The 70845-nt window shown below is 53.0% G+C and overlaps 1 protein-coding gene across 1 annotated transcript; it reads left to right on the forward strand.

Annotated features, from left to right (window-relative positions):
* Positions 1-7323: 7323 nt before the first annotated feature.
* LOC147091119 (sodium/potassium-transporting ATPase subunit beta-2-like) lies at positions 7324-59475 on the forward strand. Its single transcript, XM_085977586.1, has 8 exons — positions 7324-7617; positions 15925-16044; positions 41221-41349; positions 44615-44719; positions 44877-45082; positions 51666-51722; positions 55642-55737; positions 59243-59475. The coding sequence occupies exons 1-8, from the start codon at positions 7599-7601 to the stop codon at positions 59420-59422; spliced, it is 912 nt and encodes a 303-aa protein (XP_085833712.1). The 5' UTR covers positions 7324-7598; the 3' UTR covers positions 59423-59475.
* The last annotated feature ends 11370 nt before the right edge of the window (positions 59476-70845 follow it).

The following is a 70845-nucleotide window of genomic DNA, read 5'->3' on the forward strand; positions in this document are numbered from 1 at the left end:
TGAGGGAGCGCCGCACTGTCGCAGGGGCAGTACTGAGGGAGCGCCGCACTGTCGCAGGGGCAGTACTGAGGGTGTGCCGCACTGTCGGAGGGGCAGTGCTGAGGGAGCGCCGCACTGTCGGAGGGGCAGTACTGAGGGAGCGCCGCACTGTCGCAGGGGCAGTACTGAGGGAGTGCCGCACTGTCGGAGGGGCAGTACTGAGGGAGCGCTGCACTGTCGGAGGGGCAGTACTGAGGGTGTGCCGCACTGTCGGAGGGGCAGTACTGAGGGAGCGCCACACTGTCGGAGGGGCAGTACTGAGGGAGCGCTGCACTGTCGGAGGAGCAGTACTGAGGGAGCGCTGCACTGTCGGAGGAGCAGTACTGAGGGAGCGCCGCACTGTCGGAGGGGCAGTGCTGAGGGAGCGGCGCACTGTCGGAGGGGCAGTACTGAGGGAGCGATGCACTGTCGGAGGGGCAGTACTGAGGGAGCGCCGCACTGTCGGAGGAGCAGTACTGAGGGAGCGCCGCACTGTCGGAGGGGCAGTACTGAGGGAGCGGCGCACTGTCAGAGGGGCAGTACTGAGGGAGCGCTGCACTGTCGGAGGGGCAGTACTGAGGGAGCGGCGCACTGTCGGAGGGGCAGTACTGAGGGAGCGGCGCACTGTCGGAGGGGCAGTACTGAGGGAGCAATGCACTGTAGGAGGTGCCGTTTTCAGATGAGACATTAAACCAAAGCCCCGTCTGGTCTCTCAGGTGAATGTTAAAGATCCCACGACCATGATTGCGAAGAAGACCAGGGGAGTTCTTCCCCGTGTCCTGGTCGTATATTAACCCGTCAACCAACATCACTAAAACAGATTATCTGGTTATTTTCACATGGCTGTTTGTGGGATCTTGCTGTGCTCAAATTAGCAGCAGCATTTCCTACATTACAACAGTAACTACACTTCTGAGGAGGTGAAAGGCGCTGGAGAAATGCAAGACTTTCCTTTATTTTTCTATAAAACAAATACGATCTTTATCATCAACATTGGCCCATTTGTTTAAACAGCAACACTGCCCTCTGGAGAAAGATAGGAAGATAGATCGTGACAAAGCAACATTCTGGAACATTCTGTCAGCTATGAATCAGTGGTAGCACAGGTTAAACACAGGGTAAAGCTCCCTCTACACTGTCCCATCAAACACTCCCAGGGCAGGTACAGGACGGGTTAGATACAGAGTAAAGCTCCCTCTACACTGTCCCATCAAACACTCCCAGGGCAGGTACAGCACGGGTTAGATACAGATTAAAGCTCCCTCTACACTGTCCCATCATACACTCCCAGGGCAGGTACAGCACGGGTTAAATACAGAGTAAAGCTCCCTCTACACTGTCCCATCAAACACTCCCAGGGCAGGTACAGCACGGTTTAGATACAGAGTAAAGCTCCCTCTACACTGTCCCATCAAACACTCCCAGGGCAGGTACAGCACGGGTTAGATACAGAATAAAGCTCCCTCTACACTGTCCCATCAAACACTCCCAGGGCAGGTACAGCACGGGTTAAATACAGAGTAAAGCTCCCTCTACACTGTCCCATCAAACACTCCCAGGGCAGGTACAGCACGGGTTAGATACAGAGTAAAGCTCCCTCTACACTGTCCCGTCAAACATTCCCAGGGCAGGTACAGCACGGGCTAGATACAGAGTAAAGCTCCCTCTACACTGTCCCATCAAACACTCCCAGGGCAGGTACAGCACGGGTTAGATACAGAGTAAAGCTCCCTCTACACTGTCCCATCAAACACTCCCAGGGCAGGTACAGCACGGGTTAGGTACAGATTATAGCTCCCTCTACACTGTCCCATCAAACACTCCCAGGGCAGGTACAGCACGGGTTAGATACAGAGTAAAGCTCCCTCTACACTGTCCCATCAAACACTCCGGGGGCAGGTACAGCACGGGTTAGATACAGAGTAAAGCTCCCTGTACACTGTCCCATCAAACACTCCCAGGGCAGGTACAGCACGGGTTAGATACAGAGTAAAGCTCCCTCTACACTGTCCAGTCAAACATTCCCTTCCCTCTTTTACGCTGCATAAAATGCAACTTTTCCAGATTGTGTTCTCACTCACACTCCATAACCCCATCCTTGCCAAACTCCCTGGCCCCGATTTTCCCCCAGCCGTCAGGCGGGGTTTCAGGCGTGTGGAGGGCGAAAATCCTGTATTTGGGGGTCCCGACACCATCCCGCCCAAAACCCCGCCTCACGTAAGTTTCAGGGGCGGTGGGTACCCGCCCCACACTGGGACCCGCCGAAACCAGGCGGGAAGGGATTAGCGCCAATTAACTGCCTGTGAACAGGTAGCTAACAGGCAGTTTTTAGCCTATTCCCTATTTTGAGGGGTTTCGTGTGGGAATCCCGACGGCTCCAAACCACGCCAGGTAGAGCAGGCGGGCCGTCGGGTTGAAGGACTTGGAGGGGTCGCGATGTTGGCGCTCAGGTGAGTGATGGGTGCATGAGTGCAAAGGTAAGTGTGTTTGGTGTGTCTAAAGTGTGTAAAGAACTTTTACTTACCTGCACTTACCTTCACAGCCTTTCTTCCTGTAGCCGTCGGGAGCGCATCACTCAGCCGGAACTTAAAGCTGTGAACGGCTGCGATCTGTCAAAAGTGACAGCCTTCAGCTTTGAGTGCCGGTAAAAGTTCTAACTGAGTCTGTGCAGAATGACTCATGATAGAACTCAGACTGTCAGTGTTTCACAGCTTCAAACAGCTGTGAAACTCTGATATTTCATCTGTCAAAAACTCTTGACAGATGAAATTGCAGCCTGTGACGTCACCTGTTGCCGGGTGGCCCTTAATTGGCCTGCTGAGCCCGCTGGGCGGGCTCAACAAGGTCAATCAAGGGAAAATCGCGTGGATTGGCTGGATGTCGAAGTAGGCGGGTCAAAAACCCAAAAGGGGAAGTCCCGCCTTCTTCCCGACAGGTTCGGCAAAATCTACCCCCCCTGTTTCCACAAACGAATGAGAAAGAATGAAAGAAAGAAAGAAGGACTTGCATTTGTCCAGCGCCTTTCCCCACCTCAGGACAGCCAATGAAGTACTTTTTTTGAAGTGTGGTCACTGTTGTAATGTAGGAAACGTGGCAGCCAATTTGCGCACAGCAAGCTCCCACAAACAGCAATGTGATAATGACCAGATCATCTGCTTTTCGTGATGTTGGTTGAGGAATAAATATTGGCCCCAGGACACCGGGGTGAACTCCCCCCCCTGCTCTTCTTCAAAATAGAGGCCCTGGGATATTTTACGTCCACCCGAGAGGGCAGAGTTGGGCCTCGGTTTAACGTCTTGTCCGAAAGGCGGAGATGAGGATGAGGATTTTAAACTCAACGTGTTGGGGAATGCAGAAGCAACCTGGGTCAGCGAGGGTCTGGGCAAGCTGAGTTTTGGACAGGTTGGAATCGATGGAAGCAGGAGGTTGGGAGAAAGCGAGCCGCGAAGGTGAGGGCGGAAGATTCGGCAGCGATGGGTGTGAGGCATTGGGCGGAGGTGGGGGACGGTAGTGCAGGTGAAAGTTGAAAGCTAAGTGTGAGCCAAGTCTTACTTCCACTTAACCAGCGACCCCTGACCCTTCCTTAACTGAGGTCACCTCCGTTCATTGAGGTCATGACCAGACACAACTCATACTTGGTCTGAAAGGCGGAGGCCAGCGACACGATGAACCGGCTGTGAACCTTGGCGAGAAGTCGCTTCTCAATGATGGCCGCCTAGAGAGTGAGGAATGGAAATGGGAGTGGGACACGGAGGAATCGGTGAGGGGTGCAACAACAACAACTTGCATTTATACAGCGCCTTTAATGTAGTAAAACGTCCCAAGGCGCTTCACAGGAGCGATTATCAGACAAAATTTGACACCAAGCCACATAAGGAGACATTCGGACAGGTGACGAAAAGCTTGGTCAAAGAGGGAGGATTTTAAGGAGGGTCTTTCCACGCGGGTACACAAAATGAGGGCAGCTTCAGTGTGGCTATGAGTTAGTTTGGAAAAGCGCCCAGGAAAATGCTCAGGAGCGGACAGGAAAGTCGGCCTGGTGTTGAAAGGGGGATGACTGCTGATCCAGGCATGGCAGAGACTGGGGAACGAGGTGGCCAGCACAGCTCAGCTGTGACCCCTGCTGGTCCCCAAAATAATTACCAGACCTTGCTCTACAAGGACTTGCATTTCTCCAGCGCCTTTCACCGCCTCAGGACGTCCCAAAGCGCTTTACAGCCAATGAAGTACTTTTTGAAGTGTGGTCACTGTTGTAATGTGGGAAACGCAGCAGCCCATTTGCGCACAGCAAGCTCCCACAAACTGCAATGTGACAAATGACCAGATAACGTGTTTTTTTAGTGCTGTTGGTTGCGGGATAAATATTGGCCCCAGGACACCGGGGAGAACACCCCCCTGCTCTTCTTCGAAATAGGGGCCGTGGGATCATTTACGTCCACCTGAGGGGGCAGATGGGGCCTCGGTTTAACGTCTCATCCGAAAAACAGCATCTCCGACAGTGCGGTGCTCCCTCAGTGCTGCCCCTCCGACAGTGCGGCGCTTCCTCAGTACTACCCCTCCGACAGCGCGGTGCTCCTTCAGTACTGCCCCTCCGACAGCGCGGTGCTCCTTCAGTACTGTCCCTCCAACAGTGCGGTGCTCCCTCAGTACTGACCCTCCGACAGTGCAGCGCACCCTCAGTACTGACCCTCCGACAGTGCGGTGCTCCCTCAGTACTGACCCTCCGACAGTGCGGCGCACCCTCAGTACTGACCCTCCGACAGTTCGGTGCTCCCTCAGTACTGCCCCTCTGACAGTGCAGCGCTCCCTCAGTATTGCCCCTCCGACAGTGCGGCACTCCCTCAATACTGCCCCTCCGACAGTGCGGCGCTCCCTCATTACTGCCCCTCCAACAGTGCGGCGCTCCCTCAGTACTGCCCCTCCGACAGTGCGGCGCTCCCTCAGTACTGCCCCTCCGACAGTGCGGCGCTCCCTCAGTACTGCCCCTCCGACAGTGTGGCGTACCCTCAGAACGGCGCTCCCTCAGAGGTGAGAGTGCTGCCCACTGAGCCACGGCTGACATGAAGATAAAAATTGAGAGATGACTTTATTCTCAGAATGACGCCTGTCAAAGGAGTTAACCCAAAAAATGATTGGGTGTCATTCCTCGAACTGTGGGACTTGAGATGATTGTGAAAATATAAGGGAGATATTGGGACTGGAGTACCACAATGACATTGCTTGAAACAACAACAACCTGCATTTATATAGCACCTTTAACGTAGTAAAACATCCCAAGGCACTTCACAGGAGCGTAAATCAGACAAAATTTGACACCGAGCCACATAAGGCGATATTAGGAAAGCTGACCAAAAGCTCGGTCAAAGAGGTCGGTTTTAAGGAGCGTCTTAAAGGAGGAGAGAGAGGCGGAGAGGTTTAGGGAGGGAATTCCAGAGCTCGGGGCCCAGGCAGCTGAAGGCACGGCCGCCAATGGTGGAGCGATGGAAATCGGGGGGGTGGACAAGAGGGCAGAATTGGAGGAGCGCAGAGATCTCGGAGGGGTTGTAGGACTGGAGGAGGTTACAGAGATAGGGAGGGGCGAGGCCATGGAGGGATTTGAAAACAAGGCTGAGAATTTTAAAATCGAGGCGGTGCCGGACCGGGAGCCAATGTAGGTCAGCGAGCACGGGGGGTGATGGGTGAACGGGACTCGGGGCGAGTTAGGACACGGGCAGCTGAGTTTTGGATGACCTCTAGTTTACGTAGGGTGGAATGTGGGAGGCCAGCCAGGAGTGCATTGGAATAGTCAAGTCTAGAGGTAACAAAGGCCCGGATGAGGGTTTCAGCAGCGGATGAGCTGAGGTGGGGCAGAGACGGGTGATGTTACGGAGGTGGAAATAGGCGATCTTAGTTATGCTGCGGATATGTGGTCGGAAGCTCACTTCAGGGTCAAATATGACACCCAGGTTGCGAACAGTGAGGTTCAGCCTCAGACAGATGTTAGGGAGTGGGATGGAGTCGGTGGCTAGGGAACGGAGTTTGTGGTGGGGACCAAAAACAATGGCTTCGGTCTTCCCAATATTTAATTGGAGAAAATTTCTGCTCATCCAGAACTGGATGTCGGACAAGCAGTCTGACAATTTAGGCACTGGTAGTTCACAGGCAGTTTTTAGCCCAATCCCTATTTTTATCCCTGAAGTGTGGATTCCCGACGGCTCCAAACCACGCCAAGTTAGCGAGGCGGACCGTCGGGCTGAAGTGCTTGGAGGGGTCGAGATGTCCGGTGTTCAGGTGAGTGATGGGTGCATGAGTGCAGAGGTAAGTGTGTTTGGTGTGTGTAAAGTGTTTAAAGAAGTTTTACTTACCTTTACTTACCTTTACAGCCTTCCTTCCTTCAGGTCTCGGGAGTCCCTCATCTCACCGGCACAGAAAGCAGAATGGCCGCCAGCTGTCAAAAGCTGCAGCATTCAGCTTTCTGTTCTGGAGAGATCTCTAACTGGGTCTGTGGAGAAGGACTCAAGTTAGAAGTCAGATTGTCAGTGTCAGATTGAGAGGGGATCTCATTGAAACTTATAAAATTCTGACAGGACTGGACAGACTAGATGCAGGAAGGATGTTCCCGATGGCGGGGGAGTCCAGAACCAGGGGTCACAGTCTAAGGATAAGGGGTAAGCCATTTAGGACAGAGATGAGGAGGAATTTCTTCACCCAGAGAGTGGTGAACCTGTGGAATTCTCTACCACAGAAGGCAGTAGAGGCCAATTCATTAAATATATTCAAGAAGGAGTTAGATATATTTCTTAAGGCTAAAGGGATCAAGGGATATGGGGAGAAGGCAGGGACAGGATACTGAATTTGGATGATCAGCCATGATCTCATTGAATGGCGGAGCAGGCTCGAGGGGCCGAATGGCCGACTCCTGCTCCTAGTTTCTATGTTTCTATGTTTGACAGCTTCACAGATGAAATGTCAATCCCTGTTGCCGGGTGGCCCTTAATTGGCCTGCTGAGCCCGCTGGGTGGGCTCAACAAGGTCAATCAATGGAAAACCACGTGGGTTGGCCACAATTCGATGGAGGCGGGACGACAGCCCCAAAAAAGTGGGAGTCCCGCCTCCACCACGTCCCCATTGGCAAAATCCAGCCCAAGGGCCTTGGAGAGGAAGGGGAGGTTTCAGATGGGCCGGTAGTTTGCAAGCTCCTGTGCCCCTGGACAACATCACAATGATCACCGCACCATCAGTGGTTGCATCAGTCAAGCATCAGAGGCCAGTTGCCATGGCAGCTTTTATACTCCTACCCCACACCCCAACTTCCAAAGAGTACAGTATTTTTTATTCAACCTGAGATGTATATTGCTTTCTCCCCCTGTAGGTCTAGTAATAACTTAATATTAATAGTTTTATTCCGGTCTCCGACTGCCAAAGGGATAAACATCCTGCCCAGCAGTAGGCAGGAATAGCGCCAACAGAGAGTTTGACAAAGTTTGGATAAGAATACGGACAGGCCTGAATTTAGTGCCTGTCACGAACTCACCCTTGCAAATAAATTCACAGGCCATTCGATGTGGAACCTGGGTATAGGCTGAAATCTTCCCAAAAAAATGACATACCTTAAAAAAGGTAAGCTGGATTTAGATATTTTTTAGCTGCCAGTAGGTCTCCTAAGGCCTAGTGAGGAAAGGCTGTGGGAAAAGGAAAGCTAGGCTCGCATTTCTCCAGCGCCTTTCACCACCTCAGGACGTCCCAAAGCGCTTTACTGCCAATGAAGTACTTCTTTTGAAGTGTAGTCACTGTTGTAATGTGGGAAACAAGGCAGCCAATTAGCGCACAGCAAGCTCCCACAAACAGCAATGTGATAATGACCAGAGCATCTGTTTTGGTGATGTTGGTTGAGGGATTAATATTGGCCACAGGAGGGATAAATGTCTCCAATGCCCTTCTTCGACTAGTGCCCATGGGATCTGTTATGTCCACTTCAGTGAGCAGACGGGGCCTCGGTTTAACGTCTCATCCAAAAGACAGCACCTCAGACAGTGCGGCGCTCCCTCAGTACTGCCCCTCCGACAGTGCGGTGCTCCCTCAGTACTGCCCCTCCCACAGTGCGGTGCTCCCTCAGTACTGCCCCTCCGACAGTGCGGTGCTCCCTCAGTACTGCCCCTCCCACAGTGCGGCGCTCCCTCAGTACTGCCCCTCCGACAGTGCGGCGCTCCCTCAGTACTGCCCCTCCGACAGTGCGGCGCTCCCTCAGTACTGCCCCTCCGACAGTGCGGCGCTCCCTCAGTACTGCCCCTCCCACAGTGCGGCGCTCCCTCAGTACTGCCCCTCCGACAGTGCGGCGCTCCCTCAGTACTGCCCCTCCGACAGTGCGGTGCTCCCTCAGTACTGCCCCTCCGACAGTGCGGCACTCCCTCAGTACTGCCCCTCCGACAGTGCGGCGCTCCCTCAGTAATGCCGCTCTGACAGTGCGGCTCTCCCTCAGTACTGCCCCTCCGACAGTGCAGCGCTCCCTCAGCACTGCCCCTCCGACAGTGCGGTGCTCCCTCAGTACTGCCCCTCCGACAGTGCGGTGCTCCCTCAGTACTGCCCCTCCGGCAGTGCAGTGCTCCCTCAGCACTGCCCCTCCGACAGTGCCGGGCTCCCTCAGTACTGCCGCTCTGACAGTGCGGCGCTCCCTCAGTACTGCCCCTCCGACAGTGCGGCGCTCCCTCAGCACTGCCCCTCCGACAGTGCGGCGCTCCCTCAGTACTGCCCCTCCGACAGTGCGGCGCTCCCTCAGTACTGCCCCTCCGACAGTGCGGCGCTCCCTCAGTACTGCCCCTCCGACAGTGCGGCGCTCCCTCAGTACTGCCCCTCCGACACTGTCGGAGTTGCTGTCTGTCGGGTAAGACATTAAACTGTCTGCCCTCCCGGGTGGACGTAAAAGATCCCAGGGCCACTATTTCGAAGAAGAGCAGGGGGGGGAGTTCTCCCCGGTGTCCTGGGGCCAATATTTATCCCTCAACCAACATCACTAAATCAGATGATCTGGTCATTATCACATTGCTGTTCGTGGGAGCTTGCTGTGCGCAAATTGTCTGCTGCGTTTCCTACATTACAACAGTGACTACACTTCAAAAAAATTACTTCATTGGCTGTGAAGCGCTTTGGGACGCTCTGAGGTGGTGAAAGGCGCTGGAGAAATGTGGGACTTTCTTTTAAATTTGACTTGTATTCCCTCGAGTTTAGAAGATTAAGGGGTGATCTAATCAAGGTGTTGAAGATGATTAAAGGAGTTGATCGGGTGGAGAGAGAGAAACGATTTCCTCCGGTGGGGGGTGTCCAGAACAAGGGGGCAGAACCTTAAAATTAGAGCCAGGCCGTTCAGGGGTGATGTCAGGAAGCACTTCTTCACACAAAGGCTGGTGTAAATCCAGAACTCTCACCCCCAAAAAGCTGTCGAGGCTGGGGGTCAATTGGAAATTTCAAAACTGAGATTGATAGATTTTTGTTGGCTAAGGGTACTCAGGGTACCGGACCAAGGCGGGTGGATGGAGTTAAGATACAGATCAGCCCTGATCTCATTGAATGGCGGAACAGGCTCAAGGGGCTGAATGGCCTCCTCCTGTTCCTGTGCAACAGGCTCGAGGGGCTGAATGGCCTCCTCCTGTTCCTGTGTAACAGGCTCGAGGGGGCTGAATGGCCTCCTCCTGTTCCTGTGTAACAGGCTCAAGGGGCTGAATGGGCCTCCTCCTGTTCCTGTTTAACGGGCTCGAGGGGCTGAACGGCCTCTCCTGTTCCTGTGTAACAGGCTCGAGGGGCTGAATGGCCACCTCCTGGTCCTGTATTGAGGCTAGAGGGGCTGAATGGGCCTCCTCCTGTTCCTGTGTAACAGGCTCGAGGGGGCTGAATGGCCTCCTCCAGTTCCCGTGTAACAGGCTCGAGGGGCTGAATGGCCTCCTCCTGTTCCTGTGCAACAGGCTCGAGGGGCTGAATGGCCTCCTCCTGTTCCTGTGTAACAGGCTCGAGGGGGCTGAATGGCCTCCTCCAGTTCCCGTGTAACAGGCTCGAGGGGCTGAATGGCCTCCTCCAGTTCCTGTTTAACGGGCTCGAGGGGCTGAACAGCCTCTCCTGTTCTTGTGTAACAGGCTCGAGGGTCTGAATGGCCTCCTCCTGTTCCTGTGTAACAGGCTCGAGGGGCTGAATGGCCACCTCCTGTTCCTGTGTAAGAGGCTCGAGGGGTTGAATGGGCCTCCTCCTGTCCCTGTGTAACAGGCTCGAGGGGCTGAATGGCCTCCTCCTGTTCCTGTGCAACAGGCTCGAGGGGCTGAATGGCCTCCTCCTGTTCCTGTGTAACAGGCTCGAGTGGGCTGAATGGCCTCCTCCTGTTCCCGTGTAACAGGCTCGAGGGGCTGAATGGCCTCCTCCTGTTCCTGTTTAATGGGCTCGAGGGGCTGAACGGCCTCTCCTGTTCCTGTGTAACAGGCTCGAGGGGGCTGAATGGCCTCCTCCTGTTCCCGTGTAACAGGCTCGAGCGGCTGAATGGGCCTTCTCCTGTTCCTGTTTAACGGGCTCGAGGGGCTGAACAGCCTCTCCTGTTCCTGTGCAACAGGCTCGAGGGACAGAATGGCCTCCTCCTGTTCCTGTGTAACAGGCTCGAGGGGCTGAATGGCCGCCTCCTGTTCTTGTATTGAGGCTCGAGGCGCTGAACGGGCCTCCTCCTGTTCCTGTGTAACAGGCTCGAGGGTCTGAATGGCCTCCTCCTGTTCCTGTGTAACAGGCTCGAGGGGCTGAATGGCCACCTCCTGTTCCTGTGTAAGAGGCTCGAGGGGCTGAATGGGCCTCCTCCTGTCCCTGTGTAACAGGCTCGAGGGGCTGAATGGCCTCCTCCTGTTCCAGTGTAACAGGCTTGAGGGGCTGAATGGCCTTCTCCTGTTCCTGTGTAAGAGGCTCGAGGGGCTGAATGGGCCTCCAGCTGTCACTGTGTAACAGGCTCGAGGGGCTGAATGGCCTCCTCCTGTTCCTGTGTAACAGGCTCGAGAGGCTGAATGGACTCCTCCTGTTCCTGTGTAAGAGGCTCGAGGGGCTGAATGGGCCTCCTCCTGTTCCTGTGTAAGAGGCTCGAGGGGCTGAATGGGCCTCCTCCTGTTCCTGTGTAACAGGCTCGAGGGGCTGAATGGCCTCCTCCTGTTCCTGTGTAACAGGCTCGAGGGGCTGAATGGACCGCCTCCTGTTCCTGCGTAACAGGCTCGAGGGGCTGAATGGCCTCCTCCTGTTCCTGTGTAACAGGCTCGAGGGGCTGAATGGCCTCCTCCTGTTCCTGTGTAACAGGCTCGAGGGGCTGAATGGCCTCCTCCTGTTCCTGTGTAACAGGCTTGAGGGGCTGAATGGCCTCCTCCTGTTCCTGTGTAACAGGCTCGAGGGGCTGAATGGCCTCCTCCTGTTCCGAGTGCTTCCTACGCGTCCGCTGGACAGGTGCACCGGTGTAAGGGCGGCAAGTGAGGACAGGATTGACGCTCGGCCTCTTGAAGCCGTTTAGCCTGCCCACTGGGCACTGATGAAGACTGACCAGGTGCCGAGGTGTAGGAGGTGCTGGTAGACGTCTACCTACCCACCTAGAAAGAAAGACTTGCATTTCCACCACCGAACGTCCCAAAGCGCTTTACAGCCAATGAAGTACTTTTTGAAGTGTAGTCACTGTTGTAATGTGGGAAACGCGGCAGCCAACGTTCGCACAGCAAGCTCCCACAAACAGCGATGTGATAATGACCAGATCATCTGTTTTAGCGATGTAGATTGAGGGAAAAATATTGAGCCAAGACCCCTGCTCGAAATAGTGGCCGTGGGATCTTTTACGCCCACCTTAGAGGGCAGACGAGGCCTTGGTTTAATGTATCATTCTGAAAGACAGCGCCTCCGACAGTACAGCACTCCCTCAGTACTGCCCCTCCGACAGTGCGGCGTTCACTCAGTACTGCGCCTCCGACAATGCAGCGCTCCCTCAATACTGCCCCTCTGATTGTGCAGCGCTCCCTCGGTACTGCCCCTCCGACAGTACGGCGCTCCCTCAGTACTGCCCCTCCGACAGTGCAGCGCTCCCTCAGTACGGCCCCTCCGACCGTGCAGCGCTCCCTCAGTACTGCCCCTCTGACAGGGCGGCGCTCACTCAGTACTGCCCCTCCGACAGTGCGGCGCTCCCTCAGTACTGCACCTCCGACAGTGCGGCGCTCCCTCAGTACTGCACCTCCGACAGTGCGGCGCTCCCTCAGTACTGCCCCTCCGACAGTGCAGCGCTCCCTCAATACTGACCCTCCGACAGTGCAATGCTCCCTCAGTACTGCCCCTCCGACAGTGCGGCGCTCCCTCAGTACTGCCCCTCCGACAGTGCGGCGCTCCCTCAGTACTGCTCCTCCGACAGTGTGGCGCTCACTCAGTACTGCCCCTCCGACTGTGCAGCGCTCCCTCAGTAGTGCCCCTCCGACAGTGTGGCGCTCGCTCCGTACTGCCCCTCCGACAGTGCAGCGCTCCCTCAGTACTGCCCCTCCGACAGTGCGGCGCTCCCTCAGCACTGCCCCTCCGACAGTGCAGTGCTCTCTCAGCACTGCCCCTCCGACAGTGCAGCGCTCCCTCAGTACTGCCCCTCCGACAGTGCGGCGCTCCCTCAGTACTGCCCCTCCGACAGTGCGGCGCTCCCTCAGTACTGCCCCTCCGACAGTGCAGCGCTCCCTCAGCACTGCCCCTCCGACAGTGCAGTGCTCCCTCAGTACTGCCCCTCCGACAGTGCGGCGCTCCCTCAGTACTGCCCCTCCGACAGTGCGGCGCTCCCTCAGCACTGCCCCTCCGACAATGCAGTGCTCCCTCAGTACTGCCTCTCCGACAGTGCAGTGCTCCCTCAGTACTGCCCCTCCGACAGTGCAGCGCTCCCTCAGTACTGACCCTCCGACAGTGCAATGCTCCCTCAGTACTGCCCCTCCGACAGGGCGGCGCTCCCTCAGTACTGCCCCTCCGACAGTGCGGCGCTCCCTCAGTACTGCCCCTCCGACAGTGCGGCGCTCCCTCAGTACTGCTCCTCCGACAGTGCGGCGCTCACTCAGTACTGCCCCTCCGACAGTGCGGCGCTCCCTCAGTACTGCCCCTCCGACAGTGCGGCGCTCCCTCAGTACTGCCCCTCCGACAGTGCTGTGTTCCCTCAGTACTGCCCCTCCGACAATGCAGCGCTCCCTCAGCACTGCCCCTCCGACAGTGCAGTGCTCCCTCAGTACTGCCCCTCCGACAGTGCGGCGCTCCCTCAGTACTGCCCCTCCGACAGTGCGGCGCTCCCTCAGTACTGCCTCTCCGACAGTGCAGTGCTCCCTCAGTACTGCCCCTCCAACAGTGCAGCGCTCCCTCAGTACTGACCCTCCGACAGTGCAATGCTCCCTCAGTACTGCCCCTCCGACAGGGCGGCGCTCCCTCAGTACTGCCCCTCCGACAGTGCGGCGCTCCCTCAGTACTGCCCCTCCGACAGTGCGGCGCTCCCTCAGTACTGCTCCTCCGACAGTGCGGCGCTCACTCAGTACTGCCCCTCCGACAGTGTGGCGCTCCCTCAGTACTGCCCCTCCGACAGTGCGGCGCTCCCTCAGTACTGCTCCTCCGACAGTGCGGCGCTCACTCAGTACTGCCCCTCCGACAGTGCGGCGCTCCCTCAGCACTGCCCCTCCGACAGTGCAGTGCTCCCTCAGTACTGCCCCTCCGACAGTGCAGTGCTCCCTCAGTACTGCCCCTCCGACAGTGCTGCGTTCCCTCAGTACTGTCCCTGCGACAGTGCTGCGTTCCCTCAGTACTGCCCCTCCGACAGTGCAGTGCTCCCTCAGTACTGCCCCTCCGACAGTGCAGTGCTCCCTCAGTACTGCCCCTCCGACAGTGCGGCGCTCCCTCAGTACTGCTCCTCCGACAGTGCAGTGCTCCCTCAGTACTGCCCCTCCGACAGTGCGGTGCTCCCTCAGTACTGCCCCTCCGACAGTGCGGCGCTCCCTCAGCACTGCCCCTCCGACAGTGCAGTGCTCCCTCAGTACTGCCCCTCTGACAGTGCAGTGCTCCCTCAGTACTGCCCCTCCGACAGTGCTGCGTTCCCTCAGTACTGTCCCTGCGACAGTGCTGCGTTCCCTCAGTACTGCCCCTCCGACAATGCGACGCTCCCTCAGTACTGTCCCTGCGACAGTGCGGCGCTCCCTCAGTACTGCCACTCCGACAGTGCTGCGTTCCCTCAGTACTGTCCCTGCGACAGTGCTGCGTTCCCTCAGTACTGCCCCTCCGACAGTGCAGTGCTCCCTCAGTACTGCCCCTCCGACAGTGCAGTGCTCCCTCAGTACTGTCCCTGCGACAGTGCGGCGCTCCCTCAGTACTGTCCCTGCGACAGTGCGGCGCTCCCTCAGTACTGCCACTCCGACAGTGCTGCGTTCCCTCAGTACTGTCCCTGCGACAGTGCTGCGTTCCCTCAGTACTGCCCCTCCGACAGTGCAGTGCTCCCTCAGTACTGCCCCTCCGACAGTGCAGTGCTCCCTCAGTACTGCCCCTCCGACAGTGCAGTGCTCCCTCAGTACTGCCCCTCCGACAGTGCAGTGCTCCCTCAGTACTGTCCCTGCGACAGTGCAGTGCTCCCTCAGTACTGCCCCTCCGACAGTGCAGTGCTCCCTCAGTACTGCCCCTCCGACAGTGCTGCGTTCCCTCAGTACTGCCCCTCCGACAGTGCTGCGTTCCCTCAGTACTGCCCCTCCGACAGTGCTGCGTTCCCTCAGTACTGTCCCTGCGACAGTGCAGTGCTCCCTCAGTACTGCCCCTCCGACAGTGCAGTGCTCCCTCAGCACTGCCCCTCTGACAGTGCGGCGCTCCCTCAGTACTGCCCCTCCGACAGTGCAGCGCTCCCTCAGTACTACCCCTCTGACAGTGCAGCGCTCCCTCAGTACTGCCCCTCCGACAGTGCAGTGCTCCCTCAGTACTGCCCCTCCGACAGTGCAGTGCTCCCTCAGTACTGCCCCTCCGACAGTGCTGCGTTCCCTCAGTACTGCCCCTCCGACAGTGCAGCGCTCCCTCAGTACTGCCCCTCCGACAGTGCGGCGCTCCCTCAGTACTGCCACTCCGACAGTGCGGTGCTCCCTCAGTACTGCCACTCCGACAGTGCTGCGTTCCCTCAGTACTGCCCCTCCGACAGTGCAGTGCTCCCTCAGCACTGCCCCTCCGACAGTGCAGTGCTCCCTCAGCACTGCCCCTCCGACAGTGCTGCGTTCCCTCAGTACTGCCACTCCGACAGTGCAGTGCTCCCTCAGTACTGCCCCTCCGACAGTGCTGCGTTCCCTCAGTACTGCCCCTCCGACAGTGCAGTGCTCCCTCAGCACTGCCCCTCCGACAGTGCAGTGCTCCCTCAGCACTGCCCCTCCGACAGTGCTGCGTTCCCTCAGTACTGCCACTCCGACAGTGCAGTGCTCCCTCAGTACTGCCCCTCCGACAGTGCTGCGTTCCCTCAGTACTGCCCCTCCGACAGTGCAGTGCTCCCTCAGTACTGCGCTGGGAGTGTCGGTCTAGCTTTTGTGCTCACGTCTCTGGAGGTGGGACCTGAACCCGCGAGCTTCTGTCTCAGAGGCGAGGGAGCGCGATCCACAGCTGACACTGGGGCACCTGTAATGGGGAATTGGAAGCAGGGGGAGTAAGGAAGTGCCTTTGAACGCAATGGGAATACATCCTGCATTAATATTAATGAGGGGGCGGGGGGAAGGTGTGGATTTGCAGGCATGAATATTAAGCAGGAGGAGGATTATAAAGCTCCTGGACTTTGAGAGCAAGCCAATGCATCTTTGCGAGCACTGGACTGGCTGCAGGGCAGAGACTGTCTGGCAGTGCCTGAATCTGCCTTTGTAAAGGGGGAAGAGAGGGAGCCCCTTACTGACTCGCAACTTTCTTTCGCCCCCCATCCAGTTGTGGTGACGATGGCCCCCAAGGACAAGCGGTCTTGCGGGCAGATGATGGACGAGTGGCGGGAGTTTCTGTGGAACCCGAGGACCCAGGAGTTCATGGGCAGGACGGGCACCAGCTGGGGTGAGTCGTGGGGAGCGGAGCGCTTGTCGCAAAGCAACAGAAAAAAAACACACTGGGCATTCTTAGCCTCTCTGCAACAATAGCAACAGAAGGGATTGAGCTGTCTCACCGGGGCTGGGTCTTTGCATGCAATGGGGACTCACCGGTTGAGGATCCTGTTGCTGCTCTTCCAGACTCCCGTCCCTGATCCAAAGGGATCTTGAGAATTTCGAAGGGGCTAGCTTTGCAAGGGGTGGTGTATTACCTGTTCAGGACTGCCACTGACTGCTGGAGGGTGTGAAATGTCTGCAGGAAAGAAGGGTTGTTGCGGTGGGGTGTGTGTGGCGGGGAGAGAGAGGGGCTGGATTTCCCCGGCTGGGGACATATTGGCAACACTCCCTGATAGTCCCACAGTCCCTTCGCTTCCAAGTTAGCTGCAACGGGAGAGCTCCCCGGTGTTTGATGTTTGTAGGGAGCGTTTGGTGAGCGGCATCAGAACTAAGGGGTGTGACCCTCAATAAAGGGGCTAAGATCCCCCAAAACATCTTCTTCTTAGGCAGTCCCTCGGAACCGAGGATGACTTGCTTCCACACTAAGAATGAGTTCTCAGGTGACTGATGAGTCCAATGCGGGACCGACAGTCTCTGTCACAGGTGGGGCAGACGGTGGTTGAAGGGGCGGGTGGGTGGGGTGCTTGGGTTGACGTGCGCTCCTCGCGCTGCCTGCGCTTGGCTTCCGCTTGCTCCCGGCGAAGAGACTCGAGGTGTTCGGCGCCTTCCCGGATGCTTCTCCTCCACTTTGTGCGGTCTTGGGCCAGGGATTCCCAGGTGTCGGTGGGGGGATGTTACACTTTTTCAAGGAGGCTTTGAGGGGACAATACAGGGGGGCTAGACCCTCCCCTCCTCCCGAATACAGGGGGCTAGACTCCCAATACGAAAACACATGGAGAATTTCCAAGGGCAGTCCTGGGCACACCTGGGCACAGGTAGGCAGAAATCCGATGACCCTGGGAATTTGCCCCTCGCCCCCCCCCTCCCACCTAAGCTTGGGTCTGGGGGTCCTCCCACCCGTTTGAGACGGAATGGGAATGGGACGTCTGCGGTGTTCCGGGTTGGGTTCCTGGTGGGAGCATCGAGGCAAGGCGGCTCGGAACTTCAGGAAACGTGCTGAAAAATGTACACTCTGATACCCGTCCAAGGGCACTGCGGCGGGGGGGGGGGGAAGGGCAGTTTTTATTTCTGTTCTCAGTTGCTTTCGTGGCTCCCAATGTCACCTGTTCACGGACTGTGCCCGAAAACCGGTTCTGCGGCTTTGTGTGTGTGTGTGTGTGTGTGTGTGTAATAATCCGGCTCTCGCTGAATGGCCCACAGACTCTCTGGTTTTTAATATTAATACTTCTGGGCAGCTGCCTCTGCCCCCTCTCGGCGATGTTTTGGAGGTGGGGTCGACAGGCTGGAGATCGTCCCGGGGAGGAGACGGGGGGGGAGGGTGAAGGAGACTGACTTGTCCCTCTTCCATGCTCCGACCTCCAGCATTCACAAGTGGGGAGAGAGAGAGAGAGAGAGAGGGGGGAAATAACGACAAAAAACGCTGGAAAAACTCAGCAGGCAACGTCCGTGGAGAGAGAAACAAGAGTTAACGTTTCAGGTGGAAACCCTTCGTCAGAACTGAGAACAAAAGGCAGGAAATGAAACCGATTAAAAGGCCAGTTTGGGGGCTGGGCAATGGGGGAGGGGATGAAAGAAGAGACATTAAGAGATATTCAAGGTGAGACGAGATGGTAATTGGACCGGTAAAGAGACAAAGGATGGCTCTAGATGAAGTGTGAAATGCGCTGGCAGAGTGAAAGACAGCTGCCGTGTGGGAGAGAGAAAGGGAAAAGGCACAAACCAAAAGGGGTGGATAAAAAATATATAGAAATGTAATAGGGGCCGAGGTTATGATCTGATATTGTTGAACTCGATATTGAGTCCGGAAGGCTGTAAAGTGCCTAATCGGAAGATGAGGTGGAGAGAGAGAGAGAGAGAGAGGGGTGGGGGTGGGGAATGAGATTTTACTCCAATCTAATAGGATCTGGAACTGTCGCTCTGTAACCCAGGCAGCTGCTGTTGGATTGCACCCACCAGATGGGTTTTAATCCTGCACAGACCTAAATCTTTTTTGTGTCTCTTATAGAAAGCCCCCGAAATAAAATAATTACAAAATTGAGCGGTGCCCCTCCGACAGTGCCGCGTTCCCTCAGTACTGCCCCCCCGACAGTGCGCCACTCCCTCAGTACTGCCCCTCTGACAGTGCGTCTCTCACTCAGTACTGCCCCTCCGACAGTGCAGCGCTCCCTCAGTACTGCCCCTCCGACAGTGCGGCGCTCCCTCAGTACTGCCCCTCTGACAGTGCGGCGCTCCCTCAGTACTGCCCCTCTGACAGTGCGGCGCTCCCTCAGTACTGCCCCTCCAACAGTGCGGCGCTCCCTCAGTGCTGCCCCTCCGACAGTGCAGAGCTCCCTCAGTACTGCCCCTCCGACAGTGCGGCGCTCCCTCAGTACTGCCCCTCCGACAGTGCGGCGCTCCCTCAGTACTGCCCCTCCGACAGTGCGGCGCTCCCTCAGTACTGCCCCTCCGACAGTGCGGCGCTCCCTCAGTGCTGCCCCTCCGACAGTGCGGCGCTCCCTCAGTACTGCCCCTCCGACAGTGCGGCGCTCCCTCAGTACTGCCCCTCCGACAGTGCGGCGCTCCCTCAGTACTGCCCCTCCGACAGTGCAACGCTCCCTCAGTACTGCCCCTCCGACAGTGCGGCACTCCCTCAGTACTGCTCCCCCGACAGTGCGGCGCTCCCTCAGTACTGCCCCTCTGACAGTGCGGCGCTCCCTCAGTACTGCCCCTCTGACAGTGCGGCGCTCCCTCAGTACTGCCCCTCCGACAGTGCGGCGCTCCCTCAGTACTGCCCCTCTGACAGTGCAGCGCTCCCTCAGTACTGCCCCACCGACAGTGTGGCGCTCACTCAGTACTGCCCCTCGAGCCCCTCCTCACTTCACTCAGAAACACCCAGAGGGTGGTGGGGGGTCTGGAACTCACTGCCTGAGAGGGTGGTAGAGGCAGAAACCCTCATCGCATTTTAAAAAGTGCTTGGATCTGCAATCGAAGTGCAGTAACCTGCGGGGCTACGGACCGAGAGCTGGAAAGTGGGATTAGGCTGGGCGGCTCTCTGTTGGCCGGCACAGACTCGATGGGCCGAATGGTGGTCTCCTCCTGTGCCATGAGTTTCTGTGATCCCGTGAACATCGCCATGAGTGCTTCGCGCCCGAGGCCTGGTCCGTCAGCAGATATGGTAGCGCTGCTGTCGGTAATGAAGTCGGAGAAATATCGCCCAAAGTGTCCCCGTGGCTACAGACACGGCGTGGCGTGATCGGGCAACCTCTCGGCCTCCGAGCCCCGTAACTGTTCTCAACATCCTGGGGTAAGTGAGGTTATCCACTTTGGTGGCAAAAACAGGAAGGCAGATTATTATCTGAACGGCACTAGATTGGGAGAAGGGGAAGTGCAACGAGACCTGGGTGTCCTTGTGTACCAGTCGCTGAAGGTAAGCATGCAGGTGCAGCAGGCGGTTAAGAAGGCAAATGGTATGTTGGCCTTCGTAGCGAGAGGGTTTGAGTACAGGAGCAAGGATGTCATGCTGCAGTTGTACAGGACCTTGGTGAGACCACACCTTGAGTATTGTGTGCAGTTTTGGTCACCTTATCTGAGGAAGGATGTTCTTGCCATGGAGGGAGTGCAGCGAAGATTCACCAGGCTGATACCTGGGATGGCAGGAATGACGTATGAGGAGAGTTTGGGTCGATTGGGCTTATACTCGCTGGAGTTTAGAAGAATGAGAGGGGATCTCATTGAAACTTATAAAATTCTGACAGGACTAGACAGACTAGATGCAGGAAGGATGTTCCCGATGGCGGGGGAGTCCAGAACCAGGGGTCACAGTCTAAAGATAAGGGGTAAGCCATTTAGGACTGAGATGAGGAGGAATTTCTTCATCCAGAGAGTGGTGAACCTGTGGAATTCTCTACCACAGAAGGCAGTTGAGGCCAATTCATTAAATATATTCAAGAAGGAGTTAGATATATTTCTTAAGGCTAAAGGGATCAAGGGATATGGGGAGAAGGCAGGGACAGGGTACTGAATTTGGATGATCAGCCATGATCTCATTGAATGGCGGAGCAGGCTCGAGGGGCCGAATGGCCGACTCCTGCTCCTATCTTCTATGTTTCTGTGTAAGAATGGTGGGAGGGGGTTTGCGGAGGGTGGTGTTAATCAGATTCAGTGTCTTGCTCGTGACTGATGACCCCCGCACCACCCTCCCCTCACCCCTCCCCTGCATTGGCAAACGTCCTGCCAACACTTGGTGTCGGTGTGAAGATTGTCTGCTTGGCGAGGGACAGTGTACCCGAGCAAGAGCTCTGGGCTTGAGTTCCCTCGAGTATAGAGGATTAAGGGGTGATCTAATTGAGGTGTTTACAATGATTAAAGGATTTGATAGGGGAGATGGAATGGAATCACCGAATGGTTACAGCATGGAAGAAGGCCATTCGGCCCGTTGAGCCCGTGCCGGCTCTCTGCAAGAGCACTTCAGCTAGTCCCGCTCCCCCGCCCTTTCCCTGTAGCCCTGCAAAATTTTTTCCTTCAGAGGTCCTTATCCAATTCCCTTTTGAAAGCCACGATTGAATCTGCCTCCACCACCCTCTCAGGCAGCGCGTTCCAGATCCTAAATCCACGTTGCGTAAACAAAGTTTTTCCTCATGCCGCTTTTGGTTCTTCTGTCAATCACCTTAAATCTGTGTCCTCTGGTTCTCGACCCTTCCGCCAATGGGAACAGTTTCTCTCTATCTCTACTCGGTCCAGACCTCTCATGCTAGACCTCTACCGTCTAGAAGGACAAGGGCAGCAGGCGCCTGGGAACACCACCACCTCCAGGTTCCACCTCCAAGTCACACACCATCCTGACTTGGAAATATATCGACCGTTCCTTCATCGTCGCTGGGTCCAAATCCTGGAACTCCCTCCCTCACAGCACTGTGGGAGTACCTTCACCACACGGACTGCAGCGGTTCAAGAAGGCGGCTCACCACCACCTTCTCGAGGGTAACTAGGGATGGGCAATAAATGCTGGGCCTTGTCAGCGACGCCCACATCCCATGAACGAATTTTTAAAAAAAGTAACTATTTCCTCTGGTGGGGGGAGTCGAGAACAAGGGGGCAGTACCTTAAAATTAGAGCCAGGCCGTTCAGGGGTGATGTCAGGAAGCACTTCTTCACACAAAGGGTGGTGGAAATCTGGAACTCTCTCCCCCAAAAAGCTGTCGAGGCCGGGGGTCAATTGGAAATTTCAAAACTGAGATCGGTAGATTTTTGTTGGGTAAGGGTATTAAGGGTTACGGAACCAAGGCGGGTAGATGGAGTTAAGATACAGATCAGCCCTGAGCTCAATGAATGGCGGGACAGGCTCGAGGGGCCGAGCGGCCCCCTCCTGTTCCTATGAGTCAGGCCCCTTCAGGAGAAACATAGAAACATAGAAGATAGGAGCAGGAGTCGGCCATTCGGCCCCTCGAGCCTGCTCCGCCATTCAATAAGATCATGGCTGATCATCCAAATTCAGTACCCGGTCCCTGCCTGATAAACTACATCCTAGGGTACTTAAGGAGGTGGCCCTGGAGATAGCAGATGCTCTAAGGATCATCTTCCGGAACTCCATTGACTCGGGAACAGTACCCGTGGATTGGAGGGTAGCTAATGTTACCCCAATATTTAAAAAGGGGGGTAGAGAGAAAGCAGGGAATTATAGACCAGTAAGCCTTACATCGGTTGTGGGCAAAATGCTAGAGTCCATTATTAAGGATAAAATAGCGGAGCACTTGACAAATGGGGAAAGGATCGGACAGAGTCAACATGGATTTACAAAGGGTAAATCGTGTTTGACTAATCTGCTGGAATTTTTTGAGGAAGTAACTGGTAAAATAGATGGGGGAGAGCCAGTGGATGTGGTGTACCTTGACTTCCAGAAAGCCTTCGATAAGGTTCCACACAAAAGATTATCATGCAAAATTAAGGCTCATGGGATTGGGGGCAAAGTATTAACGTGGATAGAGAACTGGCTGGCGGATAGAAAACAGAGAGTTGGAATAAACGGCTCGTTTTCGGAGTGGCAGGCAGTGACCAGCGGGGTGCCGCAAGGATCTGTCCTGGGACCCCAGCTGTTCACAATATATATAAATGATCTGGATCAGGGAATTGGATGCAATATTTCCAAATTCGCTGACGACACTAAACTAGGAGGAGGGGTGGGCTCTGATGAGGATGTCAGGAGGCTACAGTGCGATTTGGACAGGTTGGGGGAATGGGCGGATACGTGGCAGATGCACTATAATGTGGATAAATGCGAGGTTATCCACTTTGGGGGTAAAAACAGGAGGGTAGATTATTATCTAAATGGCAATAGATTGGGAGATGGGGAAGTGCAGAGGGACCTGGGTGTTCTTGTGCACCAGTCACTGAAGGAGAGCATGCAGGTGCAACAGGCGATTAAGAAGGCAAATGGTATGTTGGCCTTCATATCAAGGGGGTTCGAGTATAGGAATAGGGATACCTTACTACAGCTGTACAAGGTGCTGGTGAGACCGCATCTGGAGTATTGTGTACAGTTTTGGTCGCCCCATCTGCGGAAGGATGTTCTTGCCATGGAAAGAGTGCAGCGGCGATTCACCAGGCTGATACCTGGAATGGCGGGAATGACCTACGAGGAGAGATTGAATAGTTTGGGCTTGTACTCACTGGAGTTTAGAAGATTGAGAGGGGATCTCATCGAAACATATAAAATTATGGCAGGCCTGGACAGGCTGAATTCAGAGAGAATGTTTCCAATGGCAGGGGAGCACAGAACCAGGGGCCACAGTCTAAAAATAGCGGGCAAATCATTTAAAACAGAGATGAGGAAGAATTTCTTCACTCAAAGAGTGGTGAGCCTGTGGAATTCCCTGCCACAGAGGGCTGTGAAGGCTAATTCAATAAATATTTTCAAGAGAGAATTGGATATATTTCTGAAGGCTAAGGGGATTAAGGGTTACGGAGAAAAGGCGGGGACGGGGTACTGAACTGGTAAGATCAGCTAAGATCTCAGATGAAGATCAGCCATGATCTCATTGAATGGCGGAGCAGGCTCGAAGGGCCGAATGGCCTACTCCTGTTCCTATCTCTATGTTTCTATGTTCCCCATATCCCTTGATCCCTTTAGCCTTAAGAAATATATCTAACTCCTTCTTGAATATTTTTAATGAATTGGCCTCAACTGCCTTCTGTGGTAGAGAATTCCACAGGTTCACCACTCCCTGGGTGAAGAAATTCCTCCTCATCTCTGTCCTAAATGGCTTACCCCTTATCCTTAGACTGTGACCCCTGGTTCTGGACTCCCCCGCCATCGGGAACATCCTTCCTGCATCTAGTCTGTCTAGTCCTGTTAGAATTTTATAAGTTTCAATGAGATCCCCTCTCATTCTTCTAAACTCCAGCGAGTACAAGCCCAATCGACCCAATCTCTCCTCATACGTCATTCCTGCCATCCCAGGTATCAGCCTGGTGAATCTTCGCTGCACTCCCTCCATGGCAAGAACATCCTTCCTCAGATAAGGCGACCAACGGAGGAAATTCAAGTGTAACCCAAGGGTTAAACGTCAGCTCGCCCGGGTTGGATCACTGCCACCCCAGTCTGCTCAGCGAGCATTAAAGCGTATGAAGTCATTGTTCATTAGCGTATTAATCTGTGTGTGGGAGCTATACTGAGGTACAAAGCATTGCATTATATGAATCATCAAAGCAAAAGCAATGCTTGGCAGGAGCTACGCTGTAATCTGGACACGATTGGCCCCCTCCTGCTCTCTCCCCGCCTCCCCCCTGACATCGGCACTAATGCTGCTCCTTGGAGGGCGGGGGGTGCTTCATGAGCTTGTGGTGGGACTGCACAGGGCACGTAGTCCTACTTCCCATTCACCGCCGTGTTATCCGCAATGGCTCTGTTCGGACGAGCGTGTAAATGAGAAATACAGACCGGGTTTGCTCGCTAGCCTTTTCTTTAAAAATTAATTCTCGAGATGTGGGCGTCGCCGAGCATTTATTGCCCATCCCTAATTGCCCCTCGAAGGTGGTGGTGAGCCGCCTTCTTGAACCGCTGCAGTCCGTGTGGTGAAGGTGCTCCCACTGTGCTGTTAGGGAGGGAGTTCCGGGATTTTGACCCAGCGACGATGATATATTTCCAAGTCGGGACGGTGTGTGACTTGGAGGTGGAACTTGGAGGTGGTGGTGTTCCCGTGCGCCTGCTGCCCTTGTCCTTCTAGGCGGTAGAGGTCGCGGGTTTGGGATGTGCTGCCGAAGAAGCCTTGGCGAGTTGCTGCAGTGCATCTTGTAGATGGTACACACTGCAGCCACGGTGCGCCGGTGGTGGAGGGAGTGACTGTTTAAGGTGGTGGATGGGGTGCCGATCAAGCGGGCTGCTTTGTCCTGGATGGTGTCGAGCTTCTTGAGTGTTGTTGGAGCTGCACTCATCCAGGCAAGTGGAGAGTATTCCATCACACTCCTGACTTGTGCCTTGTAGATGGTGGAGAGGCTTCGGGGGAGTCCAAGTACATAGATCATTAAAATCTGTAGAGAAAATAATCAAAAAGTCTAATGGGATGCTGGCCTTCATATCTCAAGGACTAGAATACAAGGGGTTAGATGTGCGTCCTGTAGATGGTACACACTGAGTTAAGATTATGCAGCTCATGGGCAACTGCAATTGGTCTCAGATCCAGGAGACTGGGAGGGGGGAAAATCAGCCCAAGTTTCCCACTCACCACGAGGCCCCACAGTTTGACTCTCGCTCTCTCGTCCCACTTCGCTCAGGACGTTGGTGAACCAGATGGGTTTTTACGACAATCCAGTCGTTTCATGGTCACCATCGCTGATGCTAGCTTTTTATTTCAGATTTATTTAACTAATTGAATTTAAATTCCCCAGCTGCCCTGGTGGGATTTGAACCCCCATAAGAACATAAGAAGAACATAAAAGGTAGGAGCAGGAGTAGGCCATACGGCCCCTCGGGCCTGCTCCGCCATTCAATAGGATCATGGCTGATCCGAACCTAGACTCACGTCCACTTCCCTGCCCTCTCCCCGTAACCCCTAATTCCCTTATCTGCTAGGAAACTGTCTATCTCCATTTTAAATTTATTTAATGTCGCAGCTTCCACAGCTCTCTGGGGTAGCAAATTCCATAGATTTACTACCCTCTGAGTGAAGAAGTTTCTCCTCATCTCAGTTTTGAAAGGGCAGCCCCTTATTCTAAGATTATGCCCCCTAGTTCTAGTCTCACCCATCAGTGGAAACATCCTCACCGCATCTACTGGATCATTAGTCCCAGGCCTACGGGATTACTATCCCAGTAACGGAACCCCTGTGCTGGCTGTACACCGGAGCTATCTTCACCAATCCCATTCTCCTGCACATTCCCCTGGATCCTTTTTAAAATTTACCCTCTTCAAATATGTATCTGATTATCCCCGCAAAATGCGATTGACTTTAGCCACTTGGAGCACTCTATATCGTGACCCTTTGTGTGGGGAAATTGCTCCTAAATCTCGCCTCCCGTACTGATCCCAGCTTCCTGGAAAATGGAGCGGAGGGGAAATGTAAATAGAAACATAGAAGATAGGAGCAGGAGTAGGCCATTCGGCCCCTCGAGCCTGCTCTGCCATTCAATGAGATCATGGCTGATCATCCAAATTCAGTACCCTGTCCCTGCCTTCTCCCCATATCCCTTGATCCCTTTAGCCTTAAGAAATATATCTTAACTCCTTCTTGAATATATTTAATGAATTGGCCTCAACTGCCTTCTGTGGTAGAGAATTCCACAGGTTCACCACTCTCTGGGTGAAGAAATTCCTCCTCACCTCTGTCCTAAATGGCTTACCCCTTATCTTTAGACTGTGACCCCTGGTTCTGGACTCCCCCGCCATCGGGAACATCCTTCCTGCATCTAGTCTGTCTAGTCCTGTTAGAATTTTATAAGTTTCAATGAGATCCCCTCTCATTCTTCTAAACTCCAGCGAGTATAAGCCCAATCGACCCAATCTCTCCTCATACGTCATTCCTGCCATCCCAGGTATCAGTCTGGTGAATCTTCGCTGCACTCCCTCCATGGCAAGAACATCCTTCCTCAGATAAGGCGACCAAAACTGCACACAATACTCCAGGTGCGGTCTCACCAAGGCCCTGTACAACTGCAGCAAGACATCCTTGTTCCTGTACTCGAACCCTCTCACTACGAAGGCCAACATACCATTTGCCTTCTTAACCGCCTGCTGCACCTGCATGCTTACCTTCAAGGGAGACTTTGGACAGTGACTGGCCCTCCCCTCCCCCGCCCGGCCCCTGTAGCCCTTCTGCCCCGTTTAAGATTCCTCTCCAACCAGGGGTAGTGTCCCAAGGCGCTTCACAGGAGCGATTATCAGACATAAATGTGACACCGAGCCACATAAGGAGATATTAGGGCAGGTGACCTAAAGCTTGGTCAAAGAGGCAGGTTTTAAGGAGCGTCTTAAAGGAGGAGAGAGAGAGGTTTAGGGAGGGAATTCCAGAGCTCGGGGCCCAGGCAGCTGAAGGCACGGCCGCCAATGGTGGAGCGATTAAAATCGGGGATGTTCAAGAGGGCAGAATTGGAGGAGCGCAGAGATCTCGGGGGCTTGTGGAGCTGGAGGAGGTTACAGAGATAGGGAGGGTTGTGGGGCTAGAGGAGGTTACAGCGATAGGGAGGGTTGTAGGGGCTGGAGGAGGTTACAGAGATATGGAGTGGTGTAGGGCTGGAGGAGGTTACAGAGATAGGAAGGGTTGGGGGGCTGGAGGAGGTTACAGAGATAGGGAGGGTTGTAGGGGCTGGAGGAGGTTACAGAGATAGGGAGGGTTGTAGGGGCTGGAGGAGGTTACAGAGATAGGGAAGGGTGTGGGGCTGGAGGAGGTTACAGAGATAGGGAGGGTTGTAGGGGCTGGAGGAGGTTACAGAGATAGGGAGGGTTGTAGGGGCTGGAGGAGGTTACAGAGATATGGAGTGGTGTAGGGCTGGAGGAGGTTACAGAGATAGGGAGGGTTGTAGGGGCTGGAGGAGGTTACAGAGATAGGGAAGGGTGTGGGGCTGGAGGAGGTTACAGAGATAGGGAGGGTTGTAGGGCTGGAGGAGGTTACAGAGATAGGGAGGGTTGTAGGGCTGGAGGAGGTTACAGAGATAGGGAGGGTTGTAGGGGCTGGAGGAGGCTACAGAGATATGGACTGGTGTAGGGCTGGAGGAGGTTACAGGGATAGGGAGGGTTGTAGGGGCTGGAGGAGGTTACAGAGATAGGGAAGGGTGTGGGGCTGGAGGAGGTTACAGAGATAGGGAGGGTTGTAGGGGCTGGAGGAGGTTACAGAGATAGGGAGGGTTGTAGGGCTGGAGGAGGTTACAGAGATAGGGAGGGTTGTAGGGGCTGGAGGAGGTTACAGAGATAGGGAGGGTTGTAGGGCTGGAGGAGGTTACAGAGATAGGGAGGGTTGTAGGAGCTGGAGGAGGTTACAGAGATAGGGAGAGTTGTAGGGCTGGAGGAGGTTACAGAGATAGGGAGGGGTGTGGGGCTGGAGGACGTTACAGAGATAGGGAGAGGTGGGCGAGGGGCCATGGAGGAATTTGAAAACAAGGATGAGAATTTTAAAATCGAGGCGTTGCCGGACCGGGAGCCAATGTAGGTCAGCGAGCACAGGGGGTGATGGGTGAACGGGACTCGGGGCGAGTCAGGTCACGGGGGCAGCAGAGCTTTTGGATGAAGAGACATTCCACCAATGGTGGCTCCGGGTGGTGTCAAAGATCCCGCGACACAATTTAAACAGTGCCCTGGCCAGTATTCCTCCCTCAACCCAACACCACCCAGGAAAAAAAAGCCGCCGGCTGAAACGGCTCTTCATCTAATTGTGGGATCTTGCTGTGCGTTTAAAAAATGCCGGCCCTGTTCAAACATGCAGCCGCTGAGGATCGGAGTAATTGCCTTTCACCCCCGCAGTCCCCCCAACCACCTTTTGCCAACTCTGGTTGGATGTAGTCCAGGAGGCTCCACCACATGACTTACCACGGCCTCGCCCCCAATACACCCGCCATTGGTCGCCCGACACGTCCCTCATCATGGCGACCCTCCTTCCCCCACGGCCAATCGGCACTGCCCTGGAGATTAATCTTCGATTCCTGCCGACTCCAGGGCAGTCCCAAGACTGGACGGAAACCCAGTTTAATTTAACCGGAATCCCATCGACAAAGATGGGGGTCAATCGCGGCTCAGTGGGTAACTATCTCTCCCTCGCCCCTGAGTCAGAAGGACCTGATTTCAAGCCCCACTCCAGAGACTTGAGCACAAAATCCAGGCCGACACTCCCAGTGCCAGTACTGAGGGAGCGCCGCACTGTCGGAGGGGCAGTGCTGAGGGAGCGCCGCACTGTCGGAGGGGCAGTACTGAGGGAGCGCCGCACTGTCGGAGGGGCAGTACTGAGGGAGCGCCGCACTGTCGGAGGGGCAGTACTGAGGGAGCGCCGCACTGTCGGAGGGGCAGTACTGAGGGAGCGCCGCACTGTCGGAGGGGCAGTACTGAGGGAGCGCCGCACTGTCGGAGGGGCAGTACTGAGGGAGCGCCGCACTGTCGGAGGGGCAGTACTGAGGGAGCGCCGCACTGTCGGAGGGGCAGTACTGAGGGAGCGCCGCACTGTCGGAGGGGCAGTACTGAGGGAGTGCCGCACTGTCGAAGGTGCCGTCTTTCGTATCAGACGATAACCCGAGGCCCCATCTGCCCACTCAGGTGGACGTAAAAGATCCCATGGCACTATTTGGAAGAAGAGATGGGGGGAGTTCTCTCCAGGTATCCTGAGGCCAATATTTATCCCTCAACCAACGTCACTAAAACAGATGATCTGCTCATTATCACAATGCTGTTTGTGGGAGCTTGCTGTGCGCAAATTGGCTGCTGCGTTTCCCACATTACAACAGTGACCACACTTCAAAAAGTACTTCATTGGCTGTGAAGCGCTTTGGGATGTCCTGAAGTGGTGAAAGGCGCTGGAGAAATGCGAGTCTTTCTTTAGTGCTCATGGCTGGGATGTTGTGACGGGGTTGGGGGTCGGGGAAAGGAACTGATTAACCTGGTAATCTCGGGTGACTCAATGTTGTTGGAGAGATCATAGTTCAGGGCTTAAATTGGGCTGAAATGTTGTTTTGTTGGGTGTGAACGCCATCCTTTCCCCATCAGTTGCTCAACTAGTTACACTTCGGGACTCAAACTGCACTCTGCCCTCTCTCCGGAGAATTACATAGAAACATAGAAGATAGGAGCAGGAGTAGGCCATTCGGCCCCTCAAGCCTGCTCCACCATTCAATGAGATCATGGCTGATCATCCAAATTCAGTCCCCTGTCCCTGCCTTCTCCCCATATCCCTTGATCCCTTTAGCCTTAAGAAATATATCTAACTCCTTCTTGAATATATCTAATGAATTGGCCTCAACTGCCTTCTGTGGTAGAGAATTCCACAGGTTCACCACTCTCTGGGTGAAGAAATTCCTCCTCATCTCTGTCCTAAATGCCTTACCCCTTATCCTTAGACTGTGACCCCTGGTTCTGGACTCCCCCGCCATCGGGAACATCCTTCCTGCATCTAGTCTGTCTAGTCCTGTTAGAATTTTATACGTTTCAATGAGATCCCCTCTCATTCTTCTAAACTCTAGCAAATATAAGCCTAATCGACTCAATCGCTCTTCATACGTCATTCCTGCCATCCCAGGTATCAGCCTGGTGAATCTTTGCTGCACTCCCTCCATGGCAAGAACATTCTTCCACAGATAAGGTGACCAAAACTGCACACAATACTCAAGGTGTGGTCTCACCAAGGCCCTGTACAACTGCAGCAAGACATCCTTGCTCCTGTACTCGAACCCTCTCACTACGAAGGCCAACATACCATTTGCCTTCTTAACCACCTGCTGCACCTGCATGCTTACCTTCAGCGACTGCTGCACAAGGACACCCAGGTCTCGTTGCACTTCACCTTCTCCCAATCTATTGCCGTTCAGAGAATAATCTGCCTTCCTGTTTTTGCCACCAAAGTGGATAACCTCGCATTTATCCACATTATACTGCATCTGCCATGCTTCTGCCCACTCACCCAACCTGTCCAAATCATCCTGGAGTTTCTCGGCATCCTCCTCACAACACACACGCCCGCCGCAACCGCCTGGCTTTATCGGGAATCTCCTTCAGGGTAAACTAGCCTGTTAATTGCCCTCGTTGATAATATTTGACGCTGCTACAATCTGGATCCATATTAGCATTAAACATCCACTCCCTCCACCACCGGCGCACCGTGGCTGCAGTGTGCACCATCTACAAGATGCACTGCAGCAACTCGCCAAGGCTTCTTCGGCAGCGCCTCCCAAACCCGCGACCTCTTCCACCTAGAAGGACAAGGGCAGTAGGCGCATGGGAACACCACCAGCTCCAAGTTCCCCTCCAAGTCACACACACCATCCTGGCTTGGAAATATATCGGCCGATCCTTCATCGTCGCTGGGTCAAAATCCTGGAACTCCCTCCCTAACAGCACTGTGGGAGCACCTTCACCACACGGACTGCAGCGGTTCAAGGCGGCGGCTCACCGCCACCTTCTCAAGGGGCAATTAGGGATGGGCAATAAATGCCGGCCTTGCCAGCGACGCCCACATCCCAGGAAAGAATTTTAAAAATGCTTTGCTTGTTTACACTGGTAAAAATCAAAGCCCAACCCCCTTTCCCCGACGACCGAACTCAAGAAAGAAGCGTTGGTACTCGGGCTGGTAATAGTTGAGATCTCATAGGAACATAAGAATTAGGAGCAGGAGTCGATCATTCGGCCCCTCGAGCCTGCTCCACCATTCAATAAGATCATGGCTGATCATCCACCTCAACTCCACTTTCCCGCCCGATCCCCATATCCCTCAATTCCCCAAGAGTCCATAAAACTATCGATCTCAGCCTTGAATATACTCAACGGCTGAGCCTCCACAGCCCTCTGGGGCAGAGAATTCCAAAGATTCACCACCCTCTGAGTGAAGAAATTCCTCCTCATCTCAGTCCTGAATGGCCGACACCTTAAGCTCCCACAAACAGCAATGTAAACTGTTTTTTTTTAGTGATGTTGGTTGAGGGAAAATTATTGGCCCCAGGACACCGGGGAGAACTCCCCTGCTCTTTTTCGAAATAGTGGCCATGGGATCTTTTATAGCCACCCGAGGGGGTAGACTGTTTAACGTCTCATCCGAAAGACGGCATCTCCGACAGTGCGGCACTCCCTCAGTACTGCCCCTCCGACAGTGCGGCGCTCCCTCGGTACTGCCCCTCCGACAGTGCGGCGCTCCCTCGGTACTGCCCCTCTGACAGTGCGGCGCTACCTCAGTACTGCCCCTCCAACAGTGCGGCGTTCCCTCAGTACTGCCCCTCCGACAATGCGGCGCTCCCTCAGTACTGTCCCTCCGACAGTGCGGCGCTCCCTCAGCACTGCCTCTCCGACAGTGCGGCGCTCCCTCAGTACTGCCCCTCCGACAGTGCGGCACTCCCTCAGTACTGCCCCTCCAACAGTGCGGTGCTCCCTCAGCACTGCCCCTGCAACAGTGCGGCTCTCCCTCAGTACTGCCCCTCCGACAGTGCGCCGCTCCCTCAGTACTGCTCCTCCGACAGTGCAGCACTCCCTCAGTACTGCCCCTCCGACAGTGCGCCGCTCCCTCAGTACTGCTCCTCCGACAGTGCAGCACTCCCTCAGTACTGACCCTCCGACAGTGCGGCGCTCCCTCAGTACTGCCCCTCCGACAGTGCGGCGCTCCCTCAGTACTGCCCCTCCGACAGTGCGGCGCTCCCTCACTACTGCCCCTCCGACAGTGCGGCGCTCCCTCAGTACTGCCCCTCCGACAGTGCGGCGCTCCCTCAGTACTGCCCCTCCGACAGTGCAGCGCTCCCTCAGTACTGACTTTGTTAATGGTTGTCATTTAGGGTGAACTAGAGGCCTTCTTCCATGTTTTTCACCGAGTTTTGTGCCTTGCTATCAGGTTGTATCCTGATGAACGGATGTTTGCTAAACAAAATACGACAGAGAATAACGTTTTGCATCGATGATCAGGCACTGGATTGAAATTCAGTCTGCTGGCTCTGTCCTTTTTCCTATCTTATTTCAATTGCCAATATATTGGATACAGTTACCTGCTCTCTCAGGTGGATGTAAAAGATCCCATGACACTATTGGAAGAAGAGCAGGGGAGAGTTGTCCCCCGGTGTCCTGGGGCCGATAGTTATCCCTCAATCAACATCACTAAAGCAGATTATCCGGCCATTATCACATTGCTGTTTGTGGGAGCTTGCTGTGCGCAAATTGGCTGCCTGTTTCCTGCATTACAACAGTGACCACACTTCAAAAAGTCCTTCATTGGCTGTAAAGCGCTTTGGGACGTCCTGAGGTGGTGAAAGGCACTGTGGAAATACAAGATCATGGTTTCTTTCTCTTTTTCTCTCCCTCTCTCGCTCTCTCTCCCTTTCTCACTTTCTCTCTCTCTCTCTGCCTTTCTGTCTCTCTCTCTCTCACACTCTCTCTCTCCCTTTCTCTCTCTCTCTCTTTCTCTCTTCTCTCTCTCTTTCTCTCTCCCTCCCCCTCTCCCACTTTCTCTCTCTCTGTCTCTCTCTCACACTCTCTCTCTCCCTTTCTCTCCCTCTCTCTCTCTTTCTCATTCCCTCTCTCACTTTCTCTCTCCCTCTCTCTCTCTTTCTCATTCCCTCTCTCTCTGTCTCTCTCTGTCTCTCTGTCACACTCTCTCTCTCCCTTTCTCTCCCTCTCTCTCTCTTTCTCTTCTCTCTCTCTTTCTCTCTCTCCCTCTCCCACTTCCTCTCTCTCTGTCTCTCTCTCACACTCTCTCTCTCCCTTTCTCTCCCTCTCTCTTTCTCTTCTCTCTCTCTTTCTCTCTCCCTCTCTCTCTCTTTCTCTCTCTCCCTCTCCCACTTCCTCTCTCTGTCTTTCTCTCTTCTCTCTCTCTCACTCTCTTTCTCTCTTTCTCCCTTTCCTTCCGTGGAGCTTGCTGTCACTCGGACTGTTGGATTGGCTACTCTCAGAAATGTATTTGAGCAGATGTGATGTTGAGCAGTCTCTAACGGCCATATTATATAAACGTGAAACGCTGCCATTTTATCGATCATCTTCAAATAGACGAAAGTCACTTCTAACCTGGCCCTACACAGTGCAAGGCGCAGCCATGCTGCTGCGTGAGCTTGTGTCTTCGATAAGGTCCCACACAAGAGGTTGGTGAACAAAATTAGAGCACATGGAATTGGGGGTAATATACTAGCATGGATTGAGAATTGGTTAACAGTCAGAAAACAGAGAGTAGGGATAAACGGGTCTTTTCCAGGATGGCAGGCTGTGACTAGTGGGGTACCGCAAGGATCGGTGCTTGGGCCCCAGCTATTCACAATCTATATCAATGATTTGGACGAGGGGACTAAATGTAACATTTCCAAATTTGCTGATGATACAAAGCTAGGTGGCAGTGTCAGTTGTGAAGAGGATGTGAAGAGGCTTCAAGGGGCTCTCAGTGAGTGGGCGAGAACATGGCAGATGGATTATAATGTGGATAAATGTGAAGTTATCCACTTTGGTAGAAAAAACAGAAAGGCAGAGTATTTCCTAAATGGTGAAAGATTGGGGAATACAGATGCTCAAAGGGACCTGGGTGTCCTTGTACATGAGTCACTGAAAGTGAATGTGCAGGTGCAGCAAGCCATTAGGAAGGCAAATGGTATGCTGGCCTTCATTACAAGAGGATTTGAGTACAGGAGTAAAGAAGTCTTACTCCAATTATATAGGGCCTTGGTGAGACCACACCTGGAGTACTGTGTACAATTTTGGTCTCCTTACCTAAGGAAGGATATATAGAGGGAGTGCAACGAAGGTTCACGAGATTGATTCCTGAGATGGCGGGACTGTCGTATGAGAAGAGATTGAGTAAACTAGGCCTGTATTCTCTTGAATTCAGAAGAATGAGAGGGGATCTCATTGAAGCATACAAAATTATTACTGAGCTTGATGGGGTGGATGCTGGGAGAATGTTTCCCTTGGCTGGGGAGTCTAGAACCAGGGGCCACAGCCTCAGGATAAAGGGAAGGCCATTCAGGACTGAGATGAGGAGAAATTTCTTCACACAGAGGGTGGTGAATCTTTGGAATTCTCTACCCCAGAGGGCTGTGGAGGCTCAGTCATTGGGTATATTCAAAACAGAAGTCGATAGATTTCTGACTAGTAAGGGCATCGAGGGATATGGCGATAGGGCCGGTGAATGGAGTTGAGGCTGAAGATCAGCCATGATCTCATTGAATGGCGGAGCAGGCTCGAGGGGCCGAATGGCCGACTCCTGCTCCTATTTCTTATGTTCTCATGTAATGGTGGGAGCAGGAGATTGGGGGTCTTGCACTCAGTCTCCAGGCTTCTCCACTGATGAGGGGGCTCTCTGGTCCGGTCGCTATCCAGTCATTCCTGCCGGGAGAGATGTGTCGACGCACACCAGGTGAGGACGGGGTTCGGTGTCGAGCCACCATCGTGGAACACGCCGCTACGTGTAGCGGTTAAAGCAGATTAGGCTCAAGAGTAGGCTTGGTGCTTCTGTGAGGGAGAAGGGAATCGAGGGGTACGGGGAAAGGAGCCAATGAATGACCTTCGTTTGAAGTGTGGTCACTGTCGGAATGTAGGAAACGCGGCAGCCGATTTACGCACAGCAAGATCCCAAAAACAGCATTGAGGTAATGAGCACATCATCTGTTTTAGTGATGTTGGTGGAGGGATAAATATTGGCCTCAGGACACCGGGCGGAACTCCCCCCTGCTCTTCTTCCAAATAGTGGCCGCGGGATCTTTAATGTCCACCCGAGAAGGCAGCGGAGCCTCAGTTTAACGTCTCATCTGAAAGACGGCACCTCTGACAGTGCGGCGCTCCCTCAGTACTGCCCCTCCGACAGTGCGGCGCTCCCGCAGTACTGCCCCTCCGACAGTGCGGCGCTCCCTCAGTACTGCCCCTCCGACAGTGCGGCGCTCCCTCAGTACTGCCCCTCCGACAGTGCGGCGCTCCCTCAGTACTGCCCCTCCGACAGTGCGGCGCTCCCTCAGTACTGCCCCTCCGACAGTGCGGCGCTCCCTCAGTACTGCCCCTCCGACAGTGCGGCGCTCCCTCAGTACTGCCCCTCCGACAGTGCGGCGCTCCCTCAGTACTGCCCCTCCGACAGTGCAACGCTCCCTCAGTACTGCCACTCTTCTTCGGCAGCACCTCCCAAACCCGCGACCTCTTCCACCTAGAAGGACAAGGGCAGCAGGTGCATGGGAACACCGCCACCTCCAAATTCCCCTCCAAGTCACACACACCATCCTGAGTTGGAAATATATCGGCCGATCCTTCATCGTCGCTGGGTCAAAATCCTGGAACTCCCTCCCTAACAGCACTGTGGGAGCACCTTCACCACACGGACTGCAGCAGTTCGAGAAGGCGGCTCACCACCACCTTCTCGAGGGGCGATTAGGGGATGGGCAATAAATGCCATCCTTGCCAGGGACGCCCATATCCCGCGAATGAATGTAAAAAAAAGAGCCATGTGCTGTGTACGAAAGCGAGGATTTGCGCCGCTCTCCTGGGTGTCCATCACGCACAGAATCGAGGGTTGCCAACTTTGGTCACATGTGTTACTGGAGGTTTCATCACATGACCTCCTCCTTCAACAGCCCTGCCCCCACTCTCCCGCCATTGGTCGGCCGCCATGCCCATCCTCCTGGTGCCCCGCCTTCCCGCGGCCATCGTGAAAGCCGATTGGATTGTTTCTCGAATGTCAGTCGAAACATGTTTCTTCCTCCCCCCGCCCCGCCCCCACACACATCTTCAATATTTTTACAACTGACAATCGAAAGTGTCAAAAACAGGAAGGCAGATTATTATCTGAATGGCAATAGATTGGGAGAAGGGGAAGTGCAACGAGACCTGGGTGTCCTTGTGCACCAGTCGCTGAAGGTAAGCATGCAGGTGCAGCAGGCGGTTAAGAAGGCAAATGGTATGTTGGCCTTCGTAGCGAGAGGGTTCGCGTACAGGAGCAAGGATGCCTTGCTGCAGTTGTACAGGGCCTTGGTGAGACCACACCTTGAGTATTGTGTGCAGTTTTGGTCGCCTTATCTGAGGAAGGATGTTCTTGCCATGGAAGGAGTTCAGTGAAGATTCACCAGGCTGATACCTGGGATGGCAGGGATGAGGTATGAGGAGAGATTGGGTTGATTGGGCTTATACTCGCTGGAGTTTAGAAGAATGAGAGGGGATCTCATTGAAACTTATAAAATTCTAACAGGACTAGACAGACTAGATGCAGGAAGGATGTTCCCGATGGCGGGGGAGTCCAGAACCAGGGGTCACAGTCTAAGGATAAGGGGTAAGCCATTTAGGACAGAAATGAGGAGGAATTTCTTCACCCAGAGAGTGGTGAACCTGTGGAATTCTCTACCACAGAAGGCAGTTGAGGCCAATTCATTAAATATATTCAAGAAGGAGTTAGATATATTTCTTGAGGCTAAAGGGATCAAGGGATATGGGGAGAAGGCAGGGACAGGGGACTGAATTTGGATGATCAGCCATGATCTCATTGAATGGCGGAGCAGGCTCGAGGGGCCGAATGGCCGACTCCTGCTCCTATCTTCTATGTTTCTGTGTTCAAAGAAAATTGGGGGGGGGAAATTTTTCAAACGGCCCCGATGACTTTTTCCTCCCGGATCTTTGCTCGGGTTGGGAACTCTGACGGAAACCAAAGGTCCTTGCTGCTCACCAGGTGATCCGATGAAACCTCCGCAACAGTTCAAGGTCTTCCTCTTGCCTTCTCGTCAGAGTCCAGACACAGAGCTAGTTGAGAGAACGTTTTGATATTTTGGGGGTGAGTTACATTTGGCGGGGGAGGAAGGGGGGAAACGACCTTAGTTCGTGGCTGATCTGCGATGGAATCGTAAATATCCTTTTATACTTTGCAACAAATGGGGGACTGTGGCAATCTCCCCACGGTTACGTCCGAGCTAACAATGGACCAGTGCTGCTTGCATAACAAGGGCTGCAATATTTAACAATTTTCACTTCAGAACATTAGGAACAGGAAGAGGCCATTCAGCCCCTCCAACCTGTCCCGCCATTCAGTTGGATCAGGGCTGACCGGTATCTTAACTCCATCTACCCGCCTCGGTTCCGTAACCCTTAATACCCTTACCCAACAAAAATCTCAGTTTTGACATTTCCAATTGACCCCCACCCTAGGAACATTCAGCCCCTCCAGCCTCAACCTAGGAACAGGAGGAGGCCATTCAGCCCCTCGAGCCCCACCCTAGGAAGAGGAGGAGGCCCTTCAGCCCCTCCAGCCTCAACCTAGGAACAGGAGGAGGCCTTTCAGCCCCTCGAGCCCCACCCGAGGAACAGGAGGAGGCCATTCAGCCCCTCAAGCCTCAACCTAGGAACAGGAGGAGGCCATTCAGCCCCGCGAGCCTGTTCCACCATTCAATCAGATCAGGGCTGATCTGTATCTTAACTCCATCTACCCACCTTGGTTCCGTAACCCTTAATACCCATTTCCCAACAAAAATCTCAGTTTTGCAATTTCCAATTGACCCCCAGCCTCAGCAGCTTTTTGGGGGAGAGAGTTCCAGATTTCCACCACCCTTTGTGTGAAGAAGTGCTTCCTGACATCACCCCTGAACGGCCTGGCTCTAATTTTAAGGTTCTGCCCCCTTGTTCTGGACTCCCCCCACCAGAGGAAATACTTTCATTTTTTTAAAATTGGTTCATGGGATGTGGGCGTCGCTGGCAAGGCCCAGCATTTATTGCCCATCCCTAATTGCCCTCGAGAAGGTGGTGGTGAGCCGCCTTCTTGAACCGCTGCAGTCCGTGTGGTGAAGGTGCTCCCACAGCGCTGTTAGGGAGGGAGTTCCAGGATTTTGACCCAGCGACGATGAAGGATCGGCCGATATATTTCCAAGTCAGGATGGTGTGTGTGACTTGGAGGTGGAACTTGGAGGTGGTGGTGTTCCCGTGCGCCTGCTGCCCTTGTCCTTCTAGGTGGAAGAGGTCTAGCATGAGGGGGCTGGACCGAGTAGAGAGAGAGAAACTGTTCCCATTGGCGGAAGGGTCGAGAACCACCCGATCAACTCCTTTAATCAGCTTCAACACCTCGATCAGATCGCCCCTTAATCTTCTAAACTCGAGGGAACACAAGCCCAGTCTGTGCAACCTGTCCTCGGAATTTAACCCTTTTAGCCCCGGGTATCGTTCTGGTGAATCTGCGCTGCTCCCCCTCCAAGGACATGGATTTTTGAAGGGGTGGATTTTGCCCTTGTTTGAAACAACGCTGCTGAAAATGAGACCCTTTTCATTACCCACTCTTCACCCAGTGTCAGTGCTCCGAGGCTGCACCGAACCGAAGGGTCGAAATTGCACTATGCCAGCCCCCAGTCCATGGGGAAACCATGCGCAGAGAACCCACATGTTTCCTGCTCCTGGACGGACCAGACCCGGGAATGTTACTAAACGAGCAACACTTGTGGAGGGGTGGCGGGGGGTCTAGCTATCAATGGGAGGATTCCCTCTGGTCACTTTGTGGTAAACATCATATGGGCCCAGAAATTCGGGTCGGGGGCTTCCCGCGGGTGCAAGCCCCCGACCTGCACTTACCTAGCGCGCCGGCCGTTGAGCTGTGGGCCCGTGTGGGATTCCGATCCTGGGCCTCCTCCAACTGCCGGCGCGCAGTGCTTGCGTATCCCAGGGGCGCAGTTAGTTCGAAGCGTCCCCTGGGATCACGTGGGCCATGGAGAGCCAATGGGAGCAGAGAATGCTTCATTCATAAGTTTGACAGGAAGAGCTGTCAAACCTCAATACTATAAGTCCCAAAACATCACTAAAACCTCCAAAAAAAGTTTTTAATCACATTTTTAAAATAAACTATAAATTACATGAAATAACTATTAAACAGTAATTTCAAATTTTTAAAAAATTAATTACATTTTCTAACGGGGCTAAAAATATACTTACCTTTCTTTAAAGTATTTAAAAATAATAAACCTGTGGAAAAAATGTTTTAATTTTAATTAATTCCCCACTTACCTTGTTAAAAGCAGGCCTTGCGACTGCTTTTTAAAAGTGTAACTGCTGGAGACTTACCCTCCTGGAGAAACCTGCAAAAAACCGTAAGTTCGATGCTCACGCGCTGCCTCTCCCGCGCACACGCTGCCTCTCCCGCGCACGCGTTCGACCTGCGAACCCCTTCCTTTAAGGGAACGGAAGTTCTGGTTTCCCGCGCATGCGCAGTGCATGCACGCAACCGGCACTTTCGTTGGGCCTACGGGTGAGTACCCAGCGCGCACTCACCCGTGGGGACCCGAAGTTCTGGGCCATGCATAAAACAAAGGAAAGAGGCAGTGGAGAAGGTGCAAGAAAGATTGACAAGGGTGATCCCAGAACTGAGAGGCTGTAACTATCGGGAAAGGCTGAACGAGCTGGGGCTCTTTTCTCTAGAATAGAGAAGGCTGAGGGGTGACTGATAATGGAAGATTATGAAAGTGTTCGCTAGGGTAGACGGAGAGAAGATGTTTCCACTTGTGGGGGAGACCAGAACTAGAGACCATCAATATAAGACAGTCAGTAATAAATCCAATAGGGAATTCAGGAGAAACCTCTTTCCCCAGAGAGTGGTGAGAATGTGGAACTCGCTACCACAGGGAGTGGCTGGGGCGAATAGCAGAGATGCATTTAAGGGGAAGCTGGATAAACACATGCGGGGGGAAAGGAATAGAAGGATACGGTGGTGGGGTGAGATGAAGAGGGGTGGGAGGAGGCTGGTGTGGAGCAGAAACACCGGCACGGAGCAGTGGGGCCAAATGGCCTCTTTCTGTGCTGTATGCTCGCTGAAGGTAAGCACCAGTCGCTGAAGGTAAGCATGCAGGTGCAGCAGGCGGTTAAGACGGCAAATGGTACGTTGGCCTTCGTAGCGAGAGGATTCGAGTACAGGAACAAGGATGTCTTGCTGCAGTTGTACAGGGCCTTGGTGAGACCACACCTTGAGTATTGTGTGCAGTTTTGGTCACTTTATCTGAGGAAGGATGTTCTTGCCATGGAGGGAGTGCAGCGAAGATTCACCAGACTGATACCTGGGATGGCAGGAATGACGTATGAAGAGAGATTGGGTCAATTGGGCTTATATTCGCTAGAGTTTAGAAGAATGAGAGGGGATCTCATTGAAACTTATAAAATTCTAACAGGACTAGACAGACTAGATGCAGGAAGGATGTTCCCGATGGTTGGGGAGTCCAGAACCAGGGGTCACAGTCTAAGGATAAGGGGTAAGCCATTTAGGACAGAGATGAGGAGGAATTTCTTCACCCAGAGAGTGGTGAACCTGTGGAATTCTCTACCACAGAAGGCAGTTGAGGCCTGATACTCAAAAGACTGAGGTTAAGCGAGTAACTAACAGGCTTTTATTAACAAGAGAATGAAGGTGTGCCTCGAGTGGTCGACCAGTCCAGAATACAGAGGGACTGTGGAGCAGTCACCATTATACCTGGACTCGTGGGAGGAGTCAGCCGAGGCATGTACAGACATGTACACAGTGGAATACAAACACCCACACAGGCAGGTATAACAGTGGTTTACCACAAGGCCAATTCATTAAATATATTCAAGAAGGAGTTAGATATATTTCTTAAGGCTAAAGGATCAAGGGATATGGGGAGAAGGCAGGGACAGGGTACTGAATTTGGATGATCAGCCATGATCTCATTGAATGGCGGAGCAGGCTCGAGGGGCCGAATGGCCGACTCCTCCTATCTTCTATGTTTTCTAATGTAAAGGCACGCTCACCATTTCGTAGGGAGTACCGCATGGAGGAAATGGCGCCGGTTTTGTTTGCAATGCTGCTACACCTGGCAGCCAGAGGACATCATTCCCAGTGGCGGACGGGCGCCCTTCGCTCGACCTGAACGGGAGAGGACTGCTCCAGAAGTTACAGATCTCCTGCATTAACACGCACACTAACGCTTTGCAATGGCCTCTGTTCTTTTCCAGCGCTGATATTGCTCTTCTATGTCGTGTTCTACTCCTTCCTGACTGGGCTGTTCAGCCTTACCATGTGGGTGATGCTCCAGACCGTCAACGATTACACACCAAAATACCAAGACCGAATCACAAACCCAGGTAAAGGGATGGAATTCCGGGCAATTACTGAAGATTACAAACACATACAGCCACACATTCCGACTGCTATAAAATAATCCGATTGTATTGTATTCATAAGGTCTATTCTTTTCATGGAGAACATAAGAAATAGGAACAGGAGGAGGCCACTCAGCCCCCTCGAGCCTGTTACACAGGAACAGGAGAAGGCCATTCAGCCCCTCGAGCCTGTTACACAGGAACAGGAGGAGGCCGTTCAGCCCCTCGAGCCTGTTACACAGGAACAGGAGAAGGCCATTCAGCCCCTCGAGCCTGTTACACAGGAACAGGAGGAGGCCGTTCAGCCCCTCGAGCCTGTTACACAGGAACAGGAGGAGGCCGTTCAGCCCTTCGAGCCTGTTACACAGGAACAGGAGGAGGCCGTTCAGCCCCTCGAGCCTGTTACACGGGAACAGGTGGAGGCCGTTCAGCCCCTCGAGCCTGTTACACGGGAACAGGAGGAGGCCGTTCAGCCGCCTCGAGCCTGTTACACAGGAACAGGAGGAGGCCATTCAGCCCCTCGAGCCTGTTACACAGGAACAGGAGGAGGCCGTTCAGCCTCTCGAGCCTGTTACACAGGAACAGGAGGAGGCCACTCAGCCACTCGAGCCTGTTACACAGGAACAGGAGGAGGCCCATTCAGCCCCTCGAGCATGTTACACAGGAACAGGAGGAGGCCCATTCAGCCCCTCGAGCCTGTTACACGGGAACAGGAGGAGGCCATTCAGCCCCCTCGAGCCTGTTACACAGGAACAGGAGGAGGCCATTCAGCCCCTCGAGCATGTTACACAGGAACAGGAGGAGGCCCATTCAGCCCCTCGAGCCTGTTACACGGGAACAGGAGGAGGCCATTCAGCCCCCTCGAGCCTGTTACACAGGAACAGGAGGAGGCCATTCAGCCCCTCGAGCCTGTTACACAGGAACAGGAGGAGGCCCATTCGGCCCCTCGAGCCTGTTACACAGGAACAGGAGGAGGCCATTCAGCCCCTCAAGCCTGTTACACAGAAACAGGAGGAGGCCATTCAGCCCCTCGAGCCTGTTACACAGGAACAGGAGGAGGCCCATTTGGCCCCTCGAGCCTGTTACACAGGAACAGGAGGAGGCCACTCAGCCCCTCGAGCCTGTTACACAGGAACAGGAGGAGGCCCATTCAGCCCCTCGAGCATGTTACACAGGAACAGGAGGAGGCCCATTCAGCCCCTCGAGCCTGTTACACGGGAACAGGAGGAGGCCATTCAGCCCCCTCGAGCCTGTTACACAGGAACAGGAGGAGGCCATTCAGCCCCTCGAGCCTGTTACACAGGAACAGGAGGAGGCCCATTCGGCCCCTCGAGCCTGTTACACAGGAACAGGAGGAGGCCATTCAGCCCCTCAAGCCTGTTACACAGAAACAGGAGGAGGCCATTCAGCCCCTCGAGCCTGTTACACAGGAACAGGAGGAGGCCCATTCGGCCCCTCGAGCCTGTTACACAGGAACAGGAGGAGGTCGTTCAGCCCCTCGAGTCTGTTACACAGGAACAGGAGGAGGCCATTCAGCCCCCTCGAGTCTGTTCCGCCATTCAATGATCTGTATCTTAACTCCATCGACCCGCCTTGGTTCCGTAACCCTTAATACCCTTACCCAACAAAAATCTATCAATCTCAGTTTTGAAATTTCCAATTGCCCCCCGGCCTCGACAGCTTTTTGGGGAAGAGAGTTCCCGATTTCCACCACCCTTTGTGTGAAGAAGTGCTTCCTGACATCACCCCTGAACGGCCTGGCTCTAATTTTAAGGTTCTGCCCCCTTGTTCTGGACTCCCCCCACCAGAGGAAATAGTTTCTCTCTCTCCACCCGATCAACTCCTTTAATCATCTTCAACACCTCGATTAGATCACCCCTTAATCTTCTAAACTCGAGGGAACACAAGCCCAGTCTGTGCAACCTGGCCTCGGAATTTAACCCTTTTAGCCCCCGGGTATCGTTCTGGTGAATCTGCGCTGCTCCCCCTCCAAGGCCGAGATATCCTTCCTGAGGGGCGGGGCCCAGGACTGAACCCAGTCACTCCAGGTGGGGTCTGACCCAGGCTCTGTACACCTGAAGCCTCCCTTCCTCCCCTTTGTACTCCAGACCCTCTCGAGATAATGGCCGACATTCCGTTAGCCTTTCTGATTACATTTTGTACCTGACCGCTAGCTTGAAATGAATTGGGTGCCTGGACGCCCAAATCTCTTCCTGCTATCTCACCGTGACGGTCTTTGTTTCTTTCATATTTTATTAAAAGTTATAAAGGTTATGCTGATGGGGTGAGATGGAGAGGGGTGGGAGGAGGCTCGTGTGGAGCAGAAACACCGGCACGGACCAGTTGGGCCGAATGGCCAGTTCCTGTGCTGAGTTTAGAAGAATGAGAGGTGATCTCATTGAAACATGCAAGATTCTGAGGGGGATTGACAGGGTCGATGCTGAGAGGTTGTTTCCCCTGGCTGGAGTGTCTAGAACCAGGGGTCACAGTCTCAGGATAAGGGGTCGGCCATTTAAGACTGAGATGAGGAGGAATTTCTTCACTCAGAGGGTGGTGAATCTTTGGAATTCTCTGCCCCAGAGGGCTGTGGAGGCTCAGTCGTTGAGTATATTCAAGGCTGAGATCGAGAGATTTTTGGACTCTAGGGGAATCGAGGGATATGGAGATCGGGCGGGAAAGTGGAGTTGAGGTGGATGATCAGCCATGATCTTATTGAATGGCGAACTTATAAAATTCTAACAGGACTAGACAGACTAGATGCAGGAAGGATGTTCCCGATGGTGGGGGAGCCCAGAACCAGGGGTCACAGTCTAAGGATAAGGGGTAAGCCATTTAGGACAGAGATGAGGAGGAATTTCTTCACCCAGAGAGTGGTGAACCTGTGGAATTCTCTACCACAGAAGGCAGTGGAGGCCAATTCATTAAATATCTTCAAGAAGGAGTTGGATATATTGCTTAAGGCTAAAGGGATATGGGGAGAAGGCAGGGACAGGGTACTGAATTTGGATGATCAGCCATGATCTCATTGAATGGCGGAGCAGGCTCGAGGGGCCGAATGGCCTACTCCTGCTCCTATCTTCTATGTTTCTATGTTTCTCTGGAGCAGGCTCGAGGGGGCTTGTGGCCTACTCCAGCTCCTAGTCCTAATGTTCTTAAATTCTATGTAAGAAGGCTGGTAGCAATGCCGCGATTTGAAGGTTTAATATTCCTTGTCGAGCTGCTCATTAGCTGGTTTTTTTTATTGTAGGTCTCATGATCCGCCCAAGAACGGAAAGTCTTTTTGTTGGTTTCAACGTGTCGCATGGGGCTTCCTGGCAGAGTTATGTCAACACCCTCAATACTTACCTGGACCGTGAGTAGATGTCGCTGAACAACTTTTACCTCACGGTTTCTGATCCCTGGCCCACATTTGGATTCGCTCATCTTGCACAGGACGGTGGGGGGGGGGGCGGGGGGGGGGCACGACGGTTTACGTGGAATGATTCTCGACTTCTTTTTCGTTCCTCTAGCTTACAATGACAGTGTCCAGGTCTCGACCAACGACCTGTGCAAGCCCGGGACTTACTACCTGCAAGAGGATAGCGGGGACGTGAGGAACACGCCCAAACGGTCGTGCCAGTTCAATCGAACTATGCTGGGGCCGTGCTCAGGCCTAGAAGACAAGACTTACGGTTACGGCGAAGGGAAGCCTTGCATTCTCATCAAGATGAACAAGGTGAGTTGGCCGGATGGCTTGAACATAAGAACATAAGAAATAGGAGCAGGAGTCGGCCATTCCCCCTTGAGCCTGCTCCGCCATTCAATAAGATCATGGCTGATCATCGACCTGAACTCCACTTTCCCGCCCGATCCCCATATCCCTCGATTCCCTGAGAGTCCAAAAATGTATCGATCTCAGCCTTGGTGGCAAAAACAGGAAGACGGATTATTATCTGAACGGCAATAGATTGGGAAAAGGGGAAGTGCAACGAGACCTGGGTGTCCTTGTGCACCAGTTGCTGAAGGTAAGCATAGAAACATAGAAACATAGAGATAGGAACAGGAGTAGGCCATTCGGCCCTTCGAGCCTGCTCCGCCATTCAATGAGATCATGGCTGATCTTCGTCTGAGATCATAGCTGATCTTACCAGTTCAGTACCCGGTCCCCGCCTTTTCTCCGTAACCCTTAATCCCCTTAGCCTTCAGAAATATATCCAATTCTCTCTTGAAAATATTTATTGAATTAGCCTTCACAGCCCTCTGTGGCAGGGAATTCCACAGGCTCACCACTCTTTGAGTGAAGAAATTCTTCCTCATCTCTGTTTTAAATGATTTGCCCGCTATTTTTAGACTGTGGCCCCTGGTTCTGTGCTCCCCGGCCATTGGAAACATTCTCTCTGAATTCAGCCTGTCCAGGCCTGCCATAATTTTATATGTTTCGATGAGATCCCCTCTCAATCTTCTAAACTCCAGTGAGTACAAGCCCAAACTATTCAATCTCTCCTCGTAGGTCATTCCCGCCATTCCAGGTATCAGCCTGGTGAATCGCCGCTGCACTCTTTCCATGGCAAGAACATCCTTCCGCAGATGGGGCGACCAAAACTGTACACAATACTCCAGATGCGGTCTCACCAGCACCTTGTACAGCTGTAGTAAGGTATCCCTATTCCTATACTCGAACCCCCTTGATATGAAGGCCAACATACCATTTGCCTTCTTAATCGCCTGTTGCACCTGCATGCTCTCCTTCAGTGACTGGTGCACAAGAACACCCAGGTCCCTCTGCACTTCCCCATCTCCCAATCTATTGCCATTTAGATAATAATCCACCCTCCTGTTTTTACCCCCAAAGTGGATAACCTCGCATTTATCCACATTATAGTGCATCTGCCACGTATCCGCCCATTCCCCCAACCTGTCCAAATCGCACTGTAGCCTCCTGACATCCTCATCAGAGCCCACCCCTCCTCCTAGTTTAGTGTCGTCAGCGAATTTGGAAATATTGCATCCAATTCCCTGATCCAGATCATTTATATATATTGTGAACAGCTGGGGTCCCAGGACAGATCCTTGCGGCACCCCGCTGGTCACTGCCTGCCACTCCGAAAACGAGCCGTTTATTCCAACTCTCTGTTTTCTATCCGCCAGCCAGTTCTCTATCCACGTTAATACTTTGCCCCCAATCCCATGAGCCTTAATTTTGCATGATAATCTTTTGTGTGGAACCTTATCGAAGGCTTTCTGGAAGTCAAGGTACACCACATCCACTGGCTCTCCCCCATCTATTTTACCAGTTACTTCCTCAAAAAATTCCAGCAGATTAGTCAAACACGATTTACCCTTTGTAAATCCATGTTGACTCTGTCCGATCCTTTCCCCATTTGTCAAGTGCTCCGCTATTTTATCCTTAATAATGGACTCTAGCATTTTGCCCACAACCGATGTAAGGCTTACTGGTCTATAATTCCCTGCTTTCTCTCTACCCCCCTTTTTAAATATTGGGGTAACATTAGCTACCCTCCAATCCACGGGTACTGTTCCCGAGTCAATGGAGTTCCGGAAGATGATCCTTAAAGCATCTGCTATCTCCAGGGCCACCTCCTTAAGTACCCTAGGATGTAGTTTATCAGGCCCCGGGGATTTGTCGGCCTTCAGTCCCCTCAACTTACCCAACACCATATCCCTAGAGATACTAATTTCTGTCAGCTCCTCCCTCTCATTAGTCCCTATGTTTGTCGATATTCCTGGGAGGTTATTTGTGTCCTCCTTTGTGAATACAGAACCAAAGTATGAGTTTAATTGGTCTGCCATTTCCTTATTCTCCATTATATATTCTCCCGAATCGGACTGCAAGGGACCGACTTGGGATTTTACCAGTCTTTTCCTCCTGATATACCGATAAAAGCTTTTGCAGTCTGTCTTTATGTTTGCTGCAAGTTTACTTTCGTATTCTATTTTCCCCTTCCTGATTAATCCCTTTGTCCTCTTTTGCTGTATCCTGTACTGCCCCCAATCTTCCGGTCTGGTGCTTTTTTTTGCCAGTTGATATGCCCTTTTTTTTGATTTTATGCTGTCCCTAATTTCCCTCGTTATCCACGGTTGAGTCACCTTTTTAGGTTTATTTTTATGCCAAACCGGTATAAACATGTTCTGGAATTCTTCCATTCTATCTTTGAATGCTTGCCATTGTCCATCCACTGTCAATCCCCCCAGAAACACCACCCAATCAATCTTACCCAATTCCCGTGCAGCAGGTGCAGCAGGCGGTTAAGAAGGCAAATGGTATGTTGGCCTTCGTAGCGAGAGGATTCGAGTGCAGGAGCAAGGATGTCTTGCTGCAGTTGTACAGGGCCTTGGTGAGACCACACCTTGAGTATTGTGTGCAGTTTTGGTCGCCTTATCTGAGGAAGGATGTTCTTGCCATGGAGGGAGTGCAGCGAAGATTCACCAGACTGATACCTGGGATGGCAGGAATGACGTATGAGGAGAGATTGGGTCGATTGGGCTTATACTCGCTGGAGTTTAGAAAAATGAGAGGGGATCTCATTGAAACTTATAAAATTCTGACAGGACTAGACAGACTAGATGCAAGAAGGATGTTCCCGATGGCCGGGGAGTCCCGAACCAGGGGTCACAGTCTAAGGATAAGGGGTAAGCCATTTAGGACTGAGATGAGGAGGAATTTCTTCACCCAGAGAGTGGTGAACCTGTGGAATTCTCTACCACAGAAGGCAATAGAGGCCAATTCATTAAATATATTCAAGAAGGAGTTGGATATATTTCTTAAGGCTAAAGGGATCAAGGGATATGGGGAGAAGGCAGGGACAGGGTACTGAATTTGGACGATCAGCCATGATCTCATTAAATGGCGGAGCAGGCTCGAGGGGCCGAATGGCCTACTCCTGCTCCTATCTTCTATGTTTCTATTGAATATACTCAACGACTGAGCCTCCACAGCCCTCTGGGGTAGAGAATTCCAAAGATTCACCACCCTCTGAGTGAAGAAATTCCTCCTCATCTCAGTCCTAAATGGCCGGCCCCTTATCCTGAGACTGTGACCCCTGGTTCTAGACTCTCCAGCCAGGGGGAAACAGCCTCTCAGCATCTACCCTGTCAATCCCCCTCAGAATCTTGTATGTTTCAATGAGATCACCTCTCATTTTCTAAACTCCAGAGAGTATCGGCCGATTCTACACAATCTCTCCTCATAGGACAGCCCTCGCATCCCAGGGATCAGTCTAGTGAACCGTGGTGACACCGCCTCTTAAGACAAGTATATCCTTCCTTAGATAAGGAACTAGCTTCATGCATAATGAGATCGCCGTTGAATTGTAGAGAATCGCGTTGATCTCTGATTTGCATTTTATATGCTTTCTGATGGAATCATTCAGCCCGGCAGGAGGCCATTGGGCCCATCGTGCCTGTGCCGGCTCTTTGAACGAGCTCTCCAATTAGTCCTGCCCCTTTTCCCCCATAGCCCTGCCAATTTTTCCTTATAGTCTTTTAGTAAGAGCTCCATCGCTTACCGTCTCCGTAACAGTCGTGGCTTCCTAATGGCAAGGAGCCGTTGAGTCAAAGCCCAACTTTTCGGCACCACGGGTCTACTTTCCATCTGGCCTCCCTCCGTGGGCTCTGCCCAGAGCCATGGCCTCGGTGACCTAGCTCTCTCTCTCTCAGGGTCACTCAAGCTTGCAAACCTCTGTTTTAGGGGGCAGTTCTGAAAAGGGAATGAATGGTCAATGTCAACCTAAGCGAGCCTTCCTGGAATGGCAACTCATAGAAATGTACAGCCCAGGAGGAGGCCATTCGGTCCGTCGTGTCCGTGCCGACCGACAAAGTGCGATCCCGCCCTAAACCCACTTTCCAGCTCTCGGTCCGTAGCCCTGCAGGTTACGGCACTTCAAGCGCAGATCCAAGTACTTTTTAAACGTGATGAGGGTCTCTGCCTCGACCACCCTTTCAGGCAGTGAGTTCCAGACCCCCACCACCCTCTGGGTGAAAACAATTCTCCTCAACTCCCCTCTAATCCTTCTCCCAATGACTTTAAATCTATGTCCCCTGGTTGTTGACCTCTCTGCTAAGGGAAATAGGTCCTTCCTATCCACTCATCATTTTATACACCTCAATTAAATCTCCCCTCATCCTCCTCCGTTCCAAAGAAAACAACCCCAGCCTCTCCAATCTTTCCTTGTAGCTAAAATTCCCCATTCCCGGCAACATCCTGGTAAATCTCCTCCGCACCCTCTCCAGTGCAATCACATCCTTCCTGTAATGTGGTGACCAGAACTGCACACAGTATTCTAGCTGCGGCCTAACTAGTGTTTTATACAGTTCAAGCATAACCTCCCTGCCCTTATATTCTCTGCCTCGGCTAATTTAAGGGGGGAAATGGCAGACAGGGCACAGAACAATCCTGAGAGATAAATAGTTGCAGTCTCAATGAGCTGAGTCAAGAAGAACCAGATGGAATCACTTCCTTACAGTCCGATGGACCATCTGTGTTATTAATCCGTTCCTGGGATGTGGGCGTCGCTGGCAAGGCCGGCATTTATTGCCCATCCCTAGTTGCCCTTGAGAAGGTGGTGGTGAGCCGCCGCCTTGAACCGCTGCAGTCCGTGTGGTGAAGGTGCTCCCACAGTGCTGTTAGGGAGGGAGTTCCAGGATTTTGACACAGCGACGATGAAGGAACGGCCGATATATTTCCAAGTCAGGATGGTGTGTGACTGGGAGGGGAACTTGGAGGTGGTGGTGTTCCCGTGCGCCTGCTGCCCTTGTCCTTCTAGGTGGAAGAGGTCGCGGGTTTGGGAGGTGCTGCCGAAGAAGCCTTGGCGAGTTGCTGCAGTGCATCTTGTCGATGGTGCACACTGCAGCCACGGTGCGCCGGTGGTGGAGGGAGTGAATGTTTAAGGTGGTGGATGGGGTGACAATCAAGCGGGCTGCTTTGTCCTGGATGGTGTCGAGCTTCTTGAATGTTGTAAGAAAGATTAACTAAAAAACCATCGTGAGTTTTAAGATGCTTTATGCATTTCTGGTCGCTTCCCATTTAGACATTGCGGTGCTAGCTACCTGTTCAATTGTTGGTAGGGTTTATTCTTTTCTTTCTCAGTTTCTCCTGCAGGTGGTAAATCACGGTGGCTAACAGTTTCAGGGTTGGGTATAAATCCGACACTGTAGGGCAGTACGGAGGGAGTGCCGCACTGTTGGAGGGGCAGTACAGAGGGAGTGCCGCACTGTCAGAGGGGCAGTACTGAGAGAGCGCTGCACTGTCGGAGGGGCAATACTGAGGGAGCGCCGCATTCTCGGAGGGGCAATACTGAGGGAGCGCCGCACTGTCGGAGGGACAATACTGAGGGAGTGCCGCGCTGTCGGAGGGGCAGTACTGAGAGAGCGCTGCACTGTCGGAGGGGCAATACTGAGGGAGCGCCGCATTCTCGGAGGGGCAATACTGAGGGAGCGCCGCACTGTCGGAGGGGCAGTACTGAGGGAGTGCCGCGCTGTCGGAGGGGCAGTACTGAGAGAGCGCTGCACTGTCGGAGGGGCAATACTGAGGGAGCGCCGCACTCTCGGAGGGGCAGTGCTGAGGGAGCGCCGCACTGTCGGAGGGGCAGTACTGAGGGAGCGCCGCACTGTCGGAGGGGCAGTACTGAGGGAGCACCGCACTGTCGGAGGGGCAGTACTGAGGGAGCACCGCACTGTCGGAGGGGCAGCACTGAGGGAGCACCGCACTGTCGGAGGGGCAGTACTGAGGGAGCACCGCACTCTCGGAGGGGCAGTACTGAGGGAGCACCGCACTGTCGGAGGGGCAGCACTGAGGGAGCGCCGCACTGTCGGAGGGGCAGTACTGAGGGAGCACCGCACTGTCGGAGGGGCAGTACTGAGGGAGTGCTGCACTGTCGGAGGGGCAGTACTGAGGGAGCGCCGCACTGTCGGAGGGGCAGTACTGAGGGAGTGCTGCACTGTCGGAGTTGCGGTCTTTCGGATGAAACGTTAAACCCAGGCCCCCGTCTGCTCTCTCGGGGATGTAAAAATTCCACGGCCACTATCTCCCGAAGAGCGGGGGAGTTCTCCCCGGTGTCCTGCGGCCAATATTTATCCCTCAAACCACATCACAAAAACAGATGATCTGGTCATTATCACATTGCTGTTTGTGGGAGCTTGCTGTGCGCAAATTGGCTGCCATGTTTCCCACATTACAACAGTGACCGCACTTCAAAAAAAAGTGCTTCATTGGCTGTAAAGTGCTTTGGGACGTCCTGAGGTGGTCAAAGGTGCTGGAGAAATGCAAGATTGTTCTCTTTTTTTTTGATTTTTACTTTCAGATTATTGGGTACTTGCCCGGCGAGGGGAAGACTCCGTACGTGTCCTGCGAAGGAAAGGTTAGTGATTTGCAGAACCTATGTTTTGTCCGTCGCGTTTTCACCTTTTCTTCATATCGGAACCTTCGCCTGCAACACAGTTAACCATCTCCGCCTCATTTCACCCCTCTTTTTTGCTCTTGCACACCCACCCATCGCAACGGACAGGCACAGGATATAAAAAGCGACCAGACGGAGTGGATAAGATGATTTAAAAGTTACCAGGATCGACTAGGCCGCAGAAAGTTCGCTCGCTTTTGGCAACGTATCAATAAAGCTTATCCTGCAGCCGGCCAGTCCGAGTTAAGCTTGTTGACCCTCGACCCTTGACCTGTAGATAATGGGGTCTGGATTCCATGTCTCGGGGTGGGTGGGGTGGGGGGGGGGAGGCGACGGGCCGTGCTGGCTTCTAGATTGCTACATAGAGCTCGGCCCATGACACACCTGCCGCTCCCTACGCCAACCCTCATTCTTGCCGCGAGCTCCCTTGAACTCTCCTGGCCGCTAAAGGGCTGGAGGGCCAGAATGCTGCCGCGTGCTTAAGGAAAGCAGAACTGGCCGGAACTTAAACATAGAAACATAGAAGATAGGAGCAGGAGTCGGCCATTCGGCCCCTCGAGCCTGCTCCGCCATTCAATGAGATCATGGCTGATCATCCAAACTCAGTACCCTGTCCCTGCCTTCTCCCCATATCCCTTGATCCCTTTAGCCTTAAGAAATATATCCAACTCCTTCTTGAATATATTTAGTGAATTGGCCTCTACTGCCTTCTGTGGTAGAGAATTCCACAGGTTCACCACTCTCTGGGTGAAGAAATTCCTCCTCATCTCAGTCCTAAATGGCTTACCCCTTATCCTTAGACTGTGACCCCTGGTTCTGGACTCCCCCGCCATCGGGAACACCTTCCTGCATCTAGTCTGTCCAGCCCTGTCATTCAGCGAAAGATTTACCTCCACGGCAGAACAGCCAGAGAGAGTAAGGCCGTAAGGGGGACCCCGAGCTTCCGGTCGCCTGTCACTTTAATTCACCGCCCCACTCCCACTCAGATCCCACCATCCTCGGCCTCTTGCATTGTTCCACGGAAGCTCAGCGTAAGCTCGAGGAACAGCACCTCATCTTCCGATTAGGCACTTTACAGCCTTCCGGACTCAACATCGAGTTCAACAATTGCAGATAATTATCCCTGCCCCCATTGTTCATGCTGTATGATTTTTGCCATCCCCATTTGCAGCATTTTATCTTTCCTGCCTCTTACAAAAGCACAGATTGGTCCTTCAATTCCTGCCCCCCCCCCCCCGCCACCCTCTGTCTCTACACCTGCTTAATATCTGTTCCATCTCCAGCTTTTTCCAGTTCTGATGAAGGGTCCCAGACCGGAAACGTTGACTCTATTTCTCTTTCCACCGATGCTGCCTGGCCTGCCGAGTTTTTCCAGCGTTTTCTGTTGGTGTTCTAGCCAGAGAGGGGGTTGTGTCTTTTTAGTGGCTGTCGGCGGTGAAGGGCTACTTAACAACAACAACAACTTGCATTTATACGGCGCCTTCAACTCCGTTGGTTAAGAAGGCAAATGGTCTGTTGGCCTTCGTAGCGAGAGGATTCGAGTACAGGAGCAAGGATGTCTTGCTGCAGTTGTACAGGGCCTTGGTGAGACCACACCTTGAGTATTGTGTGCAGTTTTGGTCACCTTACCTGAGGAAGGATGTTCTTGCCATGGAGGGAGTGCAGCGAAGATTCACCAGACTGATACCTGGGATGGCAGGGATGACGTATGGGGAGAGATTGGGTCGATTGGGCTTATACTCGCTGGAGTTTAGAAGAATGAGAGGGGATCTCATTGAAACTTATAAAATTCTAACAGGACTAGACAGACTAGATGCAGGAAGGATGTTCCCGATGGCGGGGGAGTCCAGAACCAGGGGTCACAGTCTAAGGATAAGGGGTAAGCCATTTAGGACTGAGATGAGGAGGAATTTCTTCACCCAGAGAGTGGTGAACCTGTGGAATTCTCTACCACAGAAGGCAGTTGAGGCCAATTCATTAAATATATTCAAGAAGGAGTTAGATATATTTCTTAAGGCTAAAGGGATCAAGGGATATGGGGAGAAGGCAGGGACAGGGTACTGAATTTGGATGATCAGCCATGATCGCATTGAATGGCGGAGCAGGCTCGAGGGGCCGAATGGCCGACTCCTGCTCCTATCTCCTATGTTTCTATGTAAGTTCAAACCGTCCCAAGGCGATCCGTCGCGGGATCATTATTTGGGCCTGAGCCCCATAAGGAGATATTAGGGACAGGTGACCACAAGCTTGGTCAAAGAGGTTGGTTTTAAGGAGCGCCTTAAAGGAGGAGAGAGAGGCGGAGAGGTTTAGGGAGGGAATTCCAGAGCTCGGGGCCCGGGCAGCTGAAGGCACGGCCGCCAATGGTGGAGCGACGGAAATTGGGGGGGCGGTTGAGCAAGAGGGCAGAATTGGAGGAGCGCCGAGATCTCGGAGGGGTTGTGGGGCTGGAGGAGGACCTCGATTATTATTCGGGGATATATTGAAGGTGGACGAGTTTGCTGCTTATCGCCCGGTGCTTGTTTGGCCAGTGTACACATCGCATTCTTGTTACTGAAGCAGGAATTAAACTGAGACAGGTCAGCTGCACCCAGCATGGATTGTTTGGAGGCTGGATATAGGACGGCTGTTGTCGCTGTTGAGTTTTTGGCATTCCCCAACTTAACAAAGCTTAGGGGGAATTGGAGCAAAATTCCCCGGAGATCGCAAGGTGGGCTCGGATTAAGGGAAGGCGGTTCAGTTAGCTTGATCTCAATCTGCAGTTAATTTCTTGTATAACAGGACTGGAGGAATCTAAAGTTGTTTATTTATTGAGGTGTCCTGTTCATCTCGAAAATGGTGGATATCTAGACCTAGTACACCGGGTCCAGCTAATCCTGCTCAGTGTATCAATTCAGGAACCTCCTTCCTCACCACTGCTCCTATTAACAGCCATGGACCTGGCCACACCTCTCAATGTTCACCTACTAGGTGTCAGTCGTGGCTCAGTGGGCAGCACTCCCTCCTCTGAGTCAGAAGATTGTGGGTTCCATTCCAGAGGTTTGAGCAATAATCCAGGCTGACACTCCCCAGTGCAGTACTGAGGGAGCACCGCACTGTCGGAGGGGCAGTACTGAGGGAGCACCGCACTGTCGGAGGGGCAGTACTGAGGGAGCGCCGCACTGTCGGAGGGGCAATATTGAGGGAGCGCCGCACTGTCGGAGGGGCAGTACTGAGGGAGCACCGCACTGTCGGAGGGGCAGTACTGAGGGAGCACCGCACTGTCGGAGGGGCAGTACTGAGGGAGCGCCGCACTGTCGGAGGGGCAGTACTGAGGGAGCGCCGCACTGTCGGAGGGACAGTACTGAGGGAGCGCAGCACTGTCGGAGGGGCAGTACTGAGGGAGCGCCGCACTGTCAAAGGGTCCGTCTTTTGGATGAGACATTAAACCGAGGCCCCGTTTGCTCTCTAAGGTGGAAGTAAAAGATCCCATGGCACTATTTTGAAGAAGAGTAGAGGAGTTCTCCCCGGTGTCCTGGGGCCAATATTTATCCCTCAACCAACATCACTAAAACAGATGATCTGGTCATTATCACATTGCTGTCTGTGGGAGCTTGCTGTGTGCAAATTGGCTGCCATGTTTCCTACATTACAACAATGACCACACTTCAAAAAGATGTAAATCCCAGTGGGACGTGCTGAGGTAGTGAAAGGCGCTATATAAATGCAAGTCTGTCTGTCTTTCTTTCTGAATTGTAAAATGTCACTTCGCAACTTTACGGAGCCCGTTCGATGAACCTTTGTACCCGAATGTGTAAATTCACAACCTGATTGTGGAGCAGTTGAAACGAGAGACTGAGATGCCTTTTTAAAAAAAAAAAATCTTTGTACCTTCCTCGTTTAGACGAAAGACACAGATAAAGTCCACGAGCTGCAGTACTTCCCTCCCAATGGAACATTGGACCTGATGTACTTCCCGTATTACGGGAAAAAGGCGCACGTGAGTAGAACGGCTTTGAATTCCCAGGCCTCGGCGCGCGCGATTGGAATGGCCACGTTTGGGTGGGGCGGGGGGGGCGGTTTAAAGCAGGCTGCTGTTTTTAACCCCCTCCTCAGGCAGTTCCGTAAGAAAACCGATACCTGGGATGGCAGGAATGACGTATGAGGAGAGATTGGGTCGATTGGGCTTGTACTCGCTGGAGTTTAGAAGAATGAGAGGGGATCTCATTGAAACTTATAAAATTCTAACAGGACTAGACAGACTAGATGCAGGAAGGATGTTCCCGATGGCGGAGGAGTCCAGAACCAGGGGTCGCAGTCTAAGGATAAGGGGTAAGCCATTTAGGACTGAGATGAGGAGGAATTTCTTCACCCAGAGAGTGGTGAACCTGTGGAATTCTCTACCACATAAGGCAGTTGAGGCCAATTCATTAAATATATTCAAGAAGGAGTTGGATATATTTCTTAAGGCTAAAGGGATCAAGGGATATGGGGAGAAAGCAGGGACAGGGTACTGAATTTGGATGATCAGCCATGATTTCATTGAATGGCGGAGCAGGCTCGAGGGGCCGAATGGCCTACTCCTGCTCCTATCTTCTATGTTTCTATGTTTCTAAAACTACTAGGCACTTGGTCTAAGCTTTAATCAACTGTTTTACAACATGCAGGTCTAGTTGCGTCCTTCACTAGTTCCTGTTAAGAATGTCCCGCGCAAGCTGGGCCCGTGCCCGAGTATTTATACTCTCCCTGGACAGCGCAACCTGCAGGCCACTCGGTCTTTCTTTCATGAATGACTGATTCATGTCAGGCAGTATGCCCACTTGTGCCCCCCGCCCCCCCCACTGAACCTACTAATGCCAGGCCAGCATGAGGCAATGGGAGCGTCAAGAGGCACCGGCTGTCCCCTTCAAGGGTCACCATTGCTCCCGCGCACCCCCCCAAATTCCAGGCAGTTTTGCTAAACCCTTTATCAATCCCTGGTTAGGCCCCAGCTGGAGTATTGTGTCCAATCCTGGGCACCGCACTTTAGGAAGGATGTCAAGGCCTTGGAGAGGGTGCGGAGGAGATTTACCAGAACGGTCCCAGGGATGAGGGACTTCAGTTACGTGGAGAGACTGGAGAAGCTGGGGTTGTTCTCCTTAGAGCAGAGAAGGTTAAGGGGAGATTTAATCGAGGCGCTCAAAATCATAAGGGGTTTCGATGGAGTAAATAAGGAGAAACTGTTTCCAGTGGCAGGAGGGTCGGTAACCAGAGGACACAGAGTGAAGATAATCGGCAAAAGAACCAGAGGGGAGATGAGAATGTTTTTACGCAGCGAGTTGTTGTGATCTGGAATGCGCTGCCTGAAAGGGCGGTGGAAGCAGATTCAATAGTAACTTTCAAAAGGGAATTGGATAAATACTGGAAGGGGAAAAATTCACAGGGCTGTGGGGAAAGAGCAGGGGGGAGTGGGACTAATTGGAGAGCTCGTTCAAAGAACCGGCACAGGCACGATGGGCCAAATGGCCTCCTCCTGTGCTGTGTGATTCTACGATTCTAACTCCTCGCTCCTTCTCGCCAACCCTTTGCTTGCTTTGCGCGGAGTCTGTGAAATCAGGAGGATACTTCACGGGATCTTCCTGACTGCACAGAACTTCAGCTCCCTGTACAGCCAAACTCTGGGTCTGCTCCCTGACCCAAGTTCCTCAATTCAACAAGAAAAAAAATGATGATCAAACGTGCACAAAAAAATACTTTAAGGGGCGACTTGAAAACTGGAATAACAACAGAAAATTCTGGAAACACTCAGCAGGCCAGGCAGCATCCGTGGAGAGAGAAACAGAGTTAACGGGCAGGAGTTTCATTGAGCCGTGGAGGCGGGATTGGAGGCGTGCGGGGGGTTAAAATCCCAAAATCGGGGGTCCCGAACCCATCCCGCCCCCAACCCGCCTCCATGCCAGTTTCAAAGGAGGCGGGTACCCGACCCGCACTGGGACCCGCCTCCCCGAGGCAGGAAGGGGATTAGTGCCAATTAACTGCCTGTTAACAGGTAGTTCACAGGCAGTTTTTAGCCCAATTCCTATTTTTATTGCTGAAATGTGGGATTCCCGACGGCTCCAAACCACGCCAAGTTAGCGAGGCGGACCGTCGGGATGAAGGACTTGGAGGGGTCGCGATGTCCGGTGTTCAGGTGAGTGATGGGTGCATGAGTGAAGAGGTAAGTGTGTTTGGTGTGTGTAAAGTGTTTAAAGAAGTTTTACTTACCTTTACTTACCTTTACAGCCTTCCTTCCTTCAGGTCTCGGGAGTCCCTCATCTCACCGGCACAGAAAGCAGAATGGCCGCGATCTGTCAAAAATTGCAGCATTCAGCTTTCTGTTCCGGAGAGATCTCTAAATCATCCTGAGAGGAAGGAATTAACTTAGTGCACAGCCTGTCAGTGTTTGACAGCTTCAAACAGCTGTCAAACGCTGATCTTTCATCTGTCAAAAGGTCTTGACAGAGGAAATGTCAATCTGTGACGTCACCTGTTGCCGGGTGGCCCTTAATTGGCCTGCTGGGCCCGCTGGGCGGGGTCAACAAGGTCAATCAAGTCAACATCACGTGGGTTGGCTAGAACTCGATGGAGGCGGGACTACAACCCTGAAAGTTGTAGTCCCGCCTCCTACCCGCCTCCTCAATGAAAATCCAGCCCAACGTTTCAGGTCTGGGACCCTTCATCAGAACTGGAGAAGGCTAGAGATGGAACAGATATTAAGCAGGTGCAGAGGAAGGGAAAGGGGGAGGGGAGGGGAGGGGAGGAATATATTCTGCGCAAGGGTAGGAGGCAGGAGAGAGAAAATGCTGCAAATGGGGATGGCAAAAAGATAAACAGCCTGAGAAATGGGGGCAGGGGTTGTCGTCTGAAATCGTGGAACTCTATGTTGAATCCTGAAGGCTGTAAAGTGCCTAATCGCAAGATGAGGTGCTGTTCCTCGAGCTTACGTTGAGCTTCATTGAAACAATGCAAGAGGCCGCGGACGGTGAGGTCAGAGCGGGAATGGAGCGGAGAATTCAAGTGACAGGCGGCCGGAAGCTCGGGGTCCCCCTTCCGGACTGATCCAGCATCCGCAGTATTTTGCTGTTGAAAACTGGAACCCCATTTCTAATGACAGAGCAACAACAACAACCTGCATTTATACAGCGCCGTTAGCGTAGTAAAACGTCCCAGGGCGCTTCACAGGAGCGATGATCAAACAGAATGTGACACCGAGCCCCATAAGGAGATATTAGGGACAGGTGGCCATAAGCTTGGTCAAAGAGGGAGGTTTTAAGGAGCGTCTTAAAGGAGGAGAGAGAGAGAGGAGGAGAGGTTTAGGGAGGGAATTCCAGAGCTCGGGACCCAGGCAGCTGAAGGCACGGCGATGGGAATCAGGGGGGTGGGCGAGAGGTTGGAATTGGAGGAGCGCCGGGAATCTGACGGCGCGTTGGGCAGCAGGTCGGTCCTCTTTGGGGATACTAACTCGGAATTGTCCCCCTGTGCCGCAGGTGAACTACACCCAGCCCTTGGTGGCCGTGAAGTTTGTGAACATAACCAACAACGTCGACATCAGCGTCGAGTGCAAAGTCTACGGGTCGAACGTGAAGAACGACGACGAACGGGACAAATTCGTGGGCAGGGTGGTTTTCACGTTGAACATTGGCTCGAACGGAGCTGGCTCCTCCTAAGCTCCTTGCGTTGGACTGGTCTTGCTTGGCAGGTGGGGATACACCATCGTGGGTTGGGGTGGGGGTGGGCTGGGGTGGGGTGGGGTGGGGGAGATGAGGTCTGGCAAGATAGGGAGAAGAGGGGCCCTGGCTATTGATCTACAATCTTTTAGACCCTGTGGTTATTTTTTCAAGCGGGATGGAATCCAATCAGATGGACCGTTCTTCCCCCTTGGTCCAGCTTTAAGTTGGACAACAACAGGAACTGGCATACCGCCAGGAGGATAATGTCCCCCAAAAGATGCTAAAACCCACACCGACTGGAATCTTGGCCCATCTCTACTGTCCTTCACTTCTCCCTGGGTCTGACTCCAATAGTGCTGGCCCCTCTTTAAGAAACCGCATCTCCTTGATCTACCAAAATAAAAAAAAAAGCGTGGAATGTCTAATATCTTTCATACATCTTCAGCTTTGCTCGGTTCCCATGTATTTGTGACTTTGTGGGGGGCGCTTTGCTGAGATCCTTTAAAAATTGGGCTTCCCTATTCATGGGGATCACAACACGCCTTCCCCGCCCCAGCCCATCCCGCTTTCCCTGAAAATTCAGCTGTGGGTTACATTCCTTCACCGTGCGTGTGTGTGTCCAATTCTGGTCCAGTCAATGGACCACCTCACTGGTGATCCAGTGCCCTGGGTTGAACTAACGGAGTGCCCAGTTTGTCTTTGGTTCCTGCTGCTGTTAAATATATTTATTGCGTTTTATTCACCTCCATCTATTCCCACCGCAACTGACTCCTAGGAGTCCGATTGTCCGACGGGTAAGAATTGTAGAGATAAGACTCCAACAGAGCGACTCAACTCTTGCTCTGCAAACTGGTGTCCTTTCCCCATTGGCTCGTCAAGGGCACGATGCCTTGGAGGCCTGTGTTCCATGAGTAAAACCAAAATTAGGGAGGGAGGGGAGGGGGGAGAGGGGCGGGGGTGAAAGAAAAGGTTCCGCGAGTTGGAAATTCCCCAGAAGGGACATCATCAAGGCTTTCCTGGGTTCAACCTCAAAACGTGGAGAGCCCTGACGGGGACAGTCTTCTTCCTCTTCCTAGGCAGTCCCTCGGAACCGAGGAAGACTTGCTTCCACATTAAAAATGAGTTCGCAGGTGACTGATGAGTCCAATGCGGGACCTACAGTCTCTGTCACAGGTGGGGCAGACGGTGGTTGAAGGGGCGGGTGGGTGGGGTGCTTGGGTTGACGTGCGCTCCTTGGGCTTGGCTTCCGCTTGCTCCCGGCGAAGAGACTCGAGGTGTTCAGCACCTTCCCGGATGCTTCTCCTCCACTTTGTGCGGTCTTGGGCCAGGGATTCCCAGGTGTCGGTGGGGGGATGTTACACTTTTTCAAGGAGGCTTTGAGGGTGTCCTTGAAGCGTTTCCTCTGCCCACCTGGGGCTCTCTTGCCGTGTCGGAGCTCCGAGTAGAGCGCTTGTTTTGGGAGTCTCGTATCGGGCATGCGGACGATGTGACCCGTCCATCGGGGCTGATCGAGCGTGGTCAAAACTTCGATGCTGGGGATGTTGGCCTGAGCAAGAACACTGACGTGGAAAACTCTGCCAGGGGCAGTAAATGTTGGAAGGCCAGCAACTTGGCTTCCTGTCCACTGCGTTTGGAAGAAACAGCGTTTAACTTTTCTGCCGACACTTTGAGTTGCATATATATATATATTATAATGAATTGTTCAGATTGTGTGTTTGTAGACTGTGAAAATGAACACGCCCCTAAAAATAATATCCTTGGCTTTTCTCTGCGGATACGTAACGCGACAGTGAATGTCGTACAGAACGAAGATTGAGAATGAGTTAATGCTGTCAGTTCTGTACTCAAGTAGAAATGGTCTTAGCTTCAAAACTGTCCCTGACAATATTCTTCGGAACATAGGAACAGGAGGAGGCCATTCAGCCCCTCGAGCCTGCCCCCATTCAGTTAGATCATGGCGTGATCTGTATCTTAACTCCATCTTACCCGCCTTGGTTCCATAACCTTAATCCCTTTACCCAACAATATCAATCTCAGTTTTGAAATTTCCAATTGGCCCCCGGCCTTGACAGCTTTTTGGGGGAGAGAGTTCCAGATTTCCACCACCCTTTGTGTGAAGAAGTGCTTCCTGACATCACCCCTGAACGGCCTGGCTCTAATTTTAAGGTTCTGCCCCCCTCGTTCTGGACTCCCCCCACCAGAGGAAATAGTTTCTCTCTAGCTACCCGATCGACGCCTTGTACAAAGTAATTCCCAACCTTGCATTGTAAAAATGCTTCGAGAACTCAAATTTCAACTGTCCCACCTCCACAGGGACTTGCTGGAGTCGGGGGTGGGTGGGGGGACTTGCTAGGGTCCTGGATGGAGTGGGGCGGGGTTGGGGGCGGGGGGGTGGTAGGAGATCCTCACTGCAGTTCCCCGATCCTCCCGTTCTCTCCGAGTGCAAGGGTCCCTGGTGCGTTGAGGGTGCGGGTTCAGGGATTTAACCCCGTGAACTTTCCTGCCTCTTGCCCATTGGGAAGGTTCCACCATTTAGGCTCTTTGCCCCACCACTGATGAGATTGCTTCCTTTACAAAACCTTTAGTCCTCCCTTTTGTTATTTAAACCCTCTCCAAAGTCACATCATGTAGGCACGTTACTAGCGCAGAGGAGCTGCTGCCTTCCTTAAGCAACTCGATCGAGTACTGTATCCATTGATAATTATCTGTATATATTGATCCTGTTGTAGTTATTTGTTTCCCCCTAAATAAGCTGTTGTAACCGTGACAAATTTGAACTGTACATCAACTTTCATTTATATTGATTTATCGAGTGTTGTCACTGGGCATTTTAACACCAATCTGCTGTAGGAAAAATGTCACTTGCATCTCTGTATGTGTGATCCACTTCTTGCCTGAAAAATCTTAATTCATCTCCTGGAATTGCTTGCACTGCTGCTACCCAGTATCAGTACTGTACCCCAGTGTTAGTGACAGACCTGTACCCACCAGTACTGTACCCCAGTGTTAGTGACAGACCTGTACCCACCAGTCCTGTACCCCAGTGTTATACACTGTCAGACCTGTGCCCACCAGTACTGTACCCCAGTGTTATACAGCGACAGACCTGTACCCACCAGTACTGTACCCCAGTGTTATACAGCGACAGACCTGTACCCACAAGTACAGTACCCCGGGATTGTACAGTGACAGACCTGTACCCACCAGTCCTGTACCCCAGTGTTATACACTGTCAGACCTGTGCCCACCAGTACTGTACCCCAGTGTTATACAGCGACAGACCTGTACCCACCAGTACTGTACCCCAGTGTTATACAGCGACAGACCTGTACCCACAAGTACAGTACCCCGGGATTGTACAGTGACAGACCTGTACCCACCAGTCCTGTACCCCGGGATTGTACAGTGACAGACCTGTACCCACCAGTACTCTACCCCAGTGTTATAGTGACAGACCTGTATCCACCGACCTGTTATACAGCTCTGTCCAGACACAACGCAGGTTTGGCTGGGCTGTATTGGAATGGTGGCGCTGCGGTCGCAGTTCAAGTGGACACTGAAGATTTCACATCCACCAACGCACCATTACAAGGCAGAGAAATCCCAGTGACAGCGCTGGCTTCATCCTCACTCGTGTCAGCGAGTGACGCCTGTATAAAGAACACTGAATGTGGAAAGACAAATAAACTGGATTTTTTTTTGTGTGTTTAAACATTGTGTGCTTTTCCCGTTACTGACCCTCCCCTCGAGGTCTCACTCTGGGCCATAATCGGAATGAACAGCTAATGTGTTCAGACGGCACTCCTGTGTCCGCTATTTCGGTGAAAGCATTAACCCACTAAAAGTAAACCCAGATATTGGGCGGGATCTTGCTGGAGGGGCGGGGGGGGTGCGGGCATCTCGTGGCGTACCCCATGAGTTAGACTTTTCCCCTCCCCCTTCAGCTCGAAAAAAGAATTGCCCTGTAACTTGCCGGGAAGCACGAGCTGATAACGGCACGGCGAGGCCAACGGGGCGCCTGGGACCTCGGTGAACGACGGGACCAACAGTCTGTCTCCTTGACCAACAATTGCCCTGTAACTTGCCGGGAAGCGCGAGCTGATAACGGCACGGCGAGGCCAACGGGGCGCCTGGGACCTCGGTCAACGACGGGACCAACAGTCTATCTCCTTGACCAACGAGATTTAAGGTTAGAAACATAGAAACATAGAAGATAGGAGCAGGAGTAGGCCATTCGGCCCCTCGAACCTGCTCCGCCATTCAATGAGATCATGGCTGATCATCCAAATTCAGTACCCTGTCCCTGCCTTCTCCCCATATCCCTTGATCCCTTTAGCCTTAAGAAATATATCTAACTCCTTCTTGAATATATTTAATGAATTGGCCTCCACTGCCTTCTGTGGTAGAGAATTCCACAGGTTCAACACTCTCTGGGTGAAGAAATTCCTCCTCATCTCTGTCCTAAATGGCTTACCCCTTATCCTTAGACTGTGACCCCTGGTTCTGGACTCCCCCGCCATCGGGAACATCCTTCCTGCATCTAGTCTGTCCAGTCCTGTCAGAATTTTATAAGTTTCAGTGAGATCCCCTCTCATTCTTCTAAACTCCAGCGAGTATAAGCCCAATCGACCCAATCTCTCCTCATACGTCATTCCTGCCATCCCAGGTATCAGTCTGGTGAATCTTCGCTGCACTCCCTCCATGGCAAGAACATCCTTCCTCAGATAAGGTGACCAAAACTGCACACAATACTCAAGGTGCGGTCTCACCAAGGCCCTGTACAACTGCAGCAAGACATCCTTGTTCCTGTACTCGAATCCTCTCGCTATGAAGGCCAACATACCATTTGCTTTCTTAACCGCCTAGAGAAAAAACAGAGGAACGACGGAGAAGGAAATCGGGTGAATTAGAGTCAGGTGGATGGAGTTCTATAGGGGGAGTCAAGGGTTATGGGGAGCGGGCAGGGAAGTGGAGTTGAGGCCAAGATCAGATCAGCCATGATCTCATTGAATGGCAGAGCAGGCTCGAGGGGCCGAATGGCCTACTCCTGCTCCTGTTTCTTATGTTCTTATGAGTTGAGATACAGATCAGCCATGATCTCACTGAAGGCTCGAGGGGCTGAATGGCCTCCTCCTGTTCCGATGTTGAGCTTTACCAGGAACTCCTGCTCTGGATGCTGTGTGACTCGGCGATGTTGCAGTGACTTTGGTCTCCTCTCCCAATCACTGTCAAGTTGAAACATGCTACACACACACCTCAGTTGCCCGACTAAGAGCGTGAGTGAGGAGAGATTGGGTCAATTGGGCTTATACTCGCTGGAGTTCAGAAGAATGAGGGGATCTCATTGAAACTTATAAAATTCTGACAGGACTGGACAGACTAGATGCAGGAAGGATGTTCCCGATGGTCGGGGAGTCCAGAACCAGGGATCACAGTCTAAGGATAAGGGGTAAGCCATTTAGGACTGAGATGAGGAGGAATTTCTTCACCCAGAGAGTGGTGAACCTGTGGAATTCTCTACCACACAAGGCAGTGGAGGCCAATTCATTAAATATATTCAAGAAGGAGTTGGATATATTTCTTAAGGCTAAAGGGATCAAGGGGTATGGGGAGAAAGCAGGGACCGGGTACTGAACTTGGATGATCAGCCATGATCGCATTGAATGGCGGAGCAGGCTCGAGGGGCCGAATGGCCTATCCTGCTCCTATCTTCTATGTTTCTATGAACTCCTGCTCTGGATGCTGCGTGACTCGGCGATGTTGCAGTGACTTTGGTCTCCTCTCCCAATCACTGTCGAGTTGGAACATGCTACACACACACCTCAGTTACCTGACTAAGAGTGTGAATGAGACAATGGGGATACTATAAGCATAGGATCTAACTGCCAAGGATTCGTGTCTACTGAGGAATATGGTACTGCAATTCCAGTTGGGGTCATGGATGTATCTATGGCTTACTCCAAACAACTGGCCGCCCCCCCCTTCCCAAAAAAATACCTTGAATTACACTTAACTGCCTGACTCGATCTTCAAGTTGAGGATTAAAGTCTTCGTTGGCTGATTTGGTGACGGACTGGGGTTGCTTATCCAAGTTTGCAGTTGTCGTTAAGTTGGAAGGCACAGCGACTTGTGCAGATGGGAGCCCGAAGCTACAAAGGGACATCGACAGATTATCGAGTGGGTAAAACTGCGGCAGATGGAGTTCAATGTGGGGAAGCGGGAGGTCACCCACTCTGGATTCAAGAGAGACAAATTGGGAATATCTTCTTAATACTGAGAGCTGTGGAGGAGCAGAGGGATTTAGGTGCCCATGTACACAGATCACTCAAAGCTACTGGACAGATACAGAAAATAACCATAAAGGCTAACGGAATGTCGGCCTTTATCTTGAGAGGGTCTGGAGTACAAAGGGGAGGAAGGGATGCTTCAGGTGTACAGGCACTGAAGGTAAGCATGCAGGTGCAGCAGACGGTTAAGAAGGCAAATGGTATGTTGGCCTTCGTAGCGAGAGGGTTCGAGTACAGGAACAAGGTTGTCTTGCTGCAGTTGTACAGGGCCTTGGTGAGACCACATCTTGAGTATTGTGTACAAATTGGTCGTCTTATCTGAGGAAGGATGTTCTTGCCATGGAGGAAGTGCAGCGAAGATTCACCAGACTGATACCTGGGATGGCAGGAATGACGTATGAGGAGAGATTGGGTCGATTGGGCTTATACTCGCTGGAGTTTAGAAGAATGAGAGGGGATCTCATTGAAACTTATAAAATTCTAACAGGACTAGACAGACTAGATGCAGGAAGGATGTTCCCGATGGCTGGGGAGTCCAGAACCAGGGGTCACAGTCTAAGGATAAGGGGTAAGCCATTTAGGACTGAGATGAGGAGGAATTTCTTCACCCAGAGAGTGGTGAACCTGTGGAATTCTCTACCACAGAAGGCAGTAGAGGCCAATTCATTAAATATATTCAAGAAGGAGTTAGATATATTTCTTAAGGCTAAAGGGATCAAGGGATATGGGGAGAAAGCAGGGACAGGATACTGAATTTGGATGATCAGCCATGATCTCATTGAATGGCGGAGCAGGCTCGAGGGGCCGAATGGCCGACTCCTGCTCCTATCTTCTATGTTTCTATGTAAGCCTGGGTCAGACCCCACCTGGAGTGACTGGGTTCAGTCCTGGGCCCCGCCCCTCAGGAAGGATATCTCGGCCTCGGAGGGGGAGCAGCGCAGATTCACCAGAACGATACCCGGGGGCTAAAAGGGTTAAATTCCGAGGACAGGTTGCACAGACTGGGCTTGTGTTCCCTCGAGTTTAGAAGATTAAGGGGTGATCTAATCGAGGTGTTGAAGATGATTAAAGGAGTTGATCGGGTGGAGAGAGAGAAACTATTTCCTCTGGTGGGGGGAGTCCAGAACAAGGGGGCAGAACCTTAAAATTAGAGCCAGGCCGTTCAGGGGTGATGTCAGGAAGCACTTCTTCGCACAAAGGGTGGTGGGAATCTGGAACTCTCTCCCCCAAAAAGCTGCTGAGGCCGGGGGTTAATTGGAAATTTCAAAACTGAGATTGTTCGATTTTTGTTGGGTGAGGGCATCCAGGGGTATGGAGCAAAGGCGGGTCGATGGAGTTAAGGTAATCTAATTGAATGGCAGAACAGGCTTGAGGGACTGAATGGCCTCCTCCTGTTCCTGTGTAACAGGCTCGAGGGGCTGAATGGCCTCCTCCTGTTCCTGTGTAACAGGCTCGAGGGGCTGAATGGCCTCCTCCTGTTCCTGTGTAACAGGCTTGAGGGGCTGAATGGCCTCCTCCTGTTCCTCTGTAACAGGCTCGAGGGGCTGAACGGCCTCCTCCTGTTCCTGTGTAACAGGCTCGAGGGGCTGAATGGCCTCCTCCTGTTCCTGTGTAACAGGCTCGAGGGGCTGAATGGCCTCCTCCTGTTCCTGTGTAACAGGCTCGAGGGGCTGAATGGCCTCCTCCTGTTCCTGTGTAACAGGCTCGAGGGGCTGAATGGCCTCCTCCTGTTCCTCTGTAACAGGCTCGAGGGGCTGAACGGCCTCCTCCTGTTCCTGTGTAACAGGCTCGAGGGGCTGAATGGCCTCCTCCTGTTCCTGTGTAACAGGCTCGAGGGGCTGAATGGCCTCCTCCTGTTCCTAATGTAACAGGCTCGAGGGGCTGAATGGGCCTCCTCTTGTTCCTGTGTAACAGGCTCGAGGGGCTGAATGGGCCTCCCCCTGTTCCTGTGCAACAGGCTCGAGGGGCTGAAGGGGCCTCCTCCTGTTCCTATGTAACCGGCTCGAGGGGCTGAATGGCCTCCTCCTGTTCCTGTGTGACAGGCTCGAGGGGCTGAATGGCCTCCTCCTGTTCCTATGTAACAGGCTCGAGGTGCTGAATGGCCTTCTCCTGTTCCTGTGTATCAGGCTCGAGGGGCTGAATGGCCTCCTCCTGTTCCTGTGTAACAGGCTCGAGGGGGCTGAATGGACCTCCTCCTGTTCCTGTGTAACAGGCTCGAGGGGCTGAATGGGCCTCCTCCGGTTCCTGTGTAACAGGCTCGAGGGGCTGAACGGCCTCCTCCTGTTCCTGTGTAACAGGCTCGAGGGGCTGAATGGTCCTCCTCCTGTTCCTGTGTAACAGGCTCGAGGGGCTGAATGGCCTCCTCCTGTTCCCGTGTAACAGGCTCGAGGGGCTGTATGGCCTCCTCCTGTTCCTGTGTAACAGGCTCGAGGGGCTGTATGGCCTCCTCCTGTTCCCGTGTAACAGGCTCAAGGGGCTGAATGGCCTCCTCCTGTTCCCGTGTAACAGGCTCGAGGGGCTGAACGGCCTCCTGCTGTTCCCGTGTAACAGGCTCGAGGGGCTGAACGGCTTCCTCCTGTTCCCGTGTAACAGGCTCGAGGGGCTGAATGGGCCTTCTCCTGTTCCTGTGTAACAGGCTCGAGGGGCTGAATGGCTTCCTCCTGTTCCTGTGTAACAGGCTGGAGGGGCTGAACAGCCTCCTCCGCTGGAGTGTCAGCTGAGATTTTTGTGCAATAATTTTTTTTATTCATTCACGGGATGTGGGCGTCGCTGGTAAGGCCGGCATTTATTGCCCATCCAATTCAATTCAATTCAATTTTTATTTGTCATATATATGCAGCAGACGTGTGTACTGCACAATGAAATGTTGATTTTTACGAGTCCTCCCAACATTGGAATAAATATGGCATAACAATGATAAAAATACTAATAGAAATACTAATAGAAAGACAGTAATAATAAATAAAACAACAGTAATAAATAATAATAAATTAATCATTCATGAGTCTTATGGCCTGGGGGTAGAAGCTGTTTCGAAACCTGTTGGTACGAGACCGTATGCTTCGGTATCTCTTACCGGACAGGAGCAGGGCGAAGAGGTTGTGGCTGGGGTGGCTCACGTCTTTAATGATTCTCAGGGCCTTCCCCCGGCATCTCTCGGGGTAGATATCCTGCACAGCAGGTAGTTTAATTTCTATAGTGTGTTGTGCAGCTTTCACTACCATCTGTGGAGCCTTGCGGTCTGTGGCGGTGCAGTTGCCATACCAGGTAGTGATGCAGCCGGTCAGGATACTCTCGATGGTGCACCGGTAGAAGTTGGTGAGAATCTGGGGGGCCATTCCAAATTTCTTCAGTCTCCTGAGGAAGAACAGGCGTTGGCATGCCTTCTTGGTTACAACGTCGATGTGATGGGACCACGTTAAGTCCTCTGTAATGAATACACCCAGGAATTTGAAGCTGCTGACCCTCTCCACCTCAGCCCCTTCGATGTAGATTGGGGTGTGTCCCTCCCCCCGCCGCTTCCTGTAATCCACGATCATCTCCTTTGTTTTGCTGATGTTGAGGGAGAGGTTGTTGTACTTGCACCATTCTCCTAGGGCTCTTACCTCCTCCCTGTAGCCTGTCTCGTCGCCATCTGTGATCACGGTAGTGTCATCAGCAAACTTGATGATGGAGTTGGAGTTGTGCGTGGCCACGCAGTCGTGAGTAAACAGGGAGTACAGGAGGGGGCTGAGCACACAACCCTGGGGAGCTCCCGTGTTCAGGATCAGTGTGGAGGAGGTGTTTCTGCCTATTTTCACCACCTGGGGTCTTCCCATCAGGAAGTCCAGGATCCAGTTGCATAGGGAGGTGTTAAGTCCTAGCTCACTGAGCTTGTTGACATCCCTAATTGAACCTTGAGAAGGTGGTGGTGAGCCGCCGCCTTGAATACAACTGGGCCATTTCAGAGGGGCAGTTAAGGGTCAACCACATTGCTGTGGGTCTGGAGTCACATATCGGCCAGACCGGGTAAGGACGGCAGATTTCCTTCCCTGAAGGACATTAGTGAAACCAGATGGGTTTTTACGACAATCCAGTAGTTTCATGCTCACCATTACTGACACTAGCTTTTTATGCCAGATTTATTTAAATAACTCAATTTGAATTCCCCAGCTGCCGTGGTGGGAATTTTTGAACTTGCGTCCCCGTGATCATCAGTCCAGACCTCTGGGTTCTTCTCCTTCCTTCTTAGGCAGTCCCTCGGAACCGAGGATGACTTGCTTCCACATTAAAAATGAGTTCTCAGGTGACTGATGAGTCCAATGCGGGACCTACAGTCTCTGTCACAGGTGCGGCAGATGGTGGTTGAAGGGGCGGGTGGGTGGGGTGCTTGGGTTGACTCGCGCTGCCTGCGCTTGGCTTCCGCTTGCTCCCGGCGAAGAGACTCGAGGTGTTCGGCGCCTTCCCGGATGCTTCTCCTCCACTTTGTGCGGTCTTGGGCCAGGGATTCCCAGGTGTCGGTGGGGATGTTGCACTTTTTCAAGGTTACTAGTCTGGGTTACTAGTCCAGTAACATAACCACTGCGTTCCTGGTGTCCTGGAGTGGGACTCGAACCCACAACCTTCTGACTCAGAGGCGAGAGCGCTGCCCACTGAGCCAGGACTGGTAGTCAATCTCTATGCGATGACAGACTCGCCACCCTCCTCCTCATTCTCTAACCTTCCTGACGGTTGGCCTCCGCGCACAACTGGAGCTGAGGCGAGTCGCTGAGTCGTCTCGTCAGTTATTCCACCCCTTTTGCTCGGGGTTTTTTTTTTCGGTTACCGATTCCGACAGTGTATGAGACTGGTGAGGGAACAGGCCGTTCTGACAAGCTCTTCTGGTAATAATCTGCCGTCGTGGGAAACCAGAAGGTTCAGCTGGTGAAGAGGATAACATCAGTGTCTCCAAAAACCAGCCAGCATAGAAGAACGGCCATCAGATTCATGGAGTTACACAGTTACACCGGGCGTACAGCACAGGAACAGGCCATTCGGCCCCACTGCTCCGTGCCAGTGTTTCTGCTCCACACCAGCCTCCTCCCACCCCTCCTCATCTCACCCCATCACCGTATCCTTCTATTCCTTTCCCCCCCCACATGTGTTTATCCAGCT

The sequence above is a fragment of the Somniosus microcephalus genome, unplaced genomic scaffold (genome assembly GCF_052327205.1).
Source record: "Somniosus microcephalus isolate GS21.2 unplaced genomic scaffold, FLI_Smic_1.0 unresolved_chr4, whole genome shotgun sequence".
In the NCBI taxonomy this organism is placed as follows: Eukaryota; Metazoa; Chordata; class Chondrichthyes; order Squaliformes; family Somniosidae; genus Somniosus; species Somniosus microcephalus.

Bases quoted from the DNA above. Each gene is read 5' to 3' on its own strand.
- LOC147091119 (XM_085977586.1), top strand. The intron at 16,045-41,220 runs GTGAGTCGTGGG...GTTCTTTTCCAG, and splicing joins CAGGACGGGCACCAGCTGGG to CGCTGATATTGCTCTTCTAT. The intron at 44,720-44,876 runs GTGAGTAGATGT...TCGTTCCTCTAG, and splicing joins CCTCAATACTTACCTGGACC to CTTACAATGACAGTGTCCAG.